General features: G+C 33.7%; 1 protein-coding gene across 4 annotated transcripts; it reads left to right on the forward strand.

The window, feature by feature from the left end:
- The first annotated feature begins 208 nt into the window (after window positions 1-208).
- Window positions 209-58,149, forward strand: LOC115882483 (muscle calcium channel subunit alpha-1). 4 transcript variants are annotated; one of them, XM_030900556.1, is made up of 29 exons: window positions 209-414; window positions 18,945-19,287; window positions 28,601-28,706; window positions 28,791-28,930; window positions 30,613-30,719; window positions 32,818-32,970; window positions 33,683-33,909; window positions 33,965-34,546; window positions 34,613-34,764; window positions 34,825-35,032; window positions 35,101-35,221; window positions 35,295-35,508; window positions 35,675-35,760; window positions 35,860-35,998; window positions 37,817-37,949; window positions 38,003-38,169; window positions 38,227-38,314; window positions 41,339-41,446; window positions 44,996-45,048; window positions 45,758-46,376; window positions 46,477-46,560; window positions 46,639-46,836; window positions 47,831-47,942; window positions 48,446-48,600; window positions 48,656-49,321; window positions 49,776-50,092; window positions 51,977-52,311; window positions 56,980-57,135; window positions 57,200-58,149. In XM_030900556.1, exons 1-29 carry the CDS (start codon window positions 390-392, stop codon window positions 57,379-57,381), a joined length of 5,976 nt encoding a protein of 1,991 aa, XP_030756416.1. In that variant the 5' UTR covers window positions 209-389; the 3' UTR covers window positions 57,382-58,149. The 4 variants fall into 4 exon arrangements, with proteins under 4 accessions (XP_030756416.1, XP_030756417.1, XP_030756415.1 ...); XM_030900557.1 differs by lacking the exons at window positions 35,860-35,998; window positions 41,339-41,446 and adding exons at window positions 36,364-36,496; window positions 40,090-40,197; XM_030900555.1 differs by lacking the exon at window positions 41,339-41,446 and adding an exon at window positions 40,090-40,197 and having other exon boundaries at window positions 57,200-58,148.
- Window positions 58,150-61,038: the final 2,889 nt, after the last annotated feature.

The following is a 61,038-nucleotide window of genomic DNA, read 5'->3' on the forward strand; positions in this document are numbered from 1 at the left end:
AATGTGATACCGAAAAAAATTAAGGGAGGATCCATTATCGGAAGAAGCTTGTTCTATATGATGCTATTTTTGATGCGATTAAAAATAATTTGAATTGATGGTGTATGGGGTTGTTCGAGAAACTGTTGGGGTTGATTGAAAAATTGCTGGATATACTGCAAGATGACTCGAAAGATGGAGCTATCGGAGAAAAGCGACAGAAAGTCGCCGGCTTTCCACCGCACAACCGGGTGAGGCTGCGTTATATATTCGTTAAAATGATTTTAGCAAATTCCAAGTGACCTAAAAAAAATCGACACGGGTTCTGAAGCCGTTTTCTGATGTTAGAGGCGGGAATATGGAAGGCGGGCGTCGTTTAAGTTTGTTTCTGAAAATTTTGAAAAGCCGTCATGAATTCTACGCTGTATTACCCGGGTAAGTCTGACAGGAGGGCGGGTAATCTAATATCATTTGGCGCCGTTAGATATTATTCCCATAGTAACCTGTGCGTTAGGGGGAAAAGTTGTCAACAAAGGGCAAAGCACGCGCTTTTGCCAGTCAAATTCGCATTTTAATCGCCACACCACGTACAATACCTTCTCCGCTTTTCTGTTTTTCTCCGATTTCGTCAAAAATTTTTGTGTTTTACTAACATTAGTGGCTAACCACACCCGATTAGAATCAATATTGTTTCAACTATTTGCCTTTGTTTTATTAGCACTTTCTTAAGTTTCAAAAATCAACCATACACTCTATTCTTTTTTCAAGCTTTTTACAAAACAACATTGCTATATAAATTACATGAGTTTTCCATTAGGCAGGTAAAGACAAATATATATTTTCTTATATAAAGCGAAATGTTTTTTTCTGGATGTCATTCACCTTTTAAAAGGTCAATATGTCTGCTAAAAAGTCTTGTTTTCGAACAGTATTTAATCATACCAATAAACGTTTTATATAAAATATTTTTCCTTCATCAACAAGCAAATAAATATTTTATTTTGTTTTTAGTTTGTTATTTTTCATTATATTTTCATGGAAAATAGAACAATATACATACCCAAATGACTGGTTTGTTGCTCATATTTATTATATATGCATGGAATGTAATTACTCTGAATAACACAAACAACCTTATATCAAACGAAATAAATTAATAATTTGGTTGGGTAAATAAAATTGGGGTCGCTCGTGGGATTTTCTATATGCATATAAAATTTTCATATTAGCCGGGAAATATTCAAAAACATATCCAGACAAGCTGTTTTAAATCGTTCCCGGTGTTACTGGTCAATTTATATTCAGTTATGACCTAAATAAACTTGAATAAAATATTAAAAAGTATGGAGTGTAATGCAATACGGAATTTTGGCCTATTACTTCGAAAGGGATAGTTATCGATATATCGAATAACAACAGATGATTTTAAACATAGAAATATATCGATACCTATCAATATATTGTATTGTTACCTACCGGTTATTGATAACTATCTTCTTAAATTAGTCTTAAACAAGCACATATTTTGCACACAGGGCTGGTAGATCCCGATAAATGAAACTTATTTTCTGTTTACCGTTATTCATATAATCTCAAAATAGTGAAGTTATTTTACTTTAAAAATTTAAAAAGAAATAATATTTTCCCCCGCAGCTATATACGTTTGTAGTTTATGCAAAAATGTTGTCGCGCGAGCAAAAAAAAGCCAAGAGAAACATCTTTTCTATTTACCATTTTTCAAATAAATTGAAAATGGCCGAGATATTTAACTTTGAAAACTTAAAAAAATTATGCCAACATTTTGACAACTGCTGGCAAGAATCGGTTATTAGCAGTATATACCTGGATCTCTGCTTCTTCGCCGCCCCCCACATCCCCAAGAAAGTAAGTACATACTTGACTAAAAAACATCTTTCAATATTCCACACCACAAATCTCCAAAGGGCTTATGAAGTGGTTCGTTATTTTTTTAAGAGCATATCAGACAGTATCGCCTGTATAATACTTAAAATAAATTAGAAGAAAGAACTTACCTAGTATTAAAATAGTAGTGGCAAAACTCCAATGGCAGGCTGATATAACAGCCTATACTATACTTAGTGTATACTTCTTTTTCATTTCACCAATCTTTTCCTAATAACACTACACTAAACTTAGTATACTTTACCAATCACACTGCAACTCACTGTGATTGATTCCAATACGGTTCTAGACAACACTACACTCAGGTACATGTACAAGTTTTCATTCTTCTTTCTGATAATCTTCTTTCTCCTCCGGATAATTTTCTTTGGTCCTTTTTTCTGTTTTTTTTTTCAACATTTTTTTTTCGCAAAAAAACCTTATAGGCGTGTTTCTGGGTTCGAACTAGACTACCATTTAAAATACTTGCACTATGACACTCTGTATATATGGTTGGTTATGGCTTTATGTTCCGTTTTTATCGGTTTCCTGAAAGTTTTCTTATTACGGACCACGGTTCCTGAAAAATTCGGTTATAACTGTCACATGACTGTCACCAAACTCAGCGTGAGAAGGCTGGTTTTTCTGGTTTTGTCTGTCAATCAATGTCATTTATGTGAGAGAAATCAAGCAAATATTGGAAGTTCGAGTGAAATTCTCATTTAATTTCTAAAATTTGTTATAATATTTTGTATTTACATCTAAAAGCAATGGAGGTAGGCAGTAACGGTAAATAAATTTCATTAACTAAATAGAATGACTTTTTAGGACCATTTTAACTTATCATGTAGCCATTGTTTCTTAAAGTCAGGAACATTTAAAGAAAACATGAAAAACAAGACAACAAGTAATCGTGAATGTTTTGTAAGCTATAAAAATATAAATATTGATTAGATTTGTTTATTTTTTATTGATCTGTTTTAATATTGGACCTGCAAATCTTCACTTGAGCTGTCAAACGAGTTTAACAGTTTATTAATAAAGTACTTTTCAATATTAAACTCCATTGAAAAGAAGAAGCAAACGTAAAAGCCGAGAATAGGTACATTAAAAATGCATATAAAAGATAAATGTTATAATAAAGATATTGAAATTTAGAAAACGTCAACATTTGACATTTCCAGTATTTTACCAAACCGTTCCGTATCAAACCGATGTTTTTCAGGAACCGTTCTTTACCGTAGTTTACCGGTCTGGTTCGCCTGGTTTTGCAACGGAATACAGCCAAAACCTATTTAACACGTCGCGCGTCGTTCTGGCATCACATTGTAACTTTGTGTATGTAGCTTGCAATGCCACCTTTGGTTGAAAATCTTAATAAAATGGACAAAATGCATGTAGTAAATCTGCTCTTTAGATTGTGTAAATAGTAATATTGTTCTTTGTTCATACGGAATAGATATAGATTACAATCTGCCTTCTGCCTTCTGCCTATAGTTCTTTAATCAAAGACACCATATTTATTACGATTTTTGTTGATTTTGTGCATCCAAAATCTTATTTTTTTACACTTTGTAACACCATAGCCGCAGCCTTACATTCTTTTAAAAATTCTTTGTCACTAGACGAACTGCTTGTATCAAACATCGTTCTCGAGACAATACTCATAACTTTTCTGACTATAATAAAAAATTTATAGGATTTAATAAGCGTGTCATCTTATGAGATGACACGCTATGGCGTGTAACAAATGTGCACAGTGTGTACACCCTTTACGCACGTTGCATTACGTGCGATGGCGTGGATGTCTTAGTTTGTTAATTATGCAAGGCGAATATTTGTTTTGACGGGACTTATTTTAGAAATATGGAGTGGATACTAATGAAACAAACAAATAGTCCAATTTCGACCTGCAATCGGTATCCGAAAAGTTACAGATCTCGCGTGCCCAAACTAATTGTCTATTACATAATTGCTCTTACACTAATTGCTCATATTTCGTAAGCTCAGCTTTCAGCAATATTGCAATTTTTTTCAGCAATCATTAGCTCTTTTCTTGCTATATCGCTAGAACTCGTGTTTTTCATTTATTCTGACCTGTAACCCGATCCCAGACGTTTGGAAATCAATTTTCTTTTTGTATTCATCGCGGTGGAAAAGTTGTTCTGGCAGGAAAATAACGATTTTAGGTCAACTTTTCAGGAAATCGTCTCACTACCGGACATAATTCTCTTTATTCCTTCTTTTAGCGGCTTTGGTTATCGTCAACTTTTATACACTCGCACTATACTTTTTTTTGAGTTGAAGTCAGAAGTCAGATCATAAGAATTGAAACTATAAATTTAATGATATTAAACAAATTATTTTTCCTAGAATTTTTACGTTTTCTAACAACTAGGGATGCGATTTCTTCCGATATATCGATGACTCTATATGTATATCGATAAACCAATAACTATATTTGCAATTTGATAGTCAGATAATTATCGACATATCGATAACTAAAACATATTAATAGTCGAATTGCGTAAACTTATCGATAGTTAAAATTCATTATGGCCCATTTCTAAACCATCCCAATTATACATATTTCAAGGGTAAGGGGAAAAACTGACGATGTCCATTTTATGGAATTTTTAAGTAACAAATTTAATTTTTTGAGTAAGTCCCAAACATATATCAAATTGTAACTGAATAAAACAAGCGTATTCAAACAATTTTCTTCGTAAGTCGGTTTTGTGATATCGTAGGTTTTTTCTCCTTATCCCATTCACTTTAGACCCAATATTCCATATTTTTGTGCGAATTATAACAAATATCAATGATACTCTTTACGACTGCATAAAAAAATTGTTAGTCTTAAAGGTCTTTTTTTGGCCTGTTATACGCGCTTAGGCTTTTATTATAATATAATAGAACGCCAACAGTCGTTAAAATATGAGTGGAAAACAAGGCATATAGTGTTATAGGGGTGTTATTAAAATTTAAGTAGTTATTTATAGACGACATTGATAGTGTTGTTGACCAGTTAAATTTATGAGAAGTCTCATCATGATCTAAGTAGAGTTTTTTTCTTTATAACTAAGTTAAGTTAATATGTGTCTTTAGTTTTTTGATAAAATCCTGTAGTACAGCCTGTAGTCTGTAGAAGCTATCTCGTTTGATTTATCCGTTTTGTCATGAAATTCCCTGTCGTATTATTGTTATGTCATTTACTCACGAATCCTTTAGATTAGGATATCCTATCTCTTATGTCAAAGATAAATTGCTGATCCTGACAAGGAATCGACTATCGGAGGTAACATATTGAGTGAAAAGGGATTTCGCATCTTTAAATTGGGGATATAGTTGAGGGAACTGACGTATTTTTATTTTAAAAATGATCCGGGACAGCTAGAATATATAATTAAATATGAAAATCATATGGACTGACGACAAATTCAAAAATATCCATATTCCTCCATCAAAATAGAATTTGAATTGATTCATAAATATAGAAATATTCAACTATAAGTATTCTAGATAGGTTTACAGTCTTGCAAAAGTTAATTGGCATCTAGGGAAATTAACGGACAAACCAATGGACTACTATACCGATCATAAATTATTAGTTATGAAAAAAGTAATAAAATTTGTAATTGCTAATGCTTTTTCCTAAACAGTTTCTCACAAATTGCGTAGGTACAAACTTTACTAGAACACTCAATGGTGGCTAAAATTAATAATAATCAGAATAAGATAGATCCAAAGGACTTTGAGACTTATTAAACTTTTGAGACTTATTCTTGAGACTATAAATAGGAGATGAGTATAGGTTTAAATGACATTGAGACTAGTATACTAGGGATAAATAACCTCAGAAGACTTTGAGGAGAGTGTCAGCGATAACTTGTTTCAAACGACATTGGGAGTTATCTCTAATAACTAGTCTCAAAGGACTTTGAGACTAGCATGTCAGAGATAACTATTTTGAAAGGACTTTCGCTTTTTAAGATTGTTTTTTATTTACTACAAGATATCTTATCATATGACTTTAAGGCTAGTTACCTCTAATAATTAGTCTCAAAGGACTTTGAGAGTAATTAGTCTGAGATAACAGATAAATACTCGCGAGGGGCTTTAAAGTAAATTGGTCTTAAATAACTTTTTACTAATTTTACTAATTGGTCAGAGATAGCTTGACGCACAGGACTTTGAAATTAATTATTTCTGATAATTAGCAGTAAAGGACTGTGAAAGTATAGTAAGTCAGAGATAAAAAATCTTAAAGAACTTTTAGATAATATAGTCAGAGATTACCAGTCTCAAAGGACTTTAGATCTCTGAGAATTATCTCTAAAGGACTTTGAGAGTAGTAGTTCAGAGATAAATAATCTTAAAAAACTTTGAGATAAGAATCTAGTAAGAGATTGCTAGGCTTAAAGGACTTTGAGTCTAGCTATCTCTGACAATTAGCTCTCAAGGTCTGTGAGAATATAGTATATCAAAAATAATCTTAATGAACTTTGAGAATAGTAAGATATAACTACTCTCAATAGACCTCTCTGCATATAGGGATTTTTGCAAATGGTGATTGTTTTAATCTGTGCAATTTGTGTTTGAATTTGTAATGGGGGCTTCCAATATATTGTATAGAATTTTATAATTCTGCTAGGAATTGGTAAACAAACATCGGTTTTGCATTGGTGTTAAATAAACGATGGGAAATAGTTATACCGCGAGATAACCATAGTTCCGATTTGTGTAATTTAAAAGGCCGTGTGTATAATTAAAGAGGAAAAACGGGGAAAGCCAGCAGCAGCAGCATCCCGACGTTTTCCTGTTCATCATTTCCCTATCGGGCGAGGCTTGCGCAATGCCGTCGGGAATTTAGCCGTCGTTCCAGACGCCTTTAGCCTTTAGTCAGATCTGAACCGGCTCGGGATGTCAACTCCTACTTTTGATACAGGCCACGATCTTTTCTGAGCTCTGTCCGTTCGTTCGGTTTTCCAATTTTCCTTTGCGCCTCGAAAGCGTGGATTTTTGAATGAGAGTCGCTCATTTTTAAGCGCGCCGCAGCCCTGAGAAGGTAAAGTTTTCCGAATTTTCTCTTTATTGTGTGTTGTTGTTTTGCTCGTTTCCTTCGGGGAAATCTTCGGAGATGATAAGTTCCGAATTTTGCGTATTTATTTATAGAATGGCATGTTCTGTTAGAGATTTGCGAGCCTTCCAATCGGTGAACACCGAGATTTAGTACCGTTTTTGCACTTAAACACAAGTGAATTTAATATGATGAGCCAGGTTTTTTTTCTCAACTATTTTTAGATAAATACCGGTGCGAGCTATAATAGTATACTCCTAACTATACTGTTTTGGAAACGGTATCTTTGTTAAAAGTTAATGTCATAGTTTATTTTCAGTCCCTTGTGATTAATGCAAATATATTTCGAATTAACAATGTTTTAAAAGTTTGATGTGCAGCTTACTCTAAGTTTTAAACAAATTTTCGAGAACTTTTATTCATCATTCGATAGAACGGGTCAAGCAACTCTCTATAATTATTCTTTACTTAAACTCCTTTATTTTTTCTTTCATTCAGGTTTAGAGAATTTCACAGTCACACACATGTCACAGCTTATTTTAGATGCTTGTGATTAACACATATATATTTTTGAACATAATTTGTTAGAAATTATTTGGCAAATGACACATTTTATCAATATAAACGTTAAAAAAATCCCCTGACACATTTGTGTATAATTATAAAACTTGTGCTGAGTTTGCTTTAAGTTTGAAAGGGATTTGAAGCCTCCACTGAGATGTATCCCTAAAATTCTTTGACGTATCTGAAAGCCGCTGAGAGGTTCTTTCTTAAGAAATTACAATTTATCATTTTATAAAAGGCGCCAAAAGGAATTCCTTAGAATTTTTTACTGAATTTTCTCTCTTTATTAAGTCATTTCGTATTAAAGACCTTAATTCACAGCTTATTTCAGGTCTAATAATAAAAATTGGTTGTAAAATAATTAAAATAAACATAATTTATGTGAATTAAAATAAGCAGAGTTATATAAAATTGTTATATTCTCTATATATTTTCAGGAAATGTCATTATATTGAGCCCGGTCTGATTTTAAAACTAATTAATTCAATACGGGATAGCTGAATTTTTAGACCACCAAATAAATTATGATTATTCATGATATAATAACAAATACCAAATAATTGAGTTACTTTATAATTTGCTGTATTATACGATGTTTATTAACTATAAGTATATGTCAATTATATTATTGTGGAATTTATTTATTATATTACTTTACTTTAACATTTGGGACTAATAAGTAAATGATATCTAGTCTCAAAAGACTTGGTTATCTTTGATAACTAATGTCAATGGACTTTGAGAGTAGTGACTCTGAGATAACAGATTATGAAAAAGATTATTAAGTCAGAGATGTCTAGTCTTAAAGGACTTTTTTAATTGACTTCTTACTATAAGTTGAAGATAAATATAGCTTCAAAAAACATTGAAACTAATTAGAGATAATTTAAAGATAAATAATATCAAAGGGATTTAAGAATTGTAAGTCAGCGATAACCAGCCTGAAAGAACTTTGAAAGTATTTATTTCTAATAACTAGTCTTAAAGGACTGTGGGAGTAGTAAGTCAGGGATAACTATAGTTATAAATGAAACGAGACTATAGTAAGTAAATGATGACTAGTATAAGCAGATGACTTTGAGAGTAACAGGTCAGAGTTTGAGATTGGCAAATCAAAGATAAAACTAGTTTCATAGGACTTCGAGACTAGTAAGTCAATTATATTATTGTAAAAATTTATTATAATTAACTTTAACTATGTTTTATTTATTCATGTTTTTAATGTTCTTTAGTGTTGTTCTCTCAGAATGAAAGGATAGTAGGTTCAGAAATGTCGTATTTAGTGAAAGACGACTTTATTAAATGAAGTGAATATTTCGTAATGATTCCTTCATTTAAATGCAACAAACTGGCGCGGTTTGGTGCAAAATGTGTTTGCTAAAGCTGTTCGAGGCTTCGTAGAAATGTAAATGTGAATGTGTTTCGATGATAAATATAACTTTTCTGAAATTGCAGCGGTCAGTAAACATATATCTTACAGCAACAACGTTTCGTAACAAATAGATGCATCTCTCGAAGATATATTACATCTTTTTCTCAAAGATATTAATTATATTAAAGCTGTATTACAATTAACAGACTTACCGTAAAAAATAAATAAAGCACATTTAATATTTGATATCGTATTTATTATTTATTTCGCTCTATTATGTGGCTCTAGCCCATCAAGGAAAGTAGTATCTGACTTACCCAGTTCGTGGTAATGATGAATTACAATTAAATTGCCTTCATTTTTTAGTTATATTCTTTGGGGCTCCTTTTTTATCTATATACAGGGTGTTTCAAAAAATATGTGCCATCTCTCGTGGGGAGATTCCTGACGTAAAAATAAGATTTTTTTATATCAACATAGATCCGATTTGTTCCGTGTCTTGTTTCGTAGTGGGATTTTTTTTTCAATTTATTATAATTTTTTCGATTAAAAAAAGTAAGAAGTAAATTTAGCGATTAGAGTGAAATGTTGAGGGTAAAAGTTACTATAAGTGCCAGTTTTTTATGCTAAAAAGTGTCGACATATTCACCAGGGACGCGCATATGACATGTACGCCACTGGTATTTGGAGAAGAATTATAATAAATCGAAAGATTATTAAGACTTTAACCCCCTGTAGCTACGAAACAAAGCAGAATCGGACCTATGTTGATATGAAAAATAAGTCTTATTTTTACGTGAAGAATCTTCCAACGAGAGATGACACATGCTTTTTGAAACACCCTGTATACAGAAGTACGATCCATGTCATTGCTTTATCTAAAATATATGTCGTATTTTCGTAATTATTAACCTTCATATCCTTTTTCCAGCTAATTTATTTATAGATAATATATCAAAATACGCCCTAATATTGGCATTCGGTTTATTTATATATACTGGCATAGGGCTTTTTATATACTAAATGTGGCTTGTATAGCCGGATATAGCATTTTTAAAACTAAAATGTTTAAATTACGAACTATTTTAAGGTTTGATGGCGTCATGAAAGAATTTTATTTTAGTCATTAAAAAGCTTTCAGTCGTTTTTACAGGGTAAAAAGACCTTATTGCTGTTTATACTAATCGTTTTATTGTAGCTTACACCTCTTGTGTGCCGAACACGTGTTTTCATGAAAATAAATACAGTTTGGTGCTATTTAGCTTATCATAATAAGAGAATATTTTACATTTCTTTAATATAATATTTTATATTTAAAAGTTGTGTCAATTAATCGTCTAAGTATGATGAAAAAAGGACATATTTACGTGCCAATAGAAATCGAAAATAGTGATGTGGGGACTATTCAATTTTAAAAATAACCAGGATATGGAGGTTACGCCACACGGACTATTGTTGGAAACTTTAACTCATCTAACAGCTCTAAAATTATATGGATACTCTAAATCGTTTACCAAATGACTTTCGAGCTGTTTTATACCGAAGCGAAAAGCTTAGGTAAAATAAATAATCCCGTATAGAAAATATAGTAGAGCAAAATAGAAAATCACACTTTTGCAAAAATATTTTTACTTCTTTTCATAATGAAAATTGACGATTTTTTTGACTCGAATTAATCTATTTAGATATAAACAATTGCTATTTACTAATTAGAATGAGTTGAATTTGAAGGTATGATCGTGTTCTTGGAGTATGGATTGGTTTGGTCAGTTAAAATGAAGGGTACAAAAAAAAATTATGTTAAAACTTAAGCATTTAAGCCTCTAAAGGTATACAGGGTGTTTTAAAAAACATGTGCTATTTCCCGTAGGGAGATTCTTCACGTAAAAATAAGATCTCTTTTTCATATCAATATAGGTCCGATTTTGCTTTGTTTCGTAGCTACAGGGTGTTAGAGTGTTAATAATATTGTGAGCCGCCATAGAGCCTTATGTACATTAATAAGTTAACAAATAAGTTGGCTTTGCCCAGGAATCGAACCCTCGCGCTTCGAAGTGGTTAGTCATAGTTGCCCATCAGGGGCGGATACAGAAATTTATTTTAGGGGGAGGCCCAAAATGAAAAGCAATGTAGAATATGCTTTTTAGGGTGCTATTTTTAACCCAAAAGTTTCATATTTTACACAATTCACAGACTTTAGGGGGGGGGCCCGGGCCCCATGGGCCCTCCTCCTGTATCCGCCACTGTTGCCCATGAATGTCGTCTGACATTGATCAAAGACTACTTAGATTTATTATAGTAGTAAAATACCAAGTACTTTTAGCGATTCGAATAAAATTTTGATGGTAAGAGTTACTATAAGTGCTACATATTTTAATGCTAAAAAAGTGTCGATAAATTCCTCAGGGACGTGCATATGGGTCATCACTGGAATATTTTTCAAAAAAAAAAAATATGTGCGCCACTGACTTTCTTTTGATACCAAAATTGTGTAGGCCGTTTAATGCCAATTAAAAGTTATTTCTTGATATTTGTCGAATTCGGCCTCCTTGATGAGATAAACCTAATTTAATTAATCACAATTATTAATAAAATTAAAATAAAAATAAAGTTAATAAATTATATATTTTACCTAATTTATTATTAAATATTATTACGATTAGTAATTATTACTATTAGTCTCTCCTACAACAACTTCAAATAAAAAAATAATGGTATTTAAGATAATTACAAAAAGCCTAATTTTAAAAAGTTTTAACATCCTGTAACTCTAAAACTATGCATTTCCATACCCATGTTTATAGGAACTGTTTTTCATATTTTTTTTATAAGAAATCAATGAGTACTTATTTAAAACTTGCACACGTTAATGATATTAATTTTTTTAAAGGTTGCTATTATCCTTATTATTATACTTGGATCAAGACAAATTAATAAAATTGCGTTTATCTCATCAAGGAGGCCGAAATCGACAAAATATCAAGAGGCAACTTTTAATCCGCATTAAACTGCTTACACTATTTCGCTAACTAGAAAAAAAGTCAGTGGCGTACATGCTTTTTTTTAGAAAAATGTTCTAGTGATAACCCATATGCACGTCCCTGGTGAATTTGTCGACACTTTGTTACCTTTAAAATATGTCGCATTTATAGTAACTTTTACCCTCAAAATTTCATTCAAAATGCTAAAAGTACTCGCAAGAAAATTATAATAAATCGAAAAAATATTATGACTTTAACACCCTCTATCTACGAAACAAAGCACAATCGGACCTATGTTGATATGAAAAATAAATCTTATTTTTACGTGAGGAATCTCTCAACGAGATATGGCACATGTTTTTTGAAACACCCTGTATATGTTCGAAATCTACATTAAATTTCTGACAAATTCTCATAATTCTATGGCCTTGTTTACTATTTTTCGAAGAGCGTAGTTTAATAAAATAAGGAAGGAGGAAAGTTTCTGTCTTTTCTTATCAGGTACTACCGTGAATTTTATCGAATGCTCCACTGTATGTTAACAGCACTCACACAATGGTCCGTATGAATAAAAATGAGCAAAACCTTCTACTTGCAAAACTTGAAGCATATGCTATATAGTTTATGAATAAAAATATAAGTAAAAGGTTTTGCTCAAACTTGTTTAGATGAAGCATGAGCATCTACTCACGTTTAAGTATTTGCTCAACTTGTTATGAATAAAATGTATGCTTTTTGTTTACTTAGTTGAGCATATGCTCCAAAATTTTTACATCTCTTTAGTAGAAGATGCACCTTGCAACAAGCTGGTCATAAAATGGCAGAATTCGTGAATTTACGTTTACAGAAGCAATACAAAGTGCGAAGGGAAGCTAATTGTAGAGATTGCGAGATTTTAAATCTCTTTACAAATTTCAAGAAGAAAATGTAAATTGGATGGCAACGTACTTTTTGGGAAAAAATCTTGAAAGAAGAGGAGGCGCCCTTTCTTCAAATCATAAAATGAAAGTTTTCTTGCGATATATGGCCAATCCTGGATTTCAGATGAGTGTAGCAGAAGAATTGGGTATCACTCAGTTGACTGTTTCAAAAACAATTTCATTTGTAATGAACAAAATAGTTGAAAAGTTTCATTTATGGATCAAATTTCCGTCAACCCAACCGAAAATAAACGAAGCACAGCAAGGGTGGCAAGAAAAATTTCAGTTTCCAAGTGCTATTGGAGTGATTGATCGCATGCATGTTCAGATTTTGAAACCCAATCAAAACACGGTGATGAATACATCAACAGAAAGGGATTGGCGACTTTAAATGTGCAGGCAACATGTAACTCAGTGGAAATGTTTACTAGTGCTGATGTTAGTTGGCCGGTTTTTGTACACGACGCAAGAATTTGGAGAAACTGCGATATAGGTGTAACTATGCAACAGTTTTCTGGTGCAGTACTACTTGGTGATGATGGTTATGGCTTAGAACCGTGGCTAACGACTCCGTTTAAAAACCCTAATGACGCATTGGAAAGAGCTTACAACAGACTGTTTAAGAAAGAAAGGATTATAATTGAAAGGTGTTTTGGCCAACTTAATAGTTTCGACAGGAATGACCAGGTGCAAATGCTCATTTTATTGAAGCAAATGATCTTGAGTATAAGCCAATCATTATTCATATCAATTCGAGTAGATGTTTATATTCCAACCTGTTGCTCTAAGCTCTTGCTTGGAGCGTTTGCTCATACTCATGAGCATTTGCTTTCTTTTTATTCATACGGGCCAATTTCACACTAGTCATCAACTCCATGGCACCGAATGCCTTTAGCGATGTGTTCTTTGTTGCCTTCTTATTTCTTCTACACAATAACAGATCGCCGTTATTTCCGCCTGGAAAATTTTTTTTTTCGGCCCTACTATTCCAGATTCCAGCTTCTCCGCCCGTCCGACGTTCTTGAGCTGTCTGTATACCAGATTGCCTCAGCCTGAATGGGTACACCTTTTATCCAATCTTACCTTCCTGGTATAGTTTGCAAGGTCTTAGATAGACATAGATACAAAAAAATATTTATTCGAGACTATAATAAATAGTTAAAAATCCAAAGTTTTTTTTATTTTGATTGTAATGTATTAATTATTAAATAGGAATAGAGAATATGACCGAAAAGACCTTATGAAATCTTATTATAATTTAGTCGAGATGACGCGCTTTTTGAACTGATATCTTTGTCCAACCAACCGTTCATTTTTAAGAACTTTCCCTTCATTTATTTTACGTACTACGGTAATATCAAAGGAAACGAATATTTTCTTTTCCTTTGCCTGACTTTCTTGAGACTGGCTATATTCTCATTTTTTTTTCTCTTTGAAATAACACACAAAATAGCTAATTTTTTAGATTCGTTTTAGTATTTTCGTATTTTATAATATTATTTTTATTGCCAAGTATCTTGGAAGAAATATTTTAGAATGTTTGCATTGTGAATGCGAAGTGAAGCTTTGTTAAATTCCCTTTCAGTTGTAAACATAACAGACTTGGAAGCATTCTCGGTTTATAATATTGTTTTGAAAAATGTTACACTGTGGTATTTATTCCTTTGTATCTGATTCAGAATGCCCTATAAAATCTTTAAGATCCTATTTTGAAATACAGGCAAATAAATACGTAACATTCAAGGGTAATTGTTTGTCTTTGGTTATGAAATTTTATGCATATTTTATTTTTGATTGATTATGAATTATTTTAACTGAAATATACATAATTTATTAATTTATTGGAATTTAATTAGGGTAGAGTAGCCTAAACCGTACCACAGAACAGATACAAATTGTATCAGAACAGATACAGATTTGTATCTGTTCTGTGATCGTACCGTTTAGCAGAAAAGTTAAAAAAATCCAAATTTTTCGAACTGGGTGGTTGTGATTATTGCGAAAATGTAGCTTTCATTGCTTATTATATAATTTTATTATTATATAAAAACTTTGAGCTCCTGAACATAGATTTTCGCAGTTTGGTTAGTGAAGTAATTAAATACAATTATCAAAAAGACACCCCAAGAAATTTTAGTAGAGACTTATTTAAGACGCTTGACTTGGTTTTTTTAACTTATTTAAACAAAAAGCAAAAACTACAACAATAGTGTTTCTGTGATATGCAAAAAATAAAAATAAACTTCTGTGATATGCAAAAATGCTTTAATATATACATTGATACTCGACAGCAGTATTATATAGTATGTTTCAAAAATCTCATGTCCATCTTCAGGCATCTGCATCTCCTATAATCAACAACTTAGAAATTTTATATAAGTGCAAACCTAAAGTATGTATTAGGATGTATTTCATGAACATATTTTAACTTCTACAGTGTGGCTCAAAAATGTGTGAGTGGATCGGGATGCATTTTGGCTTCCTTTCTGATCACTTTACATAATTCTAACATATTATTAAATTGGTTTTGATTCTTTCAGAGATATTAACAAACGAATAAAAAAAAATCAACCTTTGAATCAACCAAAAAATATTAAAAATACAAGAAATGCCCTGAATGAAAACTATACATTACATACTTTAGGTTCGCACTTATAGAAAATGTCTAAGTTGTTTATTATAGGAGCTATACAGATGCCCGACGCACTATCGCGGGACCCAGTGTGCCAATAACAAATGTTTGCCAAGTACACGAGAGACACAGCTCGGTTTTACAATGACTGCTTGAACCGAGAATAATTAATCGTGCAAGACGCCATGATCAGCTGGCTTATTAGATGTTTTCTGTTTACCTATTTACTTCTTTTCTACTGTTTTTTTTGTTTAGTTACGGTATGTGTGTAATAAGACGCGTTTGAATATAAAAATGTATCTATTAATTTTTTGTTAAATATTAAAATCTTTCGAATTGCAGACTTTTTGACAGCAACATTGCCTTAAACTGAGGCATCCTTAATTAAACATCTTTAAAGTGAAAAAATAGACGAAGGAAAAATAATAAATGCTCCTACTACATATTTTAACAATTTTTATATTGTAAAACTGCCAGAAACCGTCATATTGTTTTTTTTGGGTAAAAATCCTTCAGCCCTTCAATCGATGAAATATGACTGTAAAGTCCTTCATATTGAAGAAAATCCTTCAATTCTGGCAACACTGGACACAACTTGGTCTGTACGTTTTGTCGACGCGACGCAAGGAAAGTGTACGATAAGCGATAAGTCGTTGAGTGTGGACGGCGCTTTAGACTTTTACATTTTGTCCGACCACTGGTGTATGTCCGACTACTGGCATATTCACCCTACCTGTAGTTTCTGTTAAAATTTAAGGACCGAAGTCGAAAAATCGCTTCATAACTTTTTATTACAACTTTTTTTATACAAACTGTAATATAATTTCATATTTTTTCTTTTTTTTCAAATGTTTCCCGCTGTCCCAAAAATTAGGGCGGCGTATAACAAGTTTCTGTTTTATAATTGAAAAAAATGACAAAAGTTTCCGGAAAAATTTTAAAACCAATTTTGAAGCGCCGTTCTACGGAATATTCTCGGAGTGGTTGTAATATTTTGCGGTGTGTATATCGAACCAGAAGGGTGGCTATAGGAGCAGAATTAATTCGATTGTATAAAGCACAGTGTTAAGAGAACTAATGCCACAGGACTGAAAATTAGGCCAGGATTTAAAGAGATTACACCGCTGCATTAAGAAAAGCCCGCAATCTAATAATAAAACATCAAAGCCGTGAGCGTGATCAAAAGAAGTTTCCTCGTTCACTCAAATTCTTGTCCCACATACACCGGTAGAAATATTCACTTAAAATCAAGAATATGTGGAAACCTCAAGAGTATATTTTATAATTTGGATAGGCTGTGAGCTGTGAAGCTTAACAGAGAAAAATGTTTAGATAAAGTAATGTTGCTAAAAATCACTGAAATCTACTTAATTAAATTAGTGATTATTGATTTAAGATAAAGCTCTGTCCTGTTGGAATATTTCGCTAACATTTACATGTCTGTTTGATATTTTTTATACAGGGTGTCAAAAAATGGTGTACCAAACTTCAGTGGAGGATTCTACAGATTCCTATGAACAGAATGAATAGCGGGTGTGTCTCAAAAGTGGCTCACCCCTATAACTTTTTTATTTTTTCAGTTAAAAAAACGAGCTTTGGTATGTTAGTATCTGACATAAATTAGGACTGATTGACGTATTCTATTGTTTTCGGTCACTTCCGGTTTCACCGGAAATGACTACAACTTTTTATTTTTGAATAACACTCTCGGTATTTTTTTACTTTATTCGATATAAAATGACACTCATATGTCAAATTTTTACATTTTCGCATATGGTTTATTTGAAATTGTAACATGAGGTTCATAACGACAATTTGACTCGAATTACCAAGTGTGTAGTATCAAATATTCGTAAAAAAATGGTTTTTCCAAATATGCTAATGAGCAATCCTCGTTGAGAAATGATTAAAAATACGATTTGGGCATTTTTTACCGGCCAGGACAAGATACTAGAAACATTAAACGATCAAATTTAAAATGCTTTTTTTTAGATTTGATCGTTTGCAATTTGAAATGCAATTTTTGTAAAAACTTGTTAAAAAAGGATAAAAGACATGGACGATTTTTTGAAAACCCCCCTGATAATCGAGATTGTTGAAGTGTTTTTTTTCTATTTCTGTAGTAATTGATACCTACTTGTTAAAATATCGAATAAGCAGGGTTTTGGGCACTGCTGATGGTATGCTTGAATTTATTGTTTTTTCCTACTTATGGTAAGAAATACTACTCCGCTTTCAGATGGAGCGGACCGTCCGCGCGGATGTTTTTTCAAGATAGCTCATCCGGACTGAGCATACGACCCATGTGAAATTTTTCAGCTCATGGTACTTGCTCGAAGACGCCTCCGCTCCATCTGAAAGCGCTGTTAAAAATTAAATAACGCTGGATTTTGAATATAGTGGGTTTTGAATACACTAATACATATATTCATGTTTCTAGTATTCAAATTATATTATTTTAAGTCATACAATATACGTTTTTGTTTTGAAATATAATTATTAGCTGTGTTATGGCCATAGTTACTAAAATATCTATTCAAATTCAATTTCGAACATTACGTCTTTTTTGGAACCCTTTCAAATTGAAACGAGTTTTTTAATTACCTTCTTTAATACCTTTTGTTGACTTTTTAACTCTGAAATGAACACCCTATTGAATTGTTTATACTTTTTTCGACCTGTGAGGGTTTCACATTATCTCGAAAGGATTCTAGTTAAAAAGGAATTAGAACTGAAACTTTTTTTTAATTTTTCAAATTCAGTTTTGAAGCTTTTTCTCTCTACCGGAAATCTTTTTAAAGAGAACGATTTTTTGTTGCTGTAAAATCATGAAAAGGCTCGTATATCACACAGGATGTGTCATTTTTCTACAGGACTGGTTTAACACAATACTCGTTAGATTTTCTTTCATATATATTACGGAATTTCGTAGAGTAGGAAACAAACAGGTTTTATTCAAAAATCTCGGTATTGTATGAATAAAACTGACTGCGCTCTATGTACTCGTATATCGTTGAATTACAGTTGTTGACGAACAAATCTCTATACTGTGTGGCCTACATAAAATTTCATAAAACCCTAAAATGTTCAAAATTCTATAATTCATGTATATTATTTTTTAAGGGTCTTGAAGTTTTATAAAATCTTGAATTTTTATAAAACTGTTATTTGCTAAGTAGATGGCGTAAAATTCGAAAATTTAGGCCGTTGTGGTCTTACGAATACCAATTTTGACGTAAGTCAAGTTTTAACTATTATTAAAAATGGCTCAAAAGCCAAGAGTTCTCTATATATTCTAAATCTGCATATAAATTCGTACAAAAAATGTTGAAATTTTCAAAATTTTAGGGGCTTTGAAATTGTGTAGAAAATACTCTGACTTATTGAAAATATTCATGAGCCAATATTTTTGTTTTAATTCTGATAAATACTTATCATAATTGTATGGCAAAGAAGACCAACGAGCTGAGAGAGCTACCAATCGCGGAATTCTGAGCACCGCTTCACGTTTCAGGGCTGCAGTATGAATTTCAGGAACCAGCAGCCTACAACAACCGTCTGTGGTCGGTCTCCGGGTACAGCGGCGTACCGAAGGGGCAGAGCGCATGGCAAGCTCCCCCACTTAGTCCCACAAGCGCCAGCGCAGTCGCGATGAGCACCGTGGGGGGTGGGGGGCCAGCAGGGCAGGTGCAGAGCCCTCCTCAGGGACAGCAGCAGGCCCAGCAGCAGCCCGTCGCCCCCAAGAGGCCCCCCAGGAGGGTCCAGAAACAGCCTCCCGACCGTCCGAAGCGTGCACTGTTCTGCCTCAATCTCAAGAACCCCATAAGGAAGCTCTGCATTGACGTCGTCGAATGGAAGTATCCTTTTTTGCATTCACCCCTGCAGGTTTTCCACAGACTATACAAGGTGTCCCAGAAATAAGTGCAAGTATTTTAACTGGTAGTATAGTTCAACCCCAGAAACACGCCTATGAGGTTTTTTTCGCGAAAAAAAAATCGATTTTTTTTAGTTAAAAAACAATTTCTTGATAATATGGCAACATAGGTAGTAGATTAAATTTACAAGAAAGAAAATCCAGGAAAGATCCAGTAGTTCTCAAAATTTTAGCAAAAGATATATTTTTTTTCGAAATTTTCAAAGTAAAATAACTCCGTTATTTTGGACTTATTTGAAAAACGATAAAGAGAAAATATGTTTCTTTTATCGAGATCTACCACCCCTTAAAATACTTGCACTTATTTCTGGGACACCCTGTATATATTAGGGTGCACCAAAAAAAATATGAGGCACGGGAAACATTTTTTTTTAACTTCATTGCTTTCTAACAAATCAGCGTGTTGTTGTAAATATCAATACATATTCTTGTAGGAAATTGAACGATCTTCAAAAAAGGTCTGATATGATTTTTCATTTAATCGACTCGTTTAAAAGTTATTGAAGGTGTAGCAGTTTTTGTTAATAAAAAAAATTATTATTTAAAAAGCTATGTTGTCCTTTGCGTACGGCAGCTTTTCATCAATAGAGCAGTCATGGGTTCGTTTGTATTTCACTGGAGGACACCAAATTGCAATAAAACTAAACGTATTGGTCGCCAGGCAGCATACAAAAAAGAACGTTAAGTCGTAGTTGATAAAAAAAAAATTATTATTGGAACAGGATAATTCCTAATTATTGTAATTAGCGATAATTAATAATTACTATGTTTTATATATATATATATATATATATATATATATATATATATATATATATATATATATATATATATATATATATATATATATATATATATATATATATACAGGGTGGTCCATCGAAAACGTTCCGCACGGTATAACGGCCAGGGTATTTTTTTTTTCAAAAAATCCAAAAACACATCAATTTTGTTTGTGAGGGGGACAACTTTTGCCCCAAAAATGATTGCAAAATCTTCAACCCTCTAAGCGGGGGTGTCATCCCCCAACTTTTTTAAAATGGGAAGGGGTGTCAAGTGGCACTGCAATGAAAAGAGCTTTCTATCACAGTTTAAAGAATATAAAATATATATTATTAATATATAATATATAAATATATATAAAATATAAAAAATATATATATTTTATATTCTTTAAACTGTGTTTCTATTCTCTATATTTCCCCGCCTCGTTTTTGAAAATCGGTCAAGTCATTGAGAAAATATGAAGGATTGAAATTTGAAAAGTTTATTTAAACATCTATCAGAGTAAATGATAAGGTTAAATACCTTCGACCAATTTGAGGTTTTTTTTATTATTTCTAGATGGTTTACGCATTTTCTCACTTGCCACAAGGTTGAACGATCAGGTGCGGTAGTTGATGGTAGTTGATAGATAGCTGTTCTGTGACTTGTGCGTTGAAGTCCTTCTCAATATCGTTAAACTGACCCATAATAGAATTTCCAAAAATACCAGCCCACACGTTCAATTTCTGAGGGTTTTGTTTGTGCACCTCGTGAAAAACCCTGGGGTTTTCCTCAGCCCAGTACCGACAGTTATATCGATTAACGACACCGTTCAAAAAGAAAGTACACTCATCCGAAAAAACACACATTAAATAGGAAATTATTATCATTCGCCACTCGTTCACTCATAGTTTCACAAAATTGCAAGCGACGATCAAAATCGTCTTCGTTGAGTTCTTGTACTAACTGAATTTTGTACGGGTGGAACTTTTTTTTGTGGAAAGGGTTTTTTTAATATCCTTTGGACACTTGTACGATTCAGGCCGGTCTCATTGGCTAATTTTCTTGTACTCAGTGTACTATCCATGGCAACTTGGCCCAATACGAATACCTCCATAGCTTCATTTACTACAGGATTTTCCCTCTGTCTCTTTTTATTCCTAACGGAACCAGAGTTTCGCGAAATTTTGCTACTAACTCGCGAACAATTTTGCCATAAAGGTGTTTGTCAGGATGGCGTTCATTGAATATCTGCGCAACCCGATTGCCACATTCATTATTTTTAAAATAAAGGTCGATTATTTCCACTTTTTCTGCAAGTGAGTACACCATAATTGTTAAAAAGTTTAACGATATTGAGAAGAACTTCAACGCATAAGTCACAGAACAGTTATCTAACAACTACCACACCTGATCGTTCAACCTTGTGGCAAGTGAAAAAATGCGTAAACATCTAGAAATAATAAGAAAAAACAGCAAATTAGTCGAAGAATTTATCCTTATGTTTAAATAAACTTTTCAAATTTCAATCCTTCATATTTTCTCAATGACTCGACCGATTTTCAAAAACGAAGCGGGAAAGTATAGAGAATAGAAAGCCCTTTTCATTGCGGTACCACTTGACCCCCCTTCCCATTTGAAAAAAATTGGGGGATGACACCCCCGCCTAGAGAGTTGAAGATTTTGCAATAATTTTTGGGGCAAAAGTTGTCCCCCTCACAAACAAAATTGACGTGTTTTTGGATTTTCTGAAAAAAAAAATTACCCTGGCCGTTATGCCTTGCGGAACGTTTTCGATGGGCCACCCTGTATACCAGAGAACGCTTGATGAACTTATAGGATATTTTATGTCGTTGAGCTATTATTTCGTGATAAAATATAAAAAATTGTGGAAGTTTTCATATATACGATTTGAAGTTGAAATTTAACCTTCAATAACTTTCGAACGAGTCAATTAAATGAAAAATCATATCAGGCCTTTTTTGAAGACCATTCAATTTCCTACAAGAATATGTATTGATTTTTACAATACACTCATTTGTTAGAACACAATAAAATTTCAAAAAAACATCTCATTTTCAAAAAAACACCTCGATATCTCAAACTCTACCAGAATTTTTTTTCATCATCGTGGACGATATTTTCTCGGTAATTAAAAGAAAAAAAAATTGCTGCACCTTAACATATACGAGTATAAACTTCTTTATAAGTATAGACTTCCATTGTCTTTTTGCTTACACAACGTTTCGGTCAGAAGTATGACGGACCGTTATCAAGTGTGAACTAAACTAAATACTAAATCCTAAAACTACTGACCCTATATGCTAGAATCGAGTATTCACCCGTGAATTAGTTGGGTGCGGTAAAGGCATGACGTTCTTCATTAAGAATACCTGTATTGGAGCGTTTTATGAGTGTTTACCATATTGTTGAGAAATTTCCATACTTGGATTGTTAAAGATTTTCTTATTGTTAGAAATGAATACGGCCTTTGTCTACCACATTCAGCGTATACCTTTCTGCTTCTGGTTTCCTTGCTAATGAATTAGAAGTCTTATTTAGTTTATCTTTTTACTGACAACTTTTTAAAAGCAAATATTGTTTAATAGAGACATTTCTCTATTAACTGTGCAGAGAAGATCTTTCAGAAAAAAATAATTACAATAGTACATTTTCTGTAATTATGAGGTCTGATGATATATTCTACAGTCAAAGCGTATACCTCAGTAGAGGGTTTCCATACAAGTTTAGATTTAGTCTTTACGTTTAGATTTTCCGACAATTTTTTCAAATTCCGGAAGGCCCATCCAGGAAACCTTAAAAACCCGAACATATTCGGATAAATCCGGTCATATGTTGATTTAATGAACATCAGGCAGGTATATTTTGCGAAATTTTGTGAAATGCGATTTATAATTTTTTAACACGGAGCGCCTAAACTAAAGAAAACAAAATTCCGGATTCTGGTATATTGATTTTTAATTTATTGGATTTTTTGTGACGAAAGGGACACGCCTATGCATCAATCAGCCGAATATAGCTGTTTGTATGTATATTTTTTATAAGTGGCTTAAAACATGTTGGGGATAAATTAAAAAATAGTTTTCAGTATCAAGGTGAAGGGCGTTAAGTACTGGAAAATCGATATAAACTCTCTCTCATTGATGATATTAGCTTTTACTGGTACCGAGCACATTATACGCAATTAATTTAGAGTTGATTAATACGAAATGCTGTACAACATTTTCAAATACATTCCATATTTTTAATTAAAACTTCGTATCTTTCCAATATCGCGAAAATATTTTATAAAGGTTGAAGGCATTTCATCTGGAAAATTAATATTCTGTATTATAGTTTTCCGGCTTTTTCTCTCTAAACTTTAAAAAGTTTTAAATGCTGTGTGAAGTGATCTGATTTATTAATCTACCAGGATTGTAAATTTATTTTCTAGCGGAATATCAAACTTTCTAAAGTAGGTTAAGAAACTCTCATCTTTAATGCAGTTTTGTTGAAGTAAACTTTACTTGACTTTTTGTGAATCAAAAAAAAAATATTATTTTTATCTACGATACTTTTTTTATTTAGTCCTTTTTTTTAATCTACTATATAAAAATTATTTTTTTATTATAATAGTAATAGTAATTTATTACAGAATTCCGGAGTTAAATTTTAGAAACTTCTGGTTTTTAATGTTTTATTATTTTTGAGTTTGATAAGTGGCCGTCCTAGATAATTAATTTTAATTATCGAATTGAATATTTTTCGAAAAAATATTCAAACAAAATAAAGAGATGCATATTCTGTTATAAGCTCCAATAAGTTTGAGTCTCTACGTACACATAGATTCAAAGGTTTTGCATCACCCTAAATTTTCGAAAATAAATTTATTTTAGTCAATACTAGACCAGAGACTAGTTAGTTGATCATTTTTATTGAAAAAAAAAACTTCAACTGTTAGTTTTTAATTTTTTATCTCTCTCAGGTACGAGATTTATGTGATGTAACGCAGTTTTGGGTAGTAAAAATTAAGTAGCATCTACCGTATGATCGAATAAAAACGGCGTCAGCGATGGCTATGAAATGGAGATCGCTGTCATTTTATATGTAAAATTATATTGGAAATGTCATCTATCGTCATTTCCAAGCCAACTGGACGCCATTTTTTTTCGATCATACGGTACTTTAATTTTATATTTATTTATTCAAAAATTAACAAAAAAAAGTAAATCCAACAAGCAAAAAATAAAAATTATTTAGTCACGCCCATCCATGGAATAAAAGTTAATTTGATACCTAAAACAAATGAAATAACCTGCCTTGTATTTTTTTAGGATTTTTCTTGGGGCGCTTTTAATATTCTAGATGATTAAAGGCTTTTTAAATCCCCCGATTTTTTTTTCAAAGCTAAAAACAAATTTTAATTTAACTTCACACTTTTTTTGCGAGTCGGGGTGTTTGAGCGAGACCTAATACATTTTTTCGATATGAAACGATTAAATACGGTTTATTTGTAAAAAAATGCCTTAAAGGCAGTTCTCGAAATAAATTTGCTTTTGCGATTTCCCATAAAACAAATTCGAAATTCTTGTGGGCAAGGTTTTAACTCAAACATTTTTTTATTAAAGAAAATTTTTGTTTTAGTAATTCTTTATTGTAATTTGAAGTATCCTGGTTTATGGGGATTTACGAAATAAAAAAGTCTTATTTGACTTTTATCTCAGTCGTTTACATGTATATTTGAAATGCGTTGTGTATTTCAAAATTTTAATTTTCATTGAAGGAACGAATTCGCGTCTAGATATTTTTTGCGAGAAAGTTTTAGGCTGTAATTTTACAGAATTGCAGTGTTAAATTTTAGGAACTTCGACTTTTTAGTGTTTTACTGTTTTAAAGTTGATAAATGGCCTTCCCAGATAATTATTCACTGTATCAAGCTTAAAAAAATATTCTGGGATATATTATGCAGATGCGCATATTCTGTTATAAACTTACAATAAGTTTAATTCTCTCAATTTGAAATACCTTATAATAAAGAATAATTGAATTTTATAATGAAAAATAAACTTTATAAACGTAAAATAACGCTTTTAAATTATTATCAGATGAAATTCAGAAACTTTTCACTAAATGCCATCGATTTTCTAGGTCATTGACACGCAGTTTACTAGGTCATGGTTTTATTCCAAATTTCCTGGATATTTTCAGACAAAATTTTCTTTGGTCAGGAAATTCTCTTGTTCGTTGTTTATTGATATAATGTTCTTTTCAATTTCTTTTCGATTTAAAGCGATCTCGTTACATTTTTCTGATTGATTTTTTTTTTGGTGGGACCAAGAACAAGAGATATTTTCCGAGTATTTCTTTAATTCATCAACAAAATCGGAGAAGAAATGGATTTGTCAGACATCGTCTTGGAACGTCAGAAGTCAGTAATACATAAATATAACAAATTTGACATATAAAAGAAAAAAAAGCTCATTCTAACACATTTATTATTTAGTTTTTTTGCATTGAAGATTTCATTTTGGTGATATTTTATTTGTCTTAAAGCGTGGCCCAGACGTAACGACTTGGTACGATTTGCTCGTGTCGTCAAAACGTTGCATATAAACGTAGCGTGTGGACAGCAAGTTAGTGAGTTCAGCGAATAAAATTAAAATAATACAGTGACAGGGAAGAAAAAAATCAAGCCTACGAGATTGTTGCACTACGATAGTGATGCAGATATTTATAAACCGGATATGTGGTATTTTAATTTACTTAATTTTCTGAACCATCAAGAGACCCCAAAAGATCTATAGTAGAGACGTAGTTAAGGCGTTTAATTTGCCTTTTTTAACTTATTTAAGCAAACAGCAAGAGGAACAAGAAGAACTACAAGCACAAATTAACGAACTAAAAACAGTCAGCAATAAAGTAGGTCTCAAAATAAATTTAGCAAAAACCGAGGCAAAAACTAAAGTAATGTACAACGAACTAGTAAACAGAAAAATATTCCAATAAATAACACAATAGGTACTGGAAATAGTAGAAGAATATAAATATTTGGGTCTCTCAACAGAAGAATTAAGTTAGCATGGAGTACTTATGGAAGAAACTCAATCATATTCAAATATAGAACACCACTTTATCTAAAGACCACGACTGAAGAACTGGATGTTGTAATGTGGACACACATTTGTCTGTACGTTTTATCTGCAACGTTTTGTCAACGTAAGCAAATAGTACGGTAAGTCGTTGCGTGTGGACGACGCTTAAGAAACGAAGACGAACATTTTGCTGTAATTAAGTATTATACGTCAATAGAGGCAAGATATTCTGATGTCGTAATTATAGCCGAAGCCAAAGTAGCGTCATATTTGAACAAGAATCAGAACGACAGAACGAATATTAAGATTAATCAGCTTGTTCTCGCGAACTGCTGCATGCTGTCAGCTATTTCTGGATAAATCTCGATGATTGATGCTGTGTGGAAACTTTCAATTATTTGCCTACCTGCTTTATCTTGGTTATTGTATTTTTCCAAGAGTACCATCACCGTGCCACATCGCCAGAGAGCCGCTTTTTTTCTACATATTTATTAACACGATTCAGGTCGCGATACTATCGTTTTAATCAATTTTTAATTAGATTTGACGGGGGCTGTTTCGATTTATTCCAAGAACATTGATTTTTTTCGGTTTGCATCTATTTAATAATCAGCAAAACTTAATGAAATATGAAATATCCGTAATTGAAAAATTCCATCGATTAAAAATTGAAAACAACTTATTTGATTCCATTTTATTTTGTTATTGGAATTTTCGTAATTTATTTCGTTTCGCTGATATGTTTATAGTCAATTTTCTTCTTTGTCGTTCAAATATAGGCCTAATAATAGGGGAGCCAAGATGCTAAATGGCGATTTAGTCGAGTGTCGTGGGGGCCTATTGTATTGCGAAAATTAGATGCTAAAAATAAAAAAAAATTATATGTATGCTCTTTTACCGATGGGGGAAGGTTTTCAAAAATTATTATATATATTATTACAGCATACCTTCAGTAGTCCGGCAGATATCGTTCCGGCATATTGCCGGATTATCGAGGCGTTCGGATTACTGAAGCCACTTAAATATATTTCAAAACAACTTAAAAATTGTTAAAAATAACGTTTAACTTATTAAAATTAATTAAAATTATAGATAAAATTATTCTTCACATAAAAACTTGATTCCTCGCTTTGCAGCGCGGTATAAACGTTAATAGGTCTTTCGAGCTTTCACCACGAAGCTAATTTTTATTTTGATGAACCCATCTGCATTGTTTTGTTTATTTTTATACTGCGTACTGCAAATTTCGGAATCGTAATCTGCTCGGCAATTTGACAAGATTTTTCCCAAACAAAATATAAAAGTTTTTGCATCCGAATGTCAGCAAATGTTTGAAAATGCCCGAATAGTACCAGTATCCGGATTACTGTAGTGCCGGGACTAGCGACTGTCTATGGAGGGATAGAAAATAAGAAAAGAAAAAAAATCATTCGAGTGCAACAGATTCAAAAGGGATATTAAGTGAACTCTAAAGGAGCTCCTATTCAAAAGCCTGACGACTTGACGCGACCAGAACCTATGGCAGATTTCATAGATGAAACAATAAAAAATAACCACGCCCCAGAATGTCCAGGTGACTGTTTTTGCAACTTTGTGACTCTCCCGTCACCTTATGTCAGTTGAAATCGTCAGATTATTTAAATGGACACTTTTCTACATGTAATTAACTCAGCTTGCCTTAATCTAACGCGCTCGAGTTTTTCTAGCCATCATTTTTTTTACTACTCTGATCGACTATCCTATACGCACGTCCCTGTATAAAAATTTCATGTATGGTGCAGGTACTTAACGATGCAAGGTTTTTCCCCTTATATTATTCTGCCTGCCGGCGCTTGAGTAAATTCCAAAATCCCCGCTTGGGCTCCCCTACTAAAATGTGTATAGTCAATTTTCTTCTTTGCCGTTCCAATATAGGCCTAAATAAATATGTATCTTGAAGAAAAATCTATTTTCCTACAATACATTCTTGTAAACGCCTTGCAGTAGGACTAGCTCAATTTTATTACGATTTTTATTGAAAATATATTCATATTTTTATTTCTGGCGAAATAAGTAATATGTAAACTTTTAATTGGTTTTATGGCTTTTAAAGTCAAACAATGTTTTTAGCGTGTATTTTCTCTATGGAAAATTCTCGTAAATTAAAGATTTATGTTTTTAAACGGATTTTACTCTAGATCGATCGTTCGTACGTCAACTTTTGAGATGAAACACGGTAAACATTTCGTTATTAAAGCTATAAAGTGACAAAAAATGACATTTTAAAGTGCTAATTTTACTTACATTAAAATTCTAATAAACATTAGAAGTTTGTGTATAGCTTTTTAAATACATTCAGGTGAAAAATAACAAAGGTTTTCCTTAAGAACTTTTAACTAGACCTTTTGAATGGTTGATATTAATGACCATCTTTGCAAATTGTGTTGCCTTGGCTGTTTATACACCATTTCCTAATGGTGATTCAAATACAACAAACGCTTATTTGGTAAGTTTTTTTTATGTTTTTCACGTGTCATACATATCTCATAAATGAAATATTCTGTTAAAAAGTCAGTTTCTGTTCTTTTAGGAAAAGATCGAGTACATCTTTTTAGTAATTTTTACAGCAGAATGCATTATGAAAATTATAGCTTATGGTTTTTTTATGCACCCTGGGGCGTACTTGAGAAACGGTTGGAATTTGCTCGACTTTACTATAGTTGTTATAGGGTACGTAAAAAAACGCATATCAAAATACACCGTTAAAACTATTGCTGATATTAATTTGTACTCACGTGATATAGCTTTGGTGAGCAGCTAGAAAGCCAGGCAGTTTTATTATGTGTCTCCTAAATTTATTGAAAAGTGAACCAAGGTAAATATAAAAATAGGACACGTTAACGATGGCCACACACATTCAGTTTTTTCTCAAATTTACGAAAATTTCTATTCTCTATTCGACAATTTATATAATTTTTCGGCGTATTGTGCCATTTTGTTCCATGCCTTTTCTGGATTTTCTTTTTTACCGCAATTACCGCCGCCACTGCTAATAAGCAGTGGCACGTCTAGAGATTGAGTATGGGAGGGATAGTGGCAGTATTTAAGTAAAGTTCTACGTTTAAATAGTTTAAATTAAATTTACGCTGAAAGATATTGTGACTGAAAAAATACTTGGATTGGTCTGGAAAATAACATTATAAGTTCCTACAGAAAATAGAATAAAAAATCAATAACTCTTTGAAATATGGAGCATCAGTTGACGACGAATACAATAATTGACGTCAAAGAATTACCATAAAATATCAACGATAAAATTCTGAAGACTTGGACTACGCAGTTTTATCTTGAGGATAAACTGTATGTGTGTATGTACCTTTAGATACATTCTGGTCAAACCGTCTTTTATGCAATTTAGAGCAAATGGTGTGATTTCCGTGATAATTATTTTAGTAATAAATGAGTCATTTGACGTTTCCCATATGAATGAGCAAAAAATAGCTTTTACTCATGTTGGATTTTCCATCAGAAGTTTATTTACGAATCGTGGGTGTGAAATTTTGTTTTCGTAATATTAATTAATTTAGTGAAAATCATTCATTTTCTTTATTTTAATTTTACTTGCTCTACCTAATACAGAAAGTAAAATGTCATCTAATGAATTTTGATGAAAACAACGAATTTTAATTAAGAGATATTTTATGAAAGTATTTAGAAGTTCCAAATCCGAACTTGTACAAAGTACTTGGAACTAAATTATCATCGAACTTACTAATACGAAAGTTGAGTGAAATTCCAGAATCCGCCCACCCCATTCGACGCATTGTTTGTAGAATTATTTATGTTGTGTACAAGCTGTCTGTATTACTCAAATAAAACTTATTTATTTCAGCTATCTTGTTATTATTCTATTACTGAATAGGATAAAAAAGCTGAAGCTTAATGAAACGACGGAGCAAACATTTATTATGAAATATTCGTTGGTCGTAAACCTAGAAATTTGTAAAATAGGAATTGCCTTCCAACCTACTTATACAAACTGGGTTATAGAATCAACTGGAAATTTTATGTTACCAGATTTACTTTTAAAAACATTTCCTTATTAAAAGTCATATAACCTCGAATTCTCTTCTCGCCTAGGAAATTAAACGGAATTCATAAATGATAAAAATAATAATTTATTTCAAATCAATAAAATATTGGATCTGCAAGAATAGATATTGCTTTTTCGTGTTCAACGTTTGTAACAAACATGTTTATCCAATTTATCTAGATTTTCGCCTGTCTTCTGCTTTTCCAGAGTTATATACGCCCTTAAATTTGAGCTGGTTTTTTGGTGTATTTTTAAGTATCAGAGTTGATGAAGTAAGAGTTGCAGCTAGTATCCCTGATCATTTTAATCTGATTTTCAGTATGATTAGTACGGCACTCTCATTTTTGACAAGAGATAGTTTCGATGTGAAGGCTTTGAGAGCCTTCAGGGTACTGAGACCTTTGAGATTGGTATCTGGAGTACCAAGTAAGTGTTAATGCTGCATAATGCTTTGTAATGATCATTGTAGTCGGTCACAGAGAAAAAAACAGTTTAATTTTCATTACACGGATTATTTCGAGCCTTAAATAGACTTCCGTATTCTGTAGCTACCGGGATTAGTTAAATGGCCTTTCTTTTGACCATCCAATTAAATTTGCTCTGATATGACGTCGCTTTTCATCGTCGAATTAATTTTAACAAAACCCAAATTAATTCTGCGGCAAAAACAATTTATCATTTTGTGAAAAACCGACCATAATTTTACAAGCTCATTAAATGTTATCAAAATCCATGGGCGTAGCGAATAATTCAAATTTTTGTTCAATTGAACAGAGAGTTTCTTCACTAGTACCTTTGCTTTTATTATTTATCACAGTTCCAATATAATCACAGCCAAAGTCTTGTAAATGAAAAGCAGATTGGTCAATTAATTCGCAATTAAAATTTAACAGTATAAGATAAACCAGATTTTGGTACTGCATGGCTTTGGCATTTTTTGTCCCAACCTAAGTAAAATTCTAGCTACGCCCATGTCAAATTCTATTATTTTTCGATTTGATCTGAAAGAAAAACTCAAATTTACGTCACTTCAGGGCATATCGTATAGGATTCGTTCAATTTTTTATCACGAATATACACTCACCGGCATGAAAAAAGGGCATTAAAATTGTTATATATTGTGTTCTAGTGGACCGATTTTGATGATCTTTTAATCAATTTGCAGATAAATTATTTGACTTTTTAGTATCTCTTTCTAAATTAAAAATGAAAATTCCGATATGTCAATTGTACGAGGGAAAACAAAATGTTGATATTTTGGCGAAATTTTGAAACACCCTGTGGAATATATTAATAGAGCAAGGAACCTAAAAACTAAAAACCATTTTATCATTTAGGTGCATCCTTTCTCAATAGTTTATTTTTTAGTTCATGTCAACAACTTTATTTTTGTTATGAAGACATTAACATTTTTTCGTAATTTTTACATTAAAACCATGCCTTTGCTTTTGGTCCTATATTGTCCTAGTCAACAGACCTAGTGAGTTCTGGTCCCGAAGCAGGCCTTCTTGACATAAGATTTGCTTCGTTTATTCTTCTCCTTACAGTCCGTTCACTTACATGCACGTTCCTTATGCGCAATTCGTTAAAAATTTGAAATGCTGGCAAACGGCGGTTTCTTAGCGATAAACTTGCAATAAGTCGATCGTCTCGACAAAGGTCTCGATTCGAAAGTTCTCATGCGAAGGTTCCTGGATTTCCTTGCGACGTCTGGCGTCCACCGTCCACGTCTCACCGCACACTGGTTCGTTTTTTGAATGTACGTCGCTAAATCTGTATATCAATAACAGTAATGTATCGCTGTATAGGGAAACAAACCAGTACGCGGTGCACACCTAATTTGTTAGCGATATAATTTTGATGTCTATCATTTTCAGTTAAAGCAACTATAGCGGATACAGCTTCTGGACTTAAAACTATTTCTACTAGAGTAAGTGCCCAACAGTCATCAGACAATAATAATATGAGTTTTCAATAAGAGTGACTTTAATAGTGACATTACATAAATCATAAATACTATTTTATGGGCCTGTTGACTGGGACTAAAAGTAAAGCCATGTTTTTAATGTAAAAATTAATGTTGAAAATATGTTAGTGTTTTCTTTAAAAGCGAATATAATCAAAAGATATAAAGCTATTGAGAAGAACCAAAAAATTAACTATCGAGAAAAGATGCACCTAGATGATAAAATGACTTGCTATTTTAACATATTCAATAGGGTGGTTCAAACGTTCACCTAAATAACAACATTTTGTGTTTAATTGACAGATGGTGAACTTCATTTTTAATGTAGAAAGAGATAGTGAAAATTCAATTAATTTACCTAGAGATTGCTTAAAAAATCATCAAAATCGGCCTATTAGAACAAAATATATGAAACTTTAAATTACATCAAAATTTGAGGTGCCGTTTTTCGTGCCGGTGAGTATACAATAAACAAAATTAAAATTGGTTTGAAACAAACATACGGCTAGTAATGAATTAGTAATATAAAATTTATGAGTTATAATTGTTGTCTTTCAGGCTTACAGGTCGTGTTAAATTCAATTCTGCGTGCCATGGTGCCTTTATTACACATTGCTCTCCTTGTGTTGTTCGTTATTATTATTTATGCCATTATCGGATTGGAGTTGTTCTCAGGTCAAATGCATAAAACTTGTTTTCACAATAATACAGGTGAGCTGCGCCCCTATCTATCGGAAGGGAACGATATTCCCTAGCCCTGTTATATCTAGAGCAGCCAAGAATCAATTTAACTTCTTTGTTGACGAGTCTATCAATCAATTCGGAAGCTTCGAAGTGAAAAGTTTTTATATCAATACAGCGATGGAAGAGTTGTTAATAGTTTTGCTAAGATTCTAGTTTAATGAAACAACTTTTCATATTATCGCGACGTTTCATAAATACATATACATAGGTTTATATTAAAATACAGGAGTCCCTTTGTTTACTCTACATATTTATTTGCAGTTTAGCTTATACGCGTTTGTATTTTTGACACCAGTGATTTCTCTGTAGTAATAAGCAAATGCAAGATCAAAACCAATATTTACCTTAGTCTTGGACAGTCATGGTCTCGCAGATAAGAAGTGGTCTTAGTCTTGGTCTTGGTCTGGCTGCAAGACTCTTGAAGGTCTTTTTTTTATATAAAAAAAATTATATTTAAAAATAACTCATAGCCGTATTTCTGGGGTCGAAATATATCATTGCTTAAAATATTTGCATTTATATAAGAGTCATCCTGAATAGTTTATATAATATCAAATTTGGTTCAATAAACGTCTTGTCAAGGAACGTACCCTCCGCGTTAAATAATATTCTTTGACTCTGGATATATCAGGTCAGAAAAGTACAGGGATGCGCAAATCACTTGGGGATAATTTTGTAGGGGAACAAATGGAAGAGCCACATCCATGTGGTGATGGTTTTAACTGTTTTGAAATTGGACCCGAATTCGTTTGTAAAGGTTGTCACGAACCGAATTCTGAAAATGGCTGTAAAAATGAATGGAAAGGACCAAATTCCGGCATTACCAATTTCGATAATTTCGGTTTAGCTATGTTAACTGTCTTTCAGTGCATTACTTTAGAAGGCTGGACCGACGTACTTTACAATGTAAGTCATTTTTTTCAATAAATCTCAACAAAACAGCAATGTTTGCTAATTCTAGATACAAGACGCTCTAGGAAGGGAGTGGCAATGGTCATATTTCGTCTCCATGGTTATATTAGGGGCGTTTTTTGTTATGAACTTGATTCTTGGTGTCCTCAGCGGAGAATTCTCCAAAGAGAGAGAAAAGGCTAAGGCAAGGGGCGACTTTCACAAGCTGAGAGAGAAACAGCAGCTCGAAGAAGACCTCCGGGGTTATCTGGATTGGATCACTCAAGCTGAGGACATCGAGCCCGAAGGCGAGGATCAACAAAACCAGGACCAGAGGAACGCCATATCGAACGAGATGGCGTCCACTGACCAGTTGGAGGAAGAGGTCCAGCAGGATTCTTGCTTTACTAAGAAGAAAAAAGACTTTGACCGGGTCAATAGGAGGATGCGAAGGGCTTGCCGTAAAGCCGTCAAATCGCAGGCCTTCTATTGGCTTATAATTGTTTTAGTGTTTTTAAATACTGGCGTTTTAGCCACCGAGCATTACCAGCAGCCTATCTGGTTGGACCATTTTCAAGAATACACAAATATGTTTTTTATCGCCTTATTTACAATAGAAATGTTGTTGAAAATGTATAGTTTGGGTTTTCAAGTAAGTCCTCATAAGATAAAACCCGAACTAAAAAAATTATATTAATCCGATTTTCTGTATTTTTAGGGTTACTTTGTGTCCTTATTTAATCGTTTCGATTGTTTTGTTGTTATCGGCAGTATAACTGAAATGGTTTTAACTCACTCAAACATAATGCCACCTCTGGGAATATCTGTGTTGCGCTGTGTTAGGCTGTTAAGAGTTTTTAAAGTTACAAAGTAAGAACAACCAGCATGAATTCATTCAGTTTCTGATAATTTGAAATATACTTCTTTTAGATATTGGCGGTCACTGTCGAATTTGGTGGCCTCGTTGTTAAATTCTATACAATCGATAGCTTCTTTGTTGCTTCTACTATTTTTATTCATTGTTATTTTTGCCCTACTGGGAATGCAAGTTTTTGGTGGACGATTTAATCGGAAGACCGAAGAAAAGCCTAGATATAATTTTGATAGTTTTTGGCAGAGTTTATTGACTGTTTTTCAAGTAAGTCAATGAAATACTTTATACTCTATTCCTGGCATATCACGAATTGCTAAAACAAATATTTCCAGATATTGACTGGTGAGGACTGGAACACAGTCATGTACGACGGTATAGAAGCCTATGGAGGTGTTAAAGGATTTGGTGCTCTAGCTTCTATATATTATATAATCCTTTTTATCTGTGGTAACTGTATCCTTTTATTAACAAAAATTGAAATGATCAATGCGCAAAATTATATTTTCTACTTAAATCCAAACGACAGATATTTTGTTGAACGTCTTCTTGGCTATCGCCGTCGACAACTTGGCTGACGCGGAATCTCTGACCGCTATCGAAAAAGAGGAGGAGGAAAAACAGCAAGAGGAAGATAAGAGGTCGAAGAGTCCTACTCCAAATCCAGAAGAAGAGGAAGAAGAAGTTGAGGAGGAGGAGCACAGTTTAGAAGAAGAAATGGAAGATGGACAGTATTCCGAAAGGTTAGCTCGATATAATTTTCAGAAATTCCAAAGATTGTCGCCACAACACAACGTCTAATTCTATGAAGATATCCCTTTTTGGAGATATCTCTTTAACGTGTCTTGTAGGCGATAATCTACTTTATACTGGAAAATCATATCTGATTGGTGTTTGATGTGTGGGTAGATCGGGCCATGAGGATGAGGAGGAAGCCGAATCTCATACGAAAATAGCTCTGGAAGGGGAGGAGGAGGACATTGGCCAAAACGAAGGTAAGGCAGTATTAAATTTTGTCATTTGTGGTTTCTTTTTAAGCGTAGAAAAGGAGCTAGCGAGTGACGGACATAGCAAGCTATAACGGTCATTTTTAGAGGACGAAGAGGGAGAAGACATAGTCGTTGTTTCGAAAGACTCGGCTAGACCACGCCGTCTCTCAGAGGTCACTATACTTAAGAAAATCAAGCCGATACCGAAGGGCAGTGCCTTTTTTATATTTTCGTATAAGAACAGGTACGCCTTCTAGAACAGAACATAGCTGCAGATCGCTCCTTTCGCTCTATCTCTTTCGCTTGGCGTTCTTTAGTTTAGATAGACAGACCTAGGGATACGATAATAGCGGACCAAAAATACCGATACCCCATACTTAGGGCCTCGAACGATACTCTGATACTAGTCCAACGTGCTTCTTTTCAATCGAAGATCTCAGATAGATGGTCTAGACGCATAATTGCTTAATAATAGAAAAGACTTAAGTACCATAGAATCAAAATACCGTTCGGGTCACTGTGGTAATCGAGGATCGTCTAACCTGGTCTCTTCTGCAGCTATGTTGGTAGAACTCAGATAGTAATTAGTGTGATTGTGTGCCATTACAGATAACGGAGATGATAACGATGAGGGTAGCCGCGTCGGGGCTAGGCCACGGCGCATGTCCGAAATAAAACAAAACTCTCAGAAAGTTCCCATTCCCCCTGCGTCATCTTTCTTCGTTTTTTCACCGACGAACAGGTGACATGTGACAGTAGACATGCCAGCAGGGCCTTAGGTCTCAGTGTGTTGCTTGCACCCTGTTCCGGTACTGTGTAGTATGGCCTCGTACTGTTTAAATGCACAGTGCGGACCTCCCCAACCAGCGTAGAACCACCCTTTATAGTTTCAATGTCTTTAGCTAATTTGCTATGCTCAAAATGGTCTGATTGTTCATAACAGTTTTTCATATTATTTTTTACCGACATATATACACCACTTGCGCCCTGCGGTTAAATTTTTTAGGCTATCTATGCCAAGTTTCGGACAGTCTTTGACCTGAACACTTTCCAAAAATAAAACACATAGTCTATTAACCTTACATAGACTTTTAGATATGTTTTTGAAAATGTATTGATTCATTTCAGTTTACTGTGCAAATAAATGCGGCAATAATTTAATATTATTGCAACTAATTATAAAATAAATGCATTTGTGTAAGTCTCTGAATTTTTCTTTGGGGCTAACAATGTCCTCCGATGACTACTGGGCGCAAGTGACCATCATCCATTTTTACGAATCTTTCGGTGTGTAATTTTGGAGTTTGTAAATATTATAGTTTTATCACAGATTTCGTAAACGTTCAAATACTTCATTTAGAAATTGAAGGTTTATTTTTAATTATCGGGAAGCGTGATCATTTCCAATTTCGCTAAGGGTTATTTAATAATTGACTGGTGCGTAGATGAGGAAAATATAGGCCATTTTGATATTAATGATAAAGGCATTAACGGATTGATTAGAGTTAGATGAATTTACGGAATTTTATAAAATTATTTTTGAATCGACATCGCGTTATTAACCTTCGTAAATTAAAAACAACTGTTTATTACCCTTTATCCTATTTCCCTAATCAACTTATCCTTTCCCTAACCTCCCTCAAACCTAATCTCTGGACTTATGTATGATCGTCTAGACATCCACTATTTTGTGATCATCATTCAATATTCCAAAGTTACACGCATCGACAGAGCGATTCTTTTTTTTTATTTTGTTTTGATTTTCATTCTTTGTGAACTGCTAGATTTTTGTCGTAGAAATCAGTCGTTGAATGTTATATTATATTCTCAGCAACCAAACTAATTAAAGAGTCGAGTGAATTAAACATATTTTGAAAAGTAATCTTTACACCCATTTCCAGTAGTTTTATGTGTTTCTAAATATTAAGTTTTGAGTATTTATACAGTTTGTTTCTCCTCAAATCCCTAGATTATTTTTCAAACGCGATTTGTTTGCTGAGTTTCAGATATGATAAATATTTCGATTTTTTCTTAATCGGGAAAATTTCCGTTTTTTTTCTAGATTTCGGGTTCTGTGCCACTGGCTATGCAATCATTCGTACTTCAGCAATATAATTTTGGTTTGTATTTTGGTTTCTTCCGCTTTATTAGCTTTGGAAGATCCAATTCCAGATAAAGAAAATAAAAAAGCCGATGCAAGTATATTTTGATATGTGCACTGGAACGCGTTCATGTAGTTTTTTTTTAGATATTAACGAAATTCGACTACTTTTTTACTGGAATATTTTCCGTGGAATTGGTATTAAAGACAATATCATACGGATGCATTCTACATAAGGGTGCCTTCTTAAGATCAGCATTTAACGTACTGGACTTAGTCGTAGTGTGCGTTTCTTTGGTGTCCATTTATAACAGGTAAAACAATAGTTTGCGATCAGTTCAAACAAAGTGTGATTATCTCTTGATTTCCAGTCAGGGAGCAATGTCAGTAGTTAAAATTCTTCGAGTTTTAAGAGTACTAAGGCCTCTACGAGCAATAAATCGCGCTAAAGGACTTAAGGTAGGTGTCTTTTTTACTATTTCTATATTTCCTACCAGTGACGTGCTCATTATTTTTATTTTATTTGTATCAAACTTATTTCTCGATAAGTATGCGTTCTATTTTTACCTCAACGACAGAGATACGGTATTATTTCTTGAAACTATGCCATAAGTTTGTGTTCGAATATTATTCTAGTAACAAAGCCCGATGCTGAAATACTTATATGCTATCGGCTTTTATCTAAATTCTTTTCAATAATAAAGTTATTGAAAATGTATTTATCTCCTAGAAATATCTTACGTTACCTATATTACTTATAAATAAGTTTTCTTTGAGAAATTTCCTTTTATATCTCTATATAAGAAAATCCTTAATTTAATTATTTCAGATCTAGTCGGCTGGCGGATTTTAATTCTATGTTCGTTGCTTTTAATATTCTACTCGTAGGTGCGTTTCTTTATCAGATTGCTTTCAAGGAGTCTGTCTCTATAGGTTATGCATATCATAATTTCATAAAGCTGTTGCTCTGATGCTTGCCCATATAAATGAAAATGAATAATAAAGCATATTATAGTTCTTTGGATTTATTTATTTCTGAATTTCAGTAAAAATAATAAACTAACTATACGTAAATCTACCACGATACAATGAGCTGTTTTGGGCTCATTTTAAAATGTAGCAAAAATAATGTTTAAATATTACTATATACTGATATAATGATAAAGGATGGTTAGAGGTGAGGTTTTAAATTTAGCCATAAACATATAATTTTTCCTCAAGGTTTGAACTGCGCACTCCAAACATTGAGATATTCTGCAACCTGTATCTTGAGGCTGCCGGTGAACTGTACAATCCAGAGAATAATATTTGAAATTTTAAATAACTCTGCAGACCTGCCCGAACAGAAGTGGTAGTATAGTAAGTTAATTTACCAGTTTTCGCTGTGCAGCATGGTTATTTTGCAAATATAGACCATCAATTTGTGGAAGAATTCATTAAAATATTCGAAAGATAGCCTTGCCTTTAGTGAATAGTTTGAATAAATGCAGTACTCCCGATTTCTAGATACAGCATTTCTTAATGATGCAAAAGATACTGGAGCATTGCTAGCCAAGCATTCGAAATGAGATTTTTGCGTATCAACTGCTAACGAAACGTTCGTCGCGAGCAGCGAACCAGCGTTCTGCTCAACTCAGCGGCAGCGCTCTGCTCAACTCAATCTCCGCCTTTAAGAAAAGAGTGTAAGGAATAATAAAAATAATAAAAAAAATCTCAAAGATTCTTTCAATTTTGGAGCATCAGCTTGTGGCGTATAAAACGGACACCAAACAATTATCACCAAAGCATTATTATGGGTAGACGCTATTGCTATATACCCGAGTATCCTGCGTAGTTTTATATACCTTGAGGAAAAACTGTATGTATGTAACGGCTACCTTAAGTTCCAATAGGACCTACATGGTACAGTCCGTTTGGATTGTAGCCAAGTTCTCAACAGGAAGTGTAGCCACAAACGCAAAGATTTCATCCAAAGGCCGGGTGCGAAGGCCGGATCCGCAGACCGGATGTTTTGGTGAAGGGGGGTGATGCATTGTGGAAGATTTGAACAATTTTCTATTGGAAGCCCAATGGTCCCAACTTAAATTTTATTTTTTGCGAAATACTGTGTGGAATAGGTTATGAGCACGTCACTGGTAAATCCACAACGATCTGAGCCAAAGATTAGGTGCGGGAATGGCCCTATCCGGCTGGTGCCATCTTGGTTTCAATGACTTACTTGTGTCTGTCCCTAGCAAGTAGTCCAGTGTCTTATCGTGGCAGTTAAGACCATCGGCAACATAGTGCTGGTCACGTGCCTGCTACAATTTATGTTTGCGGTTATCGGAGTCGAGTTGTTTAAGGTAGGCATCAGCAGTCCGTTGTTGTCCAGCAAATGCACCTATGGGTTCCCACTGCAGCCAACCGGGGCAGCTACTAACCCGCATGGCCGCCGTATCGGCAACTGGGCCTTCCAGCATCCTTCGTGTCAAGCACTTGTAGTCATATCTAGGGTAGGGCATTGCCGCGCCGCCCCTGCTAGGTCGACCCAGGGTGCATTTGACGTCCAGACGGCTGCCCGCTGCCCCAACGATTCGGCCGCGCGTGCGCTTTACCTACTTCCCTCGCTGCAGTGGCGGTTCGCGACTTAGGAACCAACACAAAATTGTGATTAACAATTTTAACCTATCTGTCCAACGTCCATGCACACGACTCTGATTCTAAAACTTTGCCTTGGATTTCTCATATAGCAGATTCTCCTATGTAATAAGTCGGATTCTGAGCTCGCTTAAAGATTGGTGTTCAGACTACTCTCGATATCTTCAAAAGTGTAAGAGATTTAGAATCAGAACAATTAAATGTCATCTTAAAAGTTACTACAATAAAAGTAAACACCAAAGACACTATCAATCCAACTTTTTTATCACAAATCTCTGAGATATTCAATGTTGAATCAAAATGTTATTTCGTGTTCTGTTTATGAATAATGTATGAATAATAATAATACGAATATAAGGCTAAAATTTAGTATACTCGGCAGTATAATACCTCTGTAAGTCTGTCATATTTAAATCGAAATATCGCTCCCAAACTCGGACAGAATTTGAAAAAAATGCATATAAGAGAAACCTAGATTTGCATTAATATTATTTTTTTAGAATTTCACCACAAAACGTAAGATGATACCACAGCTTATTACAGTAGCAGCCCGCCAATTATATAGAAAATAGACAATTTATTCATCCTGTAAGCTATAAATAGGTAGATAAGATACGTTTATATAGATCTGGGATAGTTATGGGTACTAAATAAGCGGTGGTTAGTAATAAACTAAATATTGTATTTGGTTTCTTAGGTTTCCCTCATATCGCATAGTGAATTTTCGAAAATATTTTAACATATTTTTTTAATTTCTTTTTATAATTCCGGCACTGCCGAGCCGTCACTGCTTTACTGACTATTTCGTTTGTTTCATCTCTTCATGCCGAATCTTCCTATGGCTAGTATGTAGTGAAATGCGTGATAGTAGCCATTAAGACGATCGGCAATATCATGCTGGTCACCTACCTTCTGCAGTTCATGTTCGCTGTCATCGGAGTGCAGCTCTTTAAGGTAAAGTGCAGTGCTTCGAGCTGCACTGCGTCGTAGATGTGCATGTTCTGTCGTAGCTGATTGGATAGCGATTTGAGTAGGGCGCTGCCCTCTCAGCTCACAGATCACGCTCACAACTCACTTTTGAATTTCTGCGAATTCCTCCCGTTTTTACCACATCCCGGTCTTCCAATTCTTTCACACTCGATTTCTCCAGAACAACCAGTGTCAGTGTTGAACTGTGCTTTTTAGAATGACTGTCGTAATAGATTCGTCGGTTTTGCGTAAAGAATATCTAGAAACTAATACTATAAGGGAAAACAGAACGATAACTAGCGAACTCGCTGATGACTTGAAATCCTTATATCCGTCAATCGCTTGAAGTTGTAACGAAGATAAACATCCGAGCAGCAATTTCCCAAAGATGTCATAACTATATCAGTAAATTCAATTCTTGACTAAAAATCTACTGAACTTTTTAAATAAATTTATAGAATATATAAATTTCAGAATTCCATCTCTGATAATATTAGAACACCACTTCTTTATAGATTTCATTATAGATTACACCACAATTTTACAAAGGTGATGGACCACTCAAATCTATTACTAGTCGACAGTCACGCGTATGTCTGTAATTTTAATTCGCAGGTAAATCGTATTATCTGCCATTTTTTTTATGTAGCCTGTCCAAATCTTCCCTGAGTCGTTGGACAGACTTTAGACACTGTAGACAGGCACATATAGAATTAGGGCGTTCAAAATCATTTGTTTGTTTTGAAGTTCATTCATTCCCGACGGGACGGCGATGTTAAGGTGCGTTCAAACCGGCTGCGCCGCGAAACATTTTTTTAAAATATACTTTTGAAGTGTATTTTTTTTAGCGCGCACAAAAGTATATGTTAAAAAAATGACTTGCGCGGAGCGGCGCAGCCGGTATAAACGCACCTTTACGGGTAGTGTGGATATGTTCATTGTTGGCCATTTTCTAAAGTGGAAATTGACAAAAAAACTGTAAATTTTGCTGGAAATATTTTACAATATTGGCATGGTAACTCTACGCTTTCGTAAAAAAGAATCTTCTCGAAAAATATCTCATAAATTTTATTGCTTTTGTACAGCGACATTCTATTTACTACATTTTATTTTTATTTCCGATGGTCGTTATTACATATATTTCTCGAAACACAATCAGATAAAATGCAATTTTAATAATGGATTTTTTCCCTATTTCAACAAAACCTTTTCAGATCTGTCTATTTTTAGAGCGATAAATTGTGAATTCGCAGGGCCTGATACGTTTCGAGGAATGATTTTCATTATCCATCATACTGCAATATTTCAGTTCTTTTTCAACTTTAATTCGGCATTAACGCTTTGGAAGTACTTTAAAAATAAAATATAATTTGTGTCGTACGTAGGGGTACGGTGCTCTATAGACAGTTGGTTTCGAAGAGAAACGTTTCAAAACAATTATGAAATTTTAACACAGCCAATCGAAAATAAATTGGGCGAACGATTCTATCTAGCTTTTTTGCTGTTATTATTTTCATAACTGGTATAGTTTATTGGTTATTCCCGATATTTAATTTCAGTAAAATTTACAGAAATATTTGTAGCATTGTTAATATCCGTGTACGCAATTAAAAATAAAAATAATATTATTAGATAATTTTTTCTGGTATTTTAGTCTGCTTGTATCAATTAAAAATTAATAAAAATATGTATATTAAATAATTTTGTTTATTGGCTTTCAAGAAGTTTATTAATCAGGAATTAGATTTGGTACTATTGGAATTATGTGCGTCCAATAATTGGATTTTTTCTTTAAGAAGTTTTCTGGTAACTGAAAATCTTCCGACCTAGATTCCTATCTTTGTCCTGCCCCTTTTCCAACTTACTTTCGAACTCAAAATAGATTAACCCTCCTGCACGAGGGTTGTCGCAGAAATTCCTACAAAATCTTCTGTTATTTGTCTTTAGCCTGCCATCAATAAATGTTTTGTGGGCACTGTAGTTGCGTTGAGAATATTTATTTTAATTGACGATCGGTTATGCGATGCGTTTGGCGATGCAAGTTCCAAGTAGTAATGCTGGTAAGGCTTCATTCAGCTCAAGAATAGCACGATAAACGTCACCTGAATGGTGCCATCTATTTGAAATCATCAGCGCACGCCATTTCAGGCAAAAGTTAACTTATTTATGTCGAATGTGAGCAGCCATTTCTAACACTATTTTTTTAGGGTATTGATTTGAGACACGTTTTACTAGTTATGACTACAAGTGGTCGCAGTTTGTAGATGTTCCTGTTTTTGCATGGATGCATGTTTTTTTAATTTAAATTCGACTATGATTTATTCACACGCTGATGTAGTTTTCTTCTGAAATAATTGCTTCTTCATTTATTACGTGTTACTGCTAAAATGGATACTTGGTTAGTTTCAAACTAACCAGCAATTTTGCAAACTAATAAAAGCGCTTGTTATTTTGAAGGAATCCGCCCAATCTTTCTAGTTTACAATCTAACTGGTGAGTTTGCAAACTATCTATAAAATCTGGTTAAAATGGGTATTTTAAGTCAATTTAAAGTCAAAAATGTATTTCAGTTGTTGTTCATGACTAAAACTATAATGGAGTTATCATATTAGCCAAAATAATAAATGGTTATTAGTTATTATACTGTCAAGAAAAATGGCGCATCCGCCAGAAATTAAAAATGTATTACTGGTTGCCTGCACAACCGCAACGTATCCGCCAGAAATTAAAAGACTTTTTCAGGCGCCATCTTTTAGTCAAGTCGAGAAGTAAGGGAATCAGACAATAGAATTGTCTGGTATGAAGAAGTACGCTTTCCAGAAAAGGTGGATTTTTTCAAAATAACAGCACTTTTAGTTAGTAAAATAGCTGGTTAGTTTAGGACTAGCCAAAAGTATCCATTTTAGCCGTTACATATGCATTGAATCTCATAACACCTCTTTCAATGGAATACATCATTTGCATACAGATTTGATTAGTATATCACAAAAGACTCAATTTCATGTAATTTTTGAAAATTAGTTGATTATTATGTAAAATATCACCACGGAATCGAATAATAAACAAAACATTTATACGGTATAAGAAAACTTTATTTTTATTTTATTACGTGAATCAAAAATATTTTTTATTAAATAGAAACAAACATAATAATAGGTAATGTAGGTACCTGTGACCTTTACAATCAGGTTTTTTCAGTGTATAAATATGTAGTTATAAAATTAAATGGATATCTGTGACGTATCAGGGAATATCATAACAACTACGGCATGTTTGCTGGAAAAGAAAACAAAAAAAATCTAATCTATAGTAAAAAATAACCCTACAAGATAGCGATACATCATCTCGTTTACAATTACTTAAGAAAATTACATCGTTTTTACTTCAGAGAAAGTGTTCCGAATGATTTTCTTCCCTTTCCAAGCTAATATAAATATTTTTTTGTGCATGGGTTTCTTTTTATTTGAACGGTGATTATTTTTTCGAAATAAAAACATGGATATGTTTAATTAAACTTGATTTTTTTCGAAATAGGGTAAATTTTCCCACTGTACTGATGGCTCGAAGCTGACAGCAGGTGAATGCAAGTAAGTGGTTTTTGTTAAGGCGAGTTTTACGAGTCAAGTGAATTGATCAAGTCACAGAAATGCAGCTGACTTGAAAGCGTATTCCGAGTTTACACATTTCATAACAAAAGCTTCTGCTGGTTGATTCAAAATAGCGATAGTACTACATAGTGCCAAAATTTTGATAGTAGAATTGATAGAAAGCTTACTGCGTAAAAAAATTGACGTAAAAGGAGATTATGGATCAGAAAATGGATTAGTTAGAGATCTTAATACCTTAACAATAGTTAGGATCCTAGAAATTACCAAAAAAAATTAAGGGTGGATGCAAATCAATTTAATTTTTTGTTGGAAAAAGTTGCACTCAGAATTAAAAAATAGGTAGCGCTATATGTAATCGGCTTAAACTAGAAATTACCCTTCATTAACTAAATTTGTATTTCGGATTCTGTGTGTTCCACATACACCTTATTTTTCATAAATATTAATGGACTTTACAGAACTTTCTTCTGACCAACTAAATGTCGCCATTTTAAAAACACAACTTTAACGGCAAAACCGTAGTCAAGCGAGAACTGAATCAACTCGTTTGACCAATTGACATGATTTTTCGAGTTTAGACGATCATATTACATTTATTCGAAATGAATTCAAGTGACTTGGCTCGTGTAAACGCACCTTTAAAGTAGAAATGAAGTTGAAAGAATAAAATATTTTTGGTTTTCTGCAGCGGAACTTATTTGGTTTACGTTGACGGTGACATAAACAAGCCAGTGATGAAGGACAGGGAATGGGAACCGAATCGATTCCATTTTGACAACGTGGCCAAAGCGATGTTGACGTTGTTCACTGTGTCCACTTTCGAGGGCTGGCCTGGACTCCTCTACGTCTCAATAGACTCGAACGAAGAAAACAAAGGACCAATTCACAATTACCGCCCCATAGTAGCCGCCTACTACATCATTTACATCATCATTATCGCATTCTTCATGGTTAACATATTCGTCGGTTTTGTTATCGTTACATTCCAGAATGAAGGCGAACAGGAGTACAAGAACTGCGAACTGGACAAAAACCAGAGGAACTGTATGGAGTTCGCCCTCAAGGCCAAACCCGTCAGAAGATACATTCCAAAGCACAGAATCCAGTACAAGGTTTGGTGGTTCGTTACGTCCAAGCCTTTCGAATACGCCATTTTTACTTTGATTATTATCAACACAGTCACATTGGCTATGAAGTTTCACGGACAGCCCGACGAATATGGTAGTGTTTTAGATTACTTGAACATGATCTTCACGGCGGTATTTGCGATGGAATTTGTTTTTAAACTAGCAGCCTTTAGGGCTAAAGTGAGTATTGGATACCCGACAAACGGAGGGAAATATTTTGGTTATACTAAAGCTTTTAACCATTCTATATCCTTTTCCTTTTCTAAACTATAATTTTTAGAATTACTTCGGAGATCCATGGAATGGTTTTGACTTCATTATCGTCTTGGGGAGCTTCATCGATATAGTTTATCAAGATGTTAGCGTAAGTATCCTATATTAAAAAATACCTCATCAATCATTGTCGGGATATTCATTATCCTCCTACTTTTTTTCTTTTTAGCCAGGTGGCGATAGGAAAATCAAGTTTTCCGGAAATTTCTTCCGATTATTTCGCGTCATGAGACTTATAAAACTGCTGAGTAGAGGCGAAGGCATTAGAACCTTGCTATGGACATTTTTTAAGTCTTTCCAGGCTCTGCCCTACGTAGCTTTGCTTATATTGATGCTCTTTTTTATTTACGCAGTTATAGGGATGCAAGTAGGTATACATTCTTTTATTTCGATTTCGGTCAACTATTAAAAATCTATTACCGAATTTCTATACCTTGTTTATTATTTTTCAGTAGATAAAAATATTTAGGCTTACTTTTCTATTTGAAACTGCGTTAATGTAAAATAAACCTAAACAGAAATATTAAAACTTTAGAGTTAAGAATATAAGGGGATTAAAAGCTCCGGAAGTCTTTTTTCGAGAGAATTTTTTTATGGGAGACTTAAAATTATAGTTGCCAATTATTTTGAATACGTCCCTGACAGTTGCGCTCAAAAAATTGTAATGCATTAAGTCTGAAATCGGTGAGTTACATAGAAATGTACTTTTGCAAAGGTGCTGCGTGATATAAAATAAATATTAAGGTTTTATAAAATAGAATGGGTGTCAGTAAGAGTGACATTAAGTTGATTTTATGTTTTGTTTGACGATATTCGGTTTTATTTTCTCACTTTCTGCTCGATCAATCGAATTTACAGTACAAAACCTGTGGCCGACCTAGTTGTTGCCCTCCAACCTCCAACCATTCAATTTCCATTTTAAAATAAAACTTATACAGGGTTTAGGAAATAAAATATTATTTTAATGTGCAACTGTAATTATACAGGGTAAGTCTTAAATAAGTGCAAATATTTCAGTGCACTCAGTCAAAAATAACCGAGATATTTTAATTTGAAAATTAAAAAAAAATGATTTTTGGCTTAAATTTTGAGAACCACTGCATTATTTCTGTGTTTTCTTTCTTGCAAATTTAATATACCACGTAAGTTGTTATATTATGAATATATTATTTTTTTTAACTAAAAATTAAAAAAAATTCTAAAATTTTTTTCAAATTTTCCAAAAATTTCAAATTTTCAAAAAAAAAATTTCGCGAAAAAAAACCATAGACATGTTTCTGAGCTCAAAATATACTACCCCTAAAACTTACTTAAGACCCTGTATAATGTAATAATAAGATAACGTATTAAATATTTTTTAGATGTTTGGGAAAATCGAAAGCAACGACATAGAATCAGACTCTTCCCTTTCCAGAAACAACAATTTTGCTTCATTTTTTCAAGCGGTTTTGGTATTGTTTCGATCAGCTACAGGTATACTGAGTCGCTTTTAAATAGTTATTTCCATGCAAGAGTTAACTAAGTAGATAATTACTAAAATAGTCATTGTTGAAACTAAAAGACTTACGGACTTACTTGACAAACATAAAAAGCATACGCAATGAGGTGAAACAATCAAGTCGGGCATTGCAGATCATGTGTGGTCTAAGCACCACAACATAAAATGCTCCGCAGCCCGGGTTGTCCACAAAAGACCCCACTGGAAAAGGCGCAAATCTAAAGAAGCCGTATTCATATCTAGCAATAATCGAATCTTTAGCAATCCAAGTATGGAAATTTCAACAATATAGTTCACACTTGATAACGGTCAGTGATACTTCTGATCGGAACGTTGTGTACGCATAATAAATAAAGAAAATGGAAGTCCGAAATTCTTTTAGTTTTAATACTGAATCATTTTCTACCACGTTCATAGTCATTGTTACTTGGCTTTGATATTTGAAAATTGTTGCTGTTAATTATTACGGGTATTTCAGGTGAAGCATGGCAAGAGGTCATGATGGACTGTGCGGATACGAAGAAAGCTAGATGTGATAGGAGACTCAATCGTTCATCAACCGACTCCCCATATTGCGGATCGGATTCTGCGTATCCATATTTTATATCTTTTTACGTTTTATGTTCGTTTTTGGTAAGATCCGTATAGGAGGACGCGACTCAATATTTACTCGTTGTTTCCTTTCCAGATCATTAATTTATTCGTAGCGGTTATCATGGATAATTTCGATTATCTGACAAGGGACTGGTCGATTCTGGGCCCCCACCATTTGGACGAATTCATCAGGTTGTGGAGTGAGTACGATCCAGACGCAAAGGGCCGCATTAAGCACCTGGACGTGGTCACGTTGCTCCGGAAAATATCACCTCCCTTAGGTTTCGGTAAACTCTGTCCCCACCGCGTCGCTTGCAAACGTTTGGTGTCGATGAACATGCCTCTGAACAGTGATGGTACCGTTTTGTTCAACGCCACGTTGTTCGCGGTCGTGAGGACGTCATTGAGAATCAAAACCGAAGGCAACATAGACGACGCCAACGCCGAATTGCGCGCGGTTATCAAGAAGATCTGGAAACGGACGAGCCCCAAGCTTCTTGACCAGGTGGTTCCCCCGCCAGGCGTGGACGACGAAGTCACCGTTGGCAAATTCTACGCCACCTTCCTCATTCAGGACTACTTCAGACGCTTCAAAAAAAGAAAGGAGCAAGAACTGAAAGAAGGGGACAAGGAGCAGCACAATACGGTCACTCTACAGGCTGGACTAAGGACACTTCACGAGGCCGGGCCTGAATTGAAGCGAGCTATCTCTGGAAACTTGGACGAGTTGATTGACGATAATCCAGAACCTATGCATCGCGTAAGTTTAGCTAGAATGTAGAATGTATGGGAGGGGGTTAATCACCGCGACATATTTTCTACAGATCTATTACGTTCGCCTTTCTTGACTTATAACTCACCATACAGTTTCAGGGCTTTGACTAAAACCGGTATCTGAGACGGCTTCACAGAGGCCAGCTACTTGATCTTGCATTTTGTGTAAGACCAAAACCAAGACCGCAAGTCTAAGACTAGCCTAGCTCACCACAATACTCTTTTTTATTTTTTATCCGCTACCGGACAATTCAAAATAAAATGCTGCTGTTAAAAATTTATCTTAAAAATATTCGAAAAATCTGACAAATCTATTCTAAAAAGATTTAAATCTTCCTCTATTATTTAAAAAAGTTTTCGAAAAACTTCAAACTCAAATAACTTAAATCATTAAATAATAAAAGACAAAAAAATGCTAAAAATATCTTTCATTTAAACAGAGGAATCATTCACTATTTGGAAGCGTGTGGTCATCGATGAAGAGAGGACACAGCTTCAGCCGAGCCAAGTCGCTCAAACTGAACTCCACGCAAATTAAGATCACTCCTGCTTCGAGCATAGACTACCTGCCGTACAATTCGATCAAGAACGCGGTTACGGAGGGCATGAACCACATCACTTCGATGACCAAGAATGTGGTCCACAACAGAGCAAGCGCCACCTCATTAAACGACGGCTACAGGGATGAAGAAATTCCTCTGCAGTCGCTAACCAACTTGTACGGCGATCCGGAGAAGAACACTTACACCATAATCGAGTAAGCCCAAAAATAGAGCTTTTTTCGATCTAGTTTCTACATTCTACCCTTTAATAACATAGTAAATCGTTAAAATAATAACTATTTAATTTTCAGATGTAAAAAATGCCGTTTAACTCTAAATAAATAGAATAAAACCTCTCTCAAATAGTATTTCAAAGTTTCAAAGTAACTGTGAGGTAAAGTTTTTAATTTAGCTACCGTACTAGGGTTTCCATACGTCCGAATTTACCCGGACATGTCCGGCCGGAATTTGAAAAAAATTTCCGGGAAATCTAACCATAAAAACAACTTAACTTTGTTAAATATTTTAATCGTTACCATGGGACATAATTACTAAACAGACATGTTGGCGTTTTATGAATATAAATCTGTTCTACGATCTATTACAGTGACAGCTGTGCCTGTTATTTTCATTCACGTAGTTATTGTATTTTCTGTCATTTTTTGAATTGACTTGTTGGACGGACTTTAGCTTGTGCTAATTGTATATGCAACGGGTAAATTGGTTTGGATGTATCGGAATATAACGTGCAATGTGTAATTTTACCAACAAAATTAAGCATTTGAAAGCAGCTAATGAAACGCTCAAAATTTCCCCAAACTTGACATAATAATTAAACTAAATAATTTTGTTCGGAATTTTTAAAAACTTGCATGGAAACCCTAGATCAAGCTGTAGTGTATTTATTTTAAACCAAACGGTATTTGATTGGAAGAACATTTTTTTTTCTAAATTCTGTCTTAAATGATTTAAAGAAAGCAATTCTTTTTCAGTAAAACTGGTTTTCTACACCCTGGCTACAAGGGTAAGCGTAACAGGGCGTGATATTGTGTGCTATCTTACAAAATCTTTTTTGGTTTGATTATAACAGACTTTGTTTGAGTTTTCCTTATTTTTTTCTTTTAATTTCAACTTTGTTTTTTTTCGCTAACCAATCGTGTATTGGATTGGTAACCGATATAAATTGGGCTCGGGAATGGTGTTGAGGGTGAAGTGCACCCGATCTGTTGTTTATGTCGATCGATTCCGATATGTATTAACCCGAAATGCAGTGCTTTTGATTGAGAGGGCCCCTGTTTTTGATGGATCATCCGAGTCCGCTGGCTCGCCGGAGATACAAATTTGTTAGATTTACAAGCGATTTAAGCACAAAGCTATTCTTGACTCCATATTCCCGGCTGTTGTCTTGAAAATTTAATTATTATATCGATATAAATTTAATAAATCATGTAACGAGTTATACAGGGTCAGTTATCTAGCTGTTGAAGCTTTTGTTTTGAATAGTAATAATTTAAATACACTACTCACAAAAAGTATCCCATAATTTGTTATTTAGAGCTATACAGGGCGTTTCAAAAAACATGTACGATCTCTCGTGGGGAGATTTCTCTTGTAAAAATAAGATTTATTTTTTTTAGTAACATAGGTCCGATTCTGCATTATTTCATAGCTACAAGCATAAAGTGTTCATCTTTTTTCTATTTATTATAATTTTCTTCCAAGTGCTTTTAGCGATTCGAATGAAATTTTGAGGGTTAAACTTACTATAAATAGGTCTTTTATTATAAATATTATATTATTCGATTTACTATTTGTGCTATTTCTTTAATTTTCTTATATATAAATATTCATAAAAAAAATATTGTTAAAAAAAATAACGAACTAAAAAAATCCAGCGGTGTAATAATAAATTATGCGATACTTTTAGTGCATATAAAAAATCATATATTTGACCTACACGACGAAATAATTATAATATTATTAATTATCTCTTAGTAATTTTACGAGTCGACTAAATAGCAATAAAATGATTAGCTAGTAATTTAATAATTTAAACATTCCCGAGACCAAGCTGTGCGTAAATTTGTTGCGTTCCGCAGTCTTCAGGGCGACAATCAAGAGCTGATGCCGCCCACGCCACCGCCGAGACGCGTCAAGATGAACCTGAACAGCCCCTCGTCGCCGGGGGCTCAGCAACCTTCGTCGGGGGCACCTGCAGGCTTTACTCGCATAGCAAGCGGCCTCAAGCTCGCACAAGCACAGGCCATGGCGGTGGCCGGATTTCTACCCGCCCCCCCGGAGTGGCCATGCGACGATGGTTTGGTGTCCAGCGGCCTCCACGCGCTCCAGACTGCTGCCGATTTCCAGCTGGGACCCGAAGAGAGGCTTATGCGCTGCTCCCTCCTAAACCACAGGGCTTCTTTCCACGGCAGAGGTTAGACCTTGGACCATGTAACAATTAGACGGCCACCTTTCCCCGCAGCAACCTGTAACCGACATACAATGACGATATAACATCACTCGTGGGCAAAGAATATGACGGGTAACGGGTTAACATGTTGGTATTGAACAATTAATTGAAGGAGGTTGTCTAGTTTGCATATGTATGGTCTAAGCAGTGTTGCCAGTATTGAAGTATTTCCTTCAATATGAAGGATTTTAAAGTCAAATTTCGTCGCTTGAAGAGCTGAAGGATTTTTATCCAAAAATAAGACACTATGAAGGTTTCTGACAGGTTTACACAATAAAAATTGTTAAAATATGTAGTAAGAGTATCTATTGTTTTTGCTACATCTATTTTTTCACTTTAACGGCGTTTAATTAAGGATGTCTCATATTAAAGCAATGCTGCTGTCATGTTGATACATTTTTATCTTTCAACACACGTCTTATTACACACACACCATAACTAAACTAAGGTTCTTGATGTTGAAAAGAAATAAATAGGTAAACGGAAAACATATCTAATAAGTCAGGTGATCATGACGTCCTGCACGATTAATTATTCTCGGTTCAAGTAGTTGAATTTTTTAAAACATACTTTTTAACACTGCTATCGAGTTTCTGTCACAGCATTTTGAATCGTGTTATTTTTTTTAATAAAAAGTTAATTTAAATGCATCGGTGTCCAAAAATTACCAGAAATAAGTTTATAAAATTTTTGTCTAATTATAAAATAGGTAAAACAGGAAATTTGGAGATTTTTCACAAGATCTGGAATTTTTTGTGATGTTGAAGGAATATGAAGGTTTCTTAAGAGTCCGTTGAAGAAATTCGCTCGAAAATTTCTGGCAACACTGGGTCTAAGTTTCTTTCAGCGGCAGAACTTAGACCTTAGACCAACTAGACACACACCTGGACCCACCGCTCTATGTAACCAACATAAAATCACGATAATATAACGATACCCGATACCCGGGGGCAAAAATACCATTTTTCCAATGACTAAAGAATACAAGGAAAAATAACACCCGAGACCAAACTGTGACCATTCTTCCAAACAGTGCCGTGGCACACTTTTTTCTTAACATAGATGTTTGAAGCGATATTTATATTTTTGATAAATGTTTTCACTACGCCTATGGTGTATCCGATGGTATGTAAGTAGTATGTAAGTACATATAATATCATAAAAATAATTATCGAATTCATTAAAAAAAACGCTCAAAAGGTGGAGTGGACTGTTTATTTCCCTATAAAACGTAACTCCTGGCTCTTTCTTATCATTGCGCCTTTTACACTTGAACGCTGAACAAATTACCATCGTAATAAAGTTTATACAAAGTTTACTACATAACTACACATAACCAACTGTTAAAAATCGCTGATAACCAACTGATGACTCATTCTTTATTTAAAAAAAATGGCGGCTAAGATCACAAATTCTGCTGCAACCCGTATATGGGCGTTACATATCCTTGTATTCTTTAGTCATTGCATTTTTCTGTCATTTTAAGCCAATGACTAAAGAATCCAAGGACAAATAACGCCCGAGAGCAAATTGTGCCGATGTCACCAAACAGTGCCGTGGCACATATTTTTCTTAACCTAGCTGTTTGAAGCAATATTTATATTTTTTGATAATTGTTTTGACTACGCCTATGGTGTATCATCCTAATTAATTACGAAAAAAACGCATTAAAATGTTAACAAAAGGTACAAAACTAGTATCGACGTATAGCACATATCAAGTACACAGGCCCGTTCCTGGGGTATCTGGCGCCTACGTGCAGCATTCTTTGGTGCGCCCTTTTTATATTTAAATCAATTATATATTTTAATCTTAATCTCAAAAATTTAAAGAATTTATATTCTGCGACAAACAAGCAATATGTAATTGGAAATGTAAAAAAACTATTCTAATTAAAGTATAAAAACATTTATTAAATAAAGAAAACAAACAAAAACCACAAAAATATTTAGTAACAAAAATAGTACCCTAAAGAAAAAAACTGACCCATTTTATATGAACAGTGCTTTCCAAAAAATCAATAAAATGAAAAATATACGAAATAATATACATGCACTGATTTCTGTCGAAAATCGACAACTATGAAACTTTGATCCCTTCCCCGACACAAACGGTATATTGTGAGACAGGAAATTGTAGAGAGAAACAAGCCCTATAACGTAGGATACAACATTTTAATAAACAGTGCTTTCCATAAAATCAATAAAATGAAAAATATACGAAATAATATACATGTACTGATTTCTTTCGAAAATCGACAACTATGAAACTATGTTCCCTTCCCCGACACAAACGATATATTGTGAGACAGGAAATGGTAGAGCGAAACAAGCCCTATAACATATGATAGAACATTTTAATGAACAGTGCTTTCCAAAAAATCAATATAATGAAAAATATACGAAATAATATACATGCACTGAGTTCTGTAAAATCGACAACTATGAAACTGTGATCCCTTCCCCGACACAAACGGTATATTGTGAGACAGGAAATGTTGAGAGAAACAAGCCCTATAACATAGGATACAACATTTTAATGAACAGTGCTTTTCATAAAATGAATAAAATGAAAAATAAATAGATGAGATCAATGTGTTGCCGGCAGATTGCCCTAGACTTGTTTATTCGGTGCGGCCAACGCAAAAAAGACGCTAAGCAAACTTTATCCTATGATGTATGTTTAAGTATTTGTTTATTAACAAGAAAGCGCATCGGTTTTTTGTTACAAAGTACTGATTGACATTTTTTTACGCCCCCAAAATGTTGCGCCTACGTGCGTGCACGCACTGCACCCTCGCCAGGAACGGCCCTGCAAGTACATATAGATGTTAATTGAAATTGAAGAATAATTATCGAATTCAATAAGAAAATGCTAAAAAGTTGGAGCGGACTGTTTATTTACATATGAAACGTAACTCCTGGCTCTTTCTTATCGCTGCTGCTTTTACGCTCATTGTTTGCCACCAAAAGAAATGTCTCTAAGGTCACACATTCTGCTGCAGCCCGTATAGGGGCGTTACATGTCCTTATATTCTTTAGTCATTGCTGTAAGCAAAGTAGTCTTTCAGACCTAAAATGTCTTCTACGTCTAGACAGATCGGCAATGAAGGCAAGATTATCAAGGAGGGTGTCTAGTTTGCATTAGTATGGTCTAAGCTTCGTTCCAAGTTCCAAGGCGGAAGCTAGACCTTGGACCATGTAATAACTAGACGCCCACCTTTCCTCGCCGCTCTACGTAGTCAACATAATATCACGGTATAATGTTACTTGTGGGCAAAAAAAATTAAAACCTAATATTTTTGTCTCTTTTATCGCCGTTTTTGACACCGAAGCAAAAATTGCTAAGGAGGTTGTCTAGTTAACATATATGGTCTAAGGGTTAGACAACCCTGTGTCCCAAAAACGATCAATTTGGGGATATCGGATAAAGGCGGACTCTGACGACTCGTGTACTTGGCAAGTATTTTTTATTGGCATACAGGGTCCGGCGAGAGTGCAGCGTAGATCCTATAATAAATAACTTATAAATTTTGTATAGATATAGATACCCGACGCACCCTGTATACCAGTTACAAATGTTTGTCAAGTACATGAGTCGTCTGATAACACCAAACCTATAACATTTTTGAAAAATAAATCTCATATCAGTTATAATATATTAGAAATAAAATATCATGAATAATTATTATAAAATATATCTAAAAAAATACACCATCTTCTAGTATTTCTATAAGCGTTACAGTTGATAGCTATCTGTTTTTAAAATTAACCTGTTTTTTAATTAAAAGTGTTAAAATTAAATGACCAAAATAGAATATTTTATTAAAGTTGATATCTGGGTGTACCCCATTTTGATGTGTTCTCCCCAAAGATATGAGGCGGGGAGAATAGATTAACACATAACACTTTGACAGACAAATTTCTAAACTTGTTAATAATTGGGCTTACAAGTAAAGCTTCTTGTACTAGTTTTATACGTCCGTTCAGAGCAATCTCTTGCATGTGTTATAGTGTGACCTTTAAATAAGTTAAAACAGAATTAGTTCAAAGTAGTATGTTCTTTCTACCTTCATATCTTTGATTATTTACCCCTGCTGTACAGTGCATGGCCACATTCACAGAAATCAACAAGTCCAGACCTATTTCGTGGATCGCGTGCCAAGAAAACTAACAAAAATATCCTGTTCAAACGGGTGGCAAACATTTCGGGAGATTAATGTTTTTTTTGTTGAAAATAATGGTTTAAACTCGATAGGTTTGTCCGGCCCTTTCCAGATAAGACTTCGGTATTATTAAGGAAAGCGTGTGACATAGATTTCTGTGAATTATTTTTTTTAATCCTATAGCATGATTTCTATTTCCTGCTTTTGCTTTTCCTATGTCAAGCACCGAAACCCACTTAAACTTGTCTTGTATTCAAAACGAGTAAGTAAGAACCTCTTAAGTAAGAAAATCTTATTTCTAACCAGTATTTTCTTATTAATCCAATTAAAAAAGGCAAAGTTTACTGGTAGATGTCTTAACTCGCTTCAAGGTGTAGCTTAAGCGAGCTTCTGCTGGTTAAAGTAGATATTTAAACTTAAACCACTACGTACTGGCAAATGTATATTAAGAGCGCTTATTTTTCTAGTTCCTCAACAACCTGGTGAACCCAACGGTCACGTAGCTAACGAAAGGCTAACTCACTCGCTGCCCGGGAGCCCTGCAGAACGTAGGCCAGCATCCTTTGAAGTTGTCGGTTCTGCGGAGAGCCTGGTAGGCCGGATTTTAGCAGAACAGGGTCTAGGTAACGTTTGTTCCATGATGTCCCATGTATAGATACGAACAGAGTGATATTAGAGGTGTTTCAGGTAAATACTGCGATCCGGAGTTTGTTCGAAACACCTCTAAAGAGATGCAGGAAGCTCTGGACATGACGCCGGAAGAAATGGACCGTGCTGCTCATCAGCTTCTTCAGCAGGAGCGACAGCTGCGGAGTAGGGCTGGACAATCGAGCCCCATAGAATGCCCTATGCCCAGCCAAAATTTATAGCACCCCATTCAAGAACCAGTCGCCACTCTACCAAGTGCCTAATTATTTCTTCTGGTCCAAGGAAGACTAAAATTATTATTAATGTGTAGTTTTGTAACCTCCGGACTTTTTGTTTCGATGGATTGTTCCTCGAGAACGATCCGCCAATGGCCAAATAAAATGAAACGTATTTTTTCTTTTGAAAATATTTTGTGCGGGGGCGAAAATTGAGCGTTTCTATATTCGACAGTACGCCGCTATCAAATCAAAAACGAACCTACATATATTTATCCTCAATGTACTTAAAAGTAACGAGAACAAATAATTATCCAATCACGTTTTCCTGTATTACGAAATGCATTTTTATTTAAACCAATCGTATTTACATATTGATGTGTAAAGTGCAGTAACCTAAAATCTTAATCATCCTTTTAATATACGAGTATTTTCAAAAGATCAAATAGTATTTTACAATTCGATATAAATATATAAAAACAATTAATGTACAGGGTGTGAAAAATTAGGAACTGTCATTATAATTTTACGATATCGATTGTGTCAAAATAGTTACTAAATAAATAAAATCGTTTTTCTTTTTCTTTTCATTTTTTGTTCGATATAAACCATAATATAATATATTATATTAAATTGTATAAAAGAAACATTTTTATGTTAACGTTTAATTAATTGTTCATGCGCACAAAATGGAAATTTAAACAAAACAGATCTGTTATGGGATAAAGTCATTGTTCATTATTTCTCTTTCGATTTATTGTTGTACATAATAAATTATAATTAAAGATATATTATAAATATTTTTAATTAGTAAACACAATTTAAACGAATGGCATTTTTATTCATTTGTACCATTTTAATATCGTTTCAATATTACAGTCTGGATGGCAAGTTTATATAAATTTTAGAACTGCACAAACTCCCAAGACTGTGTTAAAAATTTGAGCTCCTGGACATAGATTTCGACACTTTTGTCTAGCCTCAGCACCCAACTATTAAACCCGACCAATCACGTTAGAGTTTTTGACAAAAACCAATGAATTAACACGCTCCAAATAACAACGCTAACCAACCTGATTGGTCAAGCTTAATAGTTGCCTGCTGGGGCTAGACACTTCTGATTTCGACAGTACCGAGACACTCACAACGATTTGTTGGTGGTTTTATTTTTATTTTAGACAGTTGGTATTTGCGATATAATCAATACAAATAATGGCTAACTTACTGCAATGATCACATGAGTTTCTCAGTGAGTTCATTGAACTATATAAGAGTTTTCTTTGATTATGAGCGAGTAAAATGAAAAGAACAGTGACAGAGTGGAAAAATAGAAAACTTCAAAGAGGTAGACGATGGACCAGTACAGTAACAAAAATAGTCAATTCACGTAGAAGTGTTTACAGAAAAGATTTATCGAAACTTAGTTAATATATTCGTTAGGGAGCTGGGATAAATATATTTGAGGCGTCGAATTGCAAAACCCGCCTTACCAATTCTTTTAAAAAATGGTCTAATGACATATATTAATAGTGGACTCTAAAATCTACATCAAAACATAGTCCCAAACTGCAGCAAAAGTCGCCTGTTCCTATATAAAATTCACTACAAATTACGTTACTGCAGCAAAATCCGTCTTATCCACTTATACTAACCGTATGATCGAAAAAAAAAACGGCGTCAGCGATGGCTATGAAATGAACATCACTGTCATTTTATATGTAAAATTATATGGGAAATGTCATCAATCGTTATTTCCAAGCCAACTGGACGCCGTTTTTTTTCGATTATACGGTATTTACTTTTTATTGTCATTATACAGGGTGTCTCAGATTTTAATCGGGAAAATTTAATAGACGATAGAACTTGCAAAAATAAAACAAAAAGTTCTTGTAAGATTTAAAGCTTCCTTTTCGAGATACAGAGTGTTAAAGTTACTTAAAAAAGAAAAAAAATTAAGATATTTGAAAAACTATTTAATCGATTTTGATATAACTTGACCCGTTTATAATACTTACTATGGGACTTAATTTGATGTAATTAGATTTAAGTTTAATGGTCAGGGGCGGCGTGGGGCATCACTGTTAAATTAATTTAAAGGAAAAAATAGGCACGCCACTGCTCTTTCAGAAGTTTAATATTATTTTTGGATTTAGTAATTAAAAATATTATTTTTTTGTCTCCTGACTTTTTTGTCTATCTTGCTTACTTTTTGCGAAAAAAATTAAATTCATTTATTAATTCCACCCTGGATAATAAATTAAATAATCGGGCCGAGTATCTTTCCCGAGTATTTATGGATTTTTTTATAATGTAAACAATATGAAATAACGTTGACGGCAACAATACCAGAAACCAATGCGTTGATGTTAGTGGTTAACAATTCGAACAATTATTGTAATTTTTTGTAACTAACCATCATTATTATTTAATTTATTGTCCTGGGTGGAGTGAATAAATGAATTTAATTTTTCTCGCAAGAAGTAAGCAAGATAGACAAAAAAGTCAGGAGACAAACAAATAATATTTTTAATTACTAAATCCAAAAATGATATTAAACTTCTAAAAAAGCAGTGGCGTGCCTATTTTTTCCTTTAAAATAATTTAACAGTGATGCCCCATCGCCGCCCCTGGCCATTAAACTTAAATCTAATTACATCAAATTAAGACCCATAGTAAGTATTATAAACGGGTCAAGTTATATCAAAATCGATTAAATAGTTTTTCAAATGTCTTAAATTTTTTTTCTTTTTTAAGTAACTTTAACACCCTGTATCTCGAAAAGGAAGCTTTAAATCTTACAAGTTGATATGAACTTTTTGTTTTATTTTTGCAAGTTCTATCGTCTATTAAATTTTCCCGATTAAAATCTGAGACACCCTGTATAATATTATTACTGACGTCTATTTCAGACCCTTGCCTAATTTTAATAAAATAGCATACGTAAAAATTCCAAGTAAGATGCAAATATCTTGCTGTAGCAAAACCCGTAATATGCATCATACTGCAACAAAACCCGCCTTATTAGAATTATTTTTGTGTTTTTTCTCTTTAAAAATTAAATATTAATTTTTATTTCTATAAAAACGAAATACAAAACAATGATTCCACTCAATCGACACGTTTCTTTGTAAAATAACGCTTTAAACGTTTTGTAAAACAGTTATTTTAGTTTTTATTAGTTTTGCATATTATCTCGAAACTATATTTTAATTTACTTAATTTTCTGATCGATCAAATTCAAAACACCCCAAGAAATTCTACTAGAGACGTTGTTAAAACGTTTAACTTGCTTTAACTAACTTATTTAAACAAATAACTAAACTAAAACTAACAACAACAGTGTTTACTCCTTGATTATTCTATGACAGAATACAAATGACTGAACAAGTCGTTGCTATGTGGACACAACTTGGTCTGTATGTTTCATCTGCAACGTTTTGTCGACGCAAGTAAATCGTACAAGCCGTTGCGTGTAGACCACGCTTAAAACATTAAAGTTATATTATTTAATGTTACTCGGCAATTACTATTTGATTCTATTTATATTCTTATAGATTATTGTTTTCCCCATATTTTTATTTGAGAAATTAACCAAAAAAAAGTTAGAATGTGTTAATGTAAAAAATCGTGGCGTCAATAAAAATCTTCTCTATAATTAGAACT

Source organism: Sitophilus oryzae, unplaced genomic scaffold, assembly GCF_002938485.1.
Source record: "Sitophilus oryzae breed Bouriz unplaced genomic scaffold, Soryzae_2.0 scaffold_177_pilon_pilon, whole genome shotgun sequence".
In the NCBI taxonomy this organism is placed as follows: domain Eukaryota; kingdom Metazoa; phylum Arthropoda; class Insecta; order Coleoptera; family Curculionidae; genus Sitophilus; species Sitophilus oryzae.

Excerpts from the sequence above, each read along its gene's own strand:
- LOC115882483 (XM_030900556.1), top strand. The coding sequence starts at position 390 with ATGAATTCTACGCTGTATTACCCGG. Across the intron at positions 38,170-38,226 it reads TTGGTGTCCATTTATAACAG|TCAGGGAGCAATGTCAGTAG; the intron begins GTAAAACAATAG and ends CTTGATTTCCAG. Across the intron at positions 52,312-56,979 it reads GGCTTCTTTCCACGGCAGAG|TTCCTCAACAACCTGGTGAA; the intron begins GTTAGACCTTGG and ends TTATTTTTCTAG.